At 48.0% G+C, this 70,689-nt stretch overlaps 1 protein-coding gene across 3 annotated transcripts; it reads left to right on the top strand.

Annotated features, from left to right (window-relative positions):
* Positions 1–40,799: 40,799 nt before the first annotated feature.
* On the top strand, positions 40,800–64,646 carry srp54 (signal recognition particle 54). Of its 3 annotated transcripts, none has more exons than XM_086003361.1 (17): positions 40,800–40,914; positions 41,013–41,187; positions 41,306–41,408; positions 43,511–43,602; positions 44,667–44,751; positions 44,841–44,945; positions 45,921–45,987; positions 47,220–47,277; positions 48,287–48,437; positions 48,529–48,677; positions 53,311–53,411; positions 53,504–53,590; positions 53,669–53,742; positions 54,064–54,172; positions 57,237–57,407; positions 59,988–60,083; positions 64,052–64,646. In XM_086003361.1, the coding sequence occupies exons 3-17, from the start codon at positions 41,331–41,333 to the stop codon at positions 64,141–64,143; spliced, it is 1,515 nt and encodes a 504-aa protein (XP_085859487.1). In that variant the 5' UTR covers positions 40,800–40,914; positions 41,013–41,187; positions 41,306–41,330; the 3' UTR covers positions 64,144–64,646. The 3 variants fall into 3 exon arrangements, with proteins under 3 accessions (XP_085859487.1, XP_085859486.1, XP_085859488.1); XM_086003360.1 differs by having other exon boundaries at positions 41,303–41,408; XM_086003362.1 differs by lacking the exon at positions 41,013–41,187 and having other exon boundaries at positions 40,830–40,914; positions 41,303–41,408.
* The last annotated feature ends 6,043 nt before the right edge of the window (positions 64,647–70,689 follow it).

The raw sequence follows: 70,689 nt of genomic DNA, 5'->3' as shown, positions 1-70,689 counted from the left end.
GGCCTACCCTTTATCCTTATACTGTGTCCCCTGGTTCTGGACTCCCCAACCATCCGGAACATCCTTCCTGCATCTAGTCTGTCCAGTCCTGTCAGAATTTTATAAGTTTCAATGAGATCACCTCTCATTCTTCTAAACTCCAGCGAGTACAAGCCCAATCGACCCAATCTCTCATACGTCATTCCTGCCATCCCAGGTATCAGCCTGGTGAATCTTCGCTGAACTCCTTCCATGGCAAGAACATCCTTCCTCAGATAAGGCGACCAAAACTGCACACAATACTCAAGATGTGGTCTCACCAAGGCCCTGTACAACTGCAGCAAGACATCCTTGTTCCTGTACTCAAACCCTCTCGCTATGAAGGCCAACATAGCATTTGCCTTCTTAACCGCCTGCTGCACCTGCATGCTTACCTTCAGCGACTGGTGCACAAGGACACCCAGGTCTTGTTGCACTTCCCCTTCTCCCAATCTATTGCCATTTAGATAATAATCTGCCTTCCTGTTTTTGCCACCAAAGTGGATAACCTCACATTTATCCACGTTATATTGCATCTGCCATGTTTCTGCCCAATCACCCAACATGTCCAAATCATCCTGGAGTTTCTCGACATCCTCCTCACAGTGCACACGCCCACCCAGCTTTGTGTCGTCTGCAAATTTGGAGATATTACATCTAGTTCCCTTGTCTAGATCATTAATATATATTGTGAATAGCTGGGGTCCAAGGACCGATCCCTGCGGTACCCCACTAGTCACTGCCTGCCACTCGGAAAAAGACCCGTTTATTCCAACTCTTTGCTTTCTGTCTGCCAACCAGTTCTCTATCCAAGTCAATACCTTGCCCCCAATCCCAAGTGCCTTAACTTTACACGCTAATCTCTTATGCGGGACCTTATCGAAGGCCTTCTGAAAGTCCAGATACACCACATCCACTGGTTCTCTCTTATTTATTTTACCAGTTACATCCTCAAAAAATCCCAGTAGATTAGTCAAGCACGATTTACCTTTTGTGAATCCATGTTGACTTTGTCCGATCCTGTCACTGTTTTCCAAGTGTTCTGCTATTACATCTTTTATAATGGACTCTAGCATTTTCCCCACTACCGATGTCAGGCTTACCGGTCTGTAATTCCCCGTTTTCTCTCTACCACCTTTTTTGAATAGTGGGATAACATTAGCTACCCTCCAATCCATGGGTACTGTTCCAGATTCCATCGAATGTTGGAAGATGATCAGCAATGCATCTACTATTTCTAGGGCCACTTCCTTAAGTACCCTAGGATGTAGATTATCAGGCCCTGGGGATTTATCGACCTTCAATCCCATCAATTTCCCTAACACCATTCCCCTACAAATACTGATTTCTTTCAGTTCCTCCCTTTCATCAGACCCTATGTTCCCCGGCATCTCTGGGGGGTTATTTGTGTCCTCCTTTGTGAAGACAGAACCAAAATATGTATTTAGTTGGTCTGCCATTTCTTTGTTCCCCATTATAAATTCCCCTGATTCTGACTGCAAGGGACCTACGCTTGACTTCACCAATCTTTTTCTCTTCACATATCTATAAAAGCTTTTACAGTCAGTTTTTATGTTCCCTGCAAGCTTACTCTCATATTCTATTTTCCCCTTCTTAATTAATCCCTTTGTCCTCCTTTGTTGAATCCTAAATTGCTCCCAATCCTCAGGATTATTGCTTTTTCTGGCCAATTTATATGTCCTCTCCTTGGATCTTATGCTATCCCTAATTTCCCTTGTTATCCACGGTTGAGTCACCTTTTTTGTTTTATTTTTATGCCAAACTGGGATGAACAAATTCTGTAGTTCATCCATGCGGTCTTTGAATGTTTGCCATTGCCTATCCATCGTCAACCCTTTGAGTGACATTCCCCAATCAATCCTACCCAACTCGCGCCTCAGACCATCGTAGTTTCCTTTATTTAAATTTAGGACCCCAGTCTCTGAGTCAACTACTTCATTCTCCATCTTAATGAAGAATTTGATCATATTATGATCGCTCCGACCCAAGGGGCCTCATACAACAAGATTGCTAATTAATCCTTTCTTGTTACATAATACCGAGTCTAAGATGGCCTGATCTCTGGTTGGTTCCTCGACATCTAATGAATAATTGTAAGTAACCATTTAATCTTTCACAATACAGTTTTTATTCCCTTATCACGCAACAATTTGGTGCTCTATTGGTTGAAAACTGTAGCGATATTCTACTTAAATAATCCACTTTGTGGGTTGAGGGTTTATTTAACTCTAGGTTTAGGTATCGCGTGCATGTCTGATTGTAATTGCTCCTTCACCTTCCACTGAGGTTCTAGTTGAAAGTTTCATGTTTTCTTTCAAATTCCAGGATCCCGTTGAGCCTGCCAGACAAATTGTACATTGTTTGGGAACAGAAAGCTTGAAAGAAAATGTGTGTCAATGTTAAAACCCCAGTTATAAATAGAAAATATATGCGACTTCAGATGAAGTCAGTTAGTCCAAGATGGTTAGTGTTGAATTGTTTCGAATGTCTTTAAACAGATTGTAAAAGGGAGAAGGTAGCTATGGGAAGAAAATTTGTTCTGTACTGGAGTGTGTGTGAGTAATTAAATTATATATTTTTTACTATTAGATGTTAACTTTTTTTTAAACATGTTTACTGTCTTGTAGTTTGGTGTGAAAATACTGGTGATAGGCGTTTTTTTCTTTGTTTACAAACTGGTAACTGCATAAAGGAATTCCCTCCCTTAACCTCTCTACCTCTCTCTCCTCCTTTAAGATGCTCCTTAAAACCTATCTCTTTGACCAAGCTTTTGATGCTCAACATATCCAACCAGCACAGAACAGCAATCAGAAAAGCCAATAAAATATTGAACCACATAACCAAAACAGTAAACCATGTCAGAAGATGTCATAAAGTACTCTCTTTGTTACAAGACTGCAACTTGAGTACTGCATCCAGTTCCTCATCTGTATTTTTTCCTGAGAGGTTTTTAAAAAATTCATTCTCTGGATATGGGCATCGCTAGCGAGGCCAGCATTTATTGCCCATCCCTAGTTACCCTTGAAGGTGATGGTGAGCCGCCTTCTTGAACCACTGCAGTCCATGTGGTGAAGGTATTTTCACAGTGCTGTTAGGTATGGAGTTCCAGGATTTTGACCCAGCGACTAAGAAAGAATGGCGATATATATCCAAGTCAAGATGACATGTGACTTGGCGGGGAACTTGGAGGTGATGGTGTTCCCATGCACCTGCTGCCCTTATCCTTCCAGGTGGTGGAATTCATGGGTTTAGGAGGTGCTGTCGAAGAAGCCTTGGTGAGTTGCTGCAGTGTATCTTGTAGATAGTACACACTGCAGCCACGGTGCGCCAGTGGTGGAGAGAGTGGATGTTTAAGGTGGTGGATGGGCTGTCGATGAAGTGGATTGCTTTGTTCTGGATTGTGTCAAGTTTTTTGAGCGTTATTACAGCTACACCCATCCAGGCAAGTGGAGAGTATTCCATCATACTACATCTAAACGTTGAGGAGCCAGTAAAACTGTTTTGCATAAGGAGAGGTTTGTATTAATAGTTCTATTGCATTTAATATCAAGAGAACAAATCCATTGCAGGGGTTAAGAGAATGTAAGATGTACAACATTGAATTTCTAGTTTTACAAATTTCAGGATGCAGTTATACTGTCATTTTTCATTTTCCACTTTCCACTGAAGCATATGCCAAAAAAAAATCTCCTAGCAGCAGCATTGCGGTATAGCACATTAGTCCTTCAACATTACAGACCCAGAATGAAGGCACTGAGCAGAGGCTAGGCACTTGGCAGATGATACACATTGGGATTGTATTTTTGAATTCCTGACAGTTGGATCAAGAGTGATATTGTCATGGTTCAAGAAAATTGTCTATCGAGGTGGAAGGAAAAGAAAAATCTGTGGGGAGACACAGAAACAGGCCTAGCAGATGATTCAGTAAATTAACTCAGTTCAATGAAAGAAACTGAACTTTGATGAAAAGCAATTTCTACTGGAAATGTTAATTAACTTATCTATGTTAATGAGAATTTTGCCAAAAATCAAAATGGATTTAGCTTAGGGGGACCATACGTCCCTGTTTTCCGGGGACAGTCCCTGGATGAGGTACTGTGTCCCTGGGCAAACAATGTCCCCAGTTCACGAACTCATTCCTGAATATCCTAGCTGCCATTTATTTGAGTAAGCTCCATTCATCCTAATTGCAGCTCATGTAAATCCCACCCGTAATTGACAGATTCTCTGCCCATTGGCAGCGATGGACCAATGAAAGGACAGATCACCGTTTGTGTCTGCTGAATTGCTTTGACCGGATTGGCTTCAGTTTGGACCAATGAAAGGGCGGATCACAGTTTGTGACAACAGTTTTGCTTTGACCGAATTGGCTTCGGTTTGGACCAATGAAAGGACAGAGTGGGGGGTGAGTGCTGGCCAATAGAGCAACTGTGTTTGTGCGGGAGGTGTGATGGCGGTGTTGTCTGTGTGAACCTGAGCCCGGGGACAGGTAACACTGAGGGTGCATTAAAGTGTGGAGTGGAAGGGTTTTAGTGCCCGCCTCTGTATCTTGGCAGACAGGGCTCGGTACCTCAGTCTCATTCAGTCCTATGAGAACAGTGCCAGTCTGAGGCTAAACATGGCTCTGTGTGTATATATATGTGTATATAGAAGGGGCTGTCTTTATGCCTGAGGATAGCGGAACTGCTGCACGCCATTTCCATTATAATACTGCCATAGGCAAGCAGCATGGTAACCCCCACCCTCAACCGTCTCTGTGCCAGGGTGACCCCCCTCTTCTCCAGTTTGTTTGTGACAGGAGGACCCTTTTCCCTCACTATGCCAGAGTGATCTCCCTTCCTACGAATATGTTTGTGCCATGGTGACCTGTTTCCCTCACTGTGACCAGGGTGACCCCACTTCCCACACTATGCCAGGGTGATCCCCTTCCCTCACTGTGCCCAGGGTGACCCCCTTCCCACACTGTGCCAGGGAGACCACCTTCCCTCACTGTGCCAGGGTGACCCCACTTCCCACACTGTGACCAGGGTGATCCCCTTTCCACACTGTGACCAGGGTGACCCCCTTCCCACACTGCCCAGGGTGATACCCTTCCCTCACTGTGCCAGGGTGATCCCCTTCCCTCACTGTGCCCAGGGTGACCCCCTTCCCACACTGTGCCAGGGTGACCACCTTCCCTCACTGAGCCAGGGTGACCCCACTTCCCACACTGTGCCAGGGTGATCCCCTTCCCTCACTGTGCCCAGGGTGATACCCTTCCCTCACTGTGCCAGGGTGATCCCCTTCCCTCACTGTGCCAGGGTGACCCCCTTCCCTCACTGTGCCCAGGGTGATACCCTTCCCACACTGTGCCAGGGTGATAACCTTCCCTCACTGTGCCCAGAGTGATACCCTTCCCTCACTGTGCCCAGGGTGACCACCTTCCCTCACTGTGCCCAGGGTGATACCCTTCCCACACTGTGCCAGGGTGACCACCTTCCCTCACTTTGCCCAGGGTGATACCCTTCCCTCACTGTGCCCAGGGTGACCACCTTCCCTCACTGTGCCCAGGGTGATACCCTTCCCACACTGTGCCCAGGGCGACCACCTTCCCTCACTGTGCCCAGGGTGATACCCTTCCCACACTGTGCCAGGGTGATAACCTTCCCTCACTGTGCCCAGAGTGATACCCTTCCCTCACTGTGCCAGGGTGATAACCTTCCCTCACTGCCCAGAGTGATACCCTTCCCTCACTGTGCCCAGGGTGACCACCTTCCCTCACTGTGCCCAGGGTGATACCCTTCCCACACTGTGCCAGGGTGATAACCTTCCCTCACTGTGCCCAGAGTGATACCCTTCCCTCACTGTGCCCAGGGTGACCACCTTCCCTCACTGTGCCCAGGGTGACCCCCTTCCCACACTGTGCCAGGGTGACCACCTTCCCTCACTGAGCCAGGGTGACCCCACTTCCCACACTGTGCCAGGGTGATCCCCTTCCCTCACTGTGCCCAGGGTGATACCCTTCCCTCACTGTGCCAGGGTGATCCCCTTCCCTCACTGTGCCAGGGTGACCCCCTTCCCTCACTGTGCCAGGGTGACCCCCTTCCCACGCTGTGCCAGGGTGATCCCCTTCCCTCACTGTGCCCAGGGTGATACCCTTCCTCACTGTGCCAGGGTGATAACCTTCCCTCACTGTGCCCAGAGTGATACCCTTCCCTCACTGTGCCCAGGGTGACCACCTTCCCTCACTGTGCCCAGGGTGATACCCTTCCCACACTGTGCCAGGGTGATAACCTTCCCTCACTGTACCCAGAGTGATACCCTTCCCTCACTGTGCCCAGGGTGACCACCTTCCCTCACTGTGCCCAGGGTGATACCCTTCCCACACTGTGCCAGGGTGATAACCTGACCTCACTGTGCCCAGAGTGATACCCTTCCCTCACTGTGCCCAGGGTGACCACCTTCCCTCACTGTGCCAGGGTGATACCCTTCCCTCACTGTGCCCAGGGTGACCACCTTCCCTCACTGTGCCAGGGTGATACCCTTCCCTCACTGTGCCAGGGTGATCCCCTTCCCTCACTGTGCCCAGGGTGATACCCTTCCCTCACTGTGCCAGGGTGATCCCCTTCCCTCACTGTGCCAGGGTGATACCCTTCCCTCACTGTGCCAGGGTGATACCCTTCCCTCACTGTGCCAGGGTGATACCCTTCCCTCACTGTGCCAGGGTGATCCCCTTCCCTCACTGTGCCAGGGTGATACCCTTCCCTTACTGTGCCCAGGGTGATACCCTTCCCTCACTGTGCCCAGGGTGATCCCCTTCCCTCACTGTGCCCAGGGTGATACCCTTCCCTCACTGTGCCAGGGTGATCCCCTTCCCACACTGTGCTCAGGGTGATACCCTTCCCTCACTGTGCCAGGGTGATACCCTTCCCTCACTGTGCCCAGGGTGATACCCTTCCCTCACTGTGCCAGGGTGATACCCTTCCCTCACTGTGCCAGGGTGATACCCTTCCCTCACTGTGCCAGGGTGATCCCCTTCCCTCATTGTGCCAGGGTGATCCCCTTCCCTCACTGTGCCCAGGTGACCCGCTTCCCACACTGTGCCCAGGTGACCCGCTTCCCACACTGTGCCAGGGTGACCCCCTTCCCTCACTGTGCCCAGGGTGACCCCCTTCCCACTAATCTGTTTGTGCCAGGGTGACCTGCTTCCACACTCTTGTCAATCTGGTTTTGGGGGTGGCCGTCTGGTGATTTTGATGCATTACTGTTTGTATGTATTGCTATATACACACAAATTACTATACATACAAACAGTATAAAATCATTTTGATTCTAGTTTTATAATCCACCACTAGGTGGAGAACATAATTTCAGTTAATTCTCATTAATAAAATTATAAAACTCATTGGCCCAGAAATTCGGGTCGGGTGCAAGCCCCGGACCTGTACTTACCTACCGCGATGGCCGTTGAGCTGTGAGCCCCCGTGGGATTCCGATCCTGGGCCTGCTCCAACTGCAGTGCTTGCGTATCCCAGGGGCGCAGTTAGTTCGATGTGTCCCCTGGGATCATGTGGGCCATGGAGAGCCAATGGTAGCAGGGAATGCTTCATTCATAAGTTTGACAGGACCTGTCAAACCTATAAATACTATAAGCCCCAAAACATCACTAAACCATCAAATAAATTTAAAAAAATCACATTTTTAAAATAAACTATAAATTACATGAAATAACTATTTTAAACAATAATTTAAATTTTTGAAAAAATAATTTTATCTTCTAACAGGGCTAAAAATAAACTTACCTTTAAAGTATTTAAAAATAATAAACCTGTGGAAAAAATGTTTTAATTTTAATTAATTCACCACTTACCTTGTAAAAAGCAGGCCTTGCGACTGCTTTTTACATGTCTAACTTCTGGAGACTTACCTTCCCGGGAAAACCTGCAAAAAAAAGTAAGTTCGATGCGCACGCGCTGCCTCTCCTGCGCACGCGTTCCACCTCTTAACCTCTTCTTTCAGGGGACCGGAAGTGCCGGTTTCCCACGCATGCAGGAAACCGGCACTTCCATTGGGCTTACGGGTGAGTACCCCAAGCGTGGAGACCCGAATTTCTGGGCCATTATATCCACATTATTGTTTCTGGTTGATGAAGGCTAATTTCTACGTGTAATCCACTAGCAGAAGCAACAAAGTCATCATGCCAGTTTTCTTGAAATGCAGAGATAGCACAGCAATCATTAATAAACCTGTGAAAAATAAATGACTTGGGCAGTGATGTGAAGAAAGCGATTTTCTGAATAGCCCGTATAGACTGTGGGTACGAAAAACTGATGTTCCTGAAGAGTATTATTGTATTCTTTATAAACGGTGTCTGAATGTGTTTCAATAATGTGACATCACATCTGTGGTAATTATATGCACATTTGTTTTGCTTTTGTAGTGTATATATGCAACTGTTAAAATATAGGCTCCTAAAGAAAGTTGCCTCACTGCATTGCGCGACCTACATTTTCCGTCCTGGCTACTTTGCTGTTCGCCCACCCTGTGTGTCCCTGGATTTGGTTTAGAAAATATGGTCACCCTTAGCATGCAGGAATATCATGATAACTTTTAGTCATCCATCCTAATATTTCCTCCTTTGGCTCAGTGTCAGTTTTTGTCTGATTGCACTCCTATGGAGCACCTTGGGATGTTTCCCTATGTTAAAGGCACTATGTAAATGGAGGTTGTCATTGCACATACCAATAGTAAAACAGATGGGCCAATGCTTTTTCAAGCAAATCATATTTAGTTTGGTGGTGACTTCTCACCAGAAATCCAGTGTTAGAGCTGGGTTTGTGCCTTGACGATGAAAGATCATTTACTTATTGCAAAACTTAGATATGACCTTTAATAATCAACGAACCATCCACCTGATATAACCTTGCACAAGTTTTTAACTCCTCTCTGAATGGATTTACATTGCATTGGGAAGCAGATTTAAAATGCATTTTTCACGGAAAAATGTATGAGAGTTGATGCTGCATCTCATGCAGGAGCAACCCACAAGAAAATAAAGAACAAAGCTCTTTACAAACCCCTGTTTCTTTCCCATCTTGTAAAAGTTGTATGAGACTTTCTTGGCTGGTAGAAACCACAATCGGCTGAGGCATTACAGTAGTTGTGTTATACATTAAGATGCGGACAAGACGACTTTAATTACTAATATTATCACCAGTTTAATAAAGGTTTGCATTTGAAGGGTTATCAGAATTATGAAGTATGAAATGGAAAGGAGGTCTCTGGCTATACAATCAATCATGGAACCAAATAGTGCCCTGAAAAATTCACTTACTTTCCACAAACAGCTCAAAAGCCAACTGTCTCCTCAATGGGGCTTTCCCATACGAGCATAGTGCAGATTAGTAGCCCTGTGGACCAGAGTTGTCTGCAACAGAGCTGTCTGTTAGATGTTGAAACTGGAACTGCTGGTTATCCCATTTGCTCAACTAAATAGGATTAGTATAGTTGAGGATAAAGGGGAACTGAGGTTTTAAACTTGTTGCAGTACCTGTGAAGCAGTCAACTTTTCTCTGCTTCAGAAAAGAGTAGGAAGTCTGTGGGAAGGAGGTATAAGAGCAAATAAAATACAAAATAATGCATAATTTGGATGGGAAGGTTTTATGAGAAAATACTTTAATGTGACACTTAAGAGTCACTTGCTTTTTTTCCTCTCTACTCCTTTTCTCTCCCCTCTCAAAGGCACTGACTCTTTGGGATACAATTCTATGGGCACTGATCACACCACCCAAGTGATCATTGTTTATGTACAAGTTCTGGTAGTACATTTGGTTTATTTTGATTGGAGTCTGATACAAATATATTCCAATAAATCATTTTCTGAGTCTTACTAGTCTACTTAAAACCAACTTGTATGAATTGCCGAACTACTCACTTGATAAGCTTGCTGAGCCACTGGGAGAACCCTTCTGTTTATTTGCAGGTTATGGTTTTACAAAATGAGTGGTATCTTCTGGCGAGACCAATCCTTTTCTCACCCAACTTCAATGCATATATACTTCCAGAAGCAGTTGGTAGATTGCAATCAGGGGTAGATATGTGCTTGTTGTCCCCTCCCTAAAGCAAGGGATCAGAGGCCACTTGTAGCACTGCCCTGCATAAGATCAGCTAACTCAGCACAGACTGAGAATCAAACTTAAGAACTTTACTGATCTGTATGGTTCAAGTACTCACTGGATAAAGCTGCAGAGCCACTGGGAGGCCCTGTGTTTGTGATTAAGTACCGAGATAAGTTTGAGCCACAGGTGTGTTCTCCTCCCACCTGTGGTGGCGCTGTCACAGCAGATAAATGGTTGGGTGTTCTCTTGGTTAAGTTTAGCTCTCTTTGTTCGGAACTCTCCAGAACTTTCTTTTTCCCTTCGAATAAAGCACTTCATGTTTGAATCTCTGAGTTCTGAGTTCTAATTGTGTCTAGGTAAAAAGGTACCGACACAATAAAGTGGTGACGAGGAGCGGATGAATCTGCGTACGTTACGGGTGCAGTGAGTAAACAGAAATTTAAATTTGAAATGTGAGATGGCTACTATATTAGGAAACATCGATGATTTTGATGAAAATGTGGAGCAATGGAGCGCTTATACGGAACGTTTTGACTATTTTATCTTGGCGAATGCGGTGGCAAATGAAAAGGTCGTGCCTACCTTTTTGAGTGTAATGGGGCTGAAGACATTCAATTTACTTCGCAGCCTTGTGCAGCCAGATAAGCCAGGAATTAAAACATATAAGCAACTAGTGGAAATTCTTGGAGCACATTTTTCACCAAAACCTCTGGTTATTGCTGAGAGATTTAGATTTCACAAATGGAATGAAGAGGAGGGGGAATCAGTGACGATGTTTATTGCTGCTTTAAAAAGGTTGTCGGAACACTGCCAGTTCAAGGAGGTGCTGAATGACACCATTAGAGACAGACTCGTGTGTGGTCTGCAAAGTGCAGCCACACAGAAGCGCCTTCTTACTGAGGACAACCTTACTCTTGAAAAGGCCATTGAAGTTAGTGTCTCCATGGAGATGGCGCCCCAGAGCCTCGTCAGATAGACATCTTCTACTTTAGACACGTGGAGGGAGCACCTGTCACTGCAGTTCAGGTGCGAAGGTACACCCGCAACGATCCAGTCCTGTCTGAGGTAATGGACGATGTCATTCGAGGGAGAGCTATAGGAGATTCTCCTAGTTTGAAACCTTACGTTTCCAAAAGAAATGAGCTCTCTGTCCAGGCAGGTTGTCTTCTTTGGGGACGCCGTGTCATCATTCCGCCACCTCTGAGGGAACCTATACTGCAACAACTTCATACAGGCCACAGTGGGATGGTTCGGATGAAGGAAATGGCAAGAAGCTACTTCTGGTGGCCAGGTCTTGATGGGAATATTGAGGAGAAAGCCAAAACATGTTCCCCATGTCAAAGGGTCCGGAATGTTCCACAGCTGGCAACCTTACATCCCTGGGATTGGCCTGCAGAAGTATGGCAGCGAATACATGTGGACTTCGCCGGTCCTTTCGAAGAGAAGATGTTTATGGTGGTTGTGGACGCTCGTAGCAAGTGGCCGGAGGTCGCTGTGATGAGGTCTACCATGGCAGAGAAAACAATTGAGAAACTTGGTGAGATGTTCAGCCGTTATGGCTCACCGGAACAACTCGTAAGTGACAACGGTCCACAATTTGTATACAGGAGTTTTCAACCTTCCTGCATGTGAATGGTGTCCAACACATCAGGTCTGCGCCCTATCATCCCTCTACTAACGGCCAGGCAGAAAGGTTCGTGCAAACTTTGAAGCACGCCTTGAAGGCATCGCAAGGTCAGGGCTCAATCCACCAACGTCTGAACAGCTTCCTGTTGTCCTACAGGAACGAGCCGCATGCCACAACCAAAACTTCTCCCGCTTCGCTCATGATGAAGAGGCAGTTGCGGACAAGTTTTGACTTACTCAAACCTCCAAGGGCAGAGCAAGTTGTCCATCGTCAACAAGCTCAAGTTGAAAAGAGAGAGAAAAGAGCCAAGGAGAGACGGTTTCATCCGGGAGAGCACGTCCTAGCTCGAAACTACAACACTGGACCGAAATGGGTTCCTGCTACAGTGATTGCGCAGAAGGGCCCTGTGTCTTACACGGTTGAGACTGCTGAGGATGTCGTCTGGAGAAGACACACAGATCAACTGTTGCTAGGAGCAGAGACAGCCACAGAGGCTCCAACGGCTGGTTGGCCTGAACTGTTTCCGGATGATACCGCAAACCAGCATCCTTTGCCACAGTGCTCTTCCCCAACACAGGAAGTCAAAGAGACTGTTCCAACTGTGCAAATTCCTGACTTTCGACTGACACAGGCACCTTCTCCATCAGGCCTGTGTCAATGCCTACTGCTGTGGAAGCCAGCGATGACCGCCGGTATCCTGTCAGAGAGCGGCGGCCTCCAAGACGCTTGGATCTGTAGGCTTTAGCGACTTACCCACAAGACTGGGGCAGAATAAACCCCAGGGTAAAGTCAGGGGTTGAGGCAGTCTACTTCCACCCTAGGTTAGTTGAGTGCATTGAAAGTAACTTACCTGTTGAGGAATAATGTGGACCTTCCATTTAAGAGGGGAGGAATATGTTATGTATTGTGTGTTCTCCTCCCACCTGTGGTGGCGCTGTCACAGCAGATAAATGGTTGGGTGTTCTCTTGGTTAAGTTTAGCTCTCTTTGTTTGGAACTCTCCAGAACTTCCTTTTTCCCTTCGAATAAAGCACTTCATGTTTGAATCTCTGAGTTCTGAGTTCTAATTGTGTCTAGGTAAAAAGGTACCGACACAATAGAGTTCAGCTGGTTTGTGTACAAAACTGAACATTGCATTTGTTTGAATACACTTAAGCTAACTTACAACTGTGTAGCGTCACCTTGTTACCCACTAATAGCCTCACACACACACTCCGCAGACTATCACAAAGACGTGCAGAAATAGAAATGTCCATCCATGCTGCGGAAGGTAGACATTTAAAACAAAAATGTCCCCTTCCGCGAAAGAGGAGGCTGCAAAGGTCTCCCCAGAGGGGGAGTCATGCCTTGTTACCACCTGATGCCACCTCGGAGCTGCTCGCAGGATAGCAGGCTGTCTGATCTCTCGACGAAAGGTGTGATTCCAGCCAGACTGAAACATGGAAGTGTAGTGATCAATAACATGTCATTCTATAGTGGACACTAGGTGGAGCCGGAGAGCTGTATATCACTGTATGTATAAGACTACACTACCCAGCTGTATGATATTAAGACTACATTACCCATGAGGCACTAGGCTACCCACAATGCAGCAGTCAAGATGGAAGCATCTACAAGATGCTGTACAAGTCCACATGTGCTCAATAAAAGTAACTAGCAAAAGCTAGCAGTGTTCATAATAAGAATGTCTATTTATTAATGAACATAACATGGTACCAGGGTGGTGAAGATCTGCTGAAAATTGTGAAAAGCGACATGGAGAATTTGAAGCCATCAGAGCGTTTGAATCTCACAGAAAAAATCGACTATAATTGGCAGACTTTTAAACAGCAATTCGAACTCTACATTGCAGCCATCGGATTCGGTACGAAGCCAGACGCAAGGAAGATAGCGTTGCTGCTTACGGTTGCAGGCCCACAGGCGATAGAGGTATTTAATACATTTGTATTTAATCCAGAGGAGAACAGAGGAAAATTAGAAGATGTGCTAAAAAAATTTGATGCACATTGCTCTCCCAAAAAGAATGAGACGTATGAAAGATACATCTTCCGTTCTCGGACACAGCAACAAAATGAGACTTTTGATAGCTTCATAACTGATCTGAAACTGAAAGCACAGACATGTAATTTCTCTGAGCTCAAAGCATCCATGATTCGTGACCAGATTGTGTTTGGTATTCATGATAAAAAAGTCAGGGAACGTCTGTTGAGAGAAACCGAACTAAATTTGGAAAATGCGGTGAAAATATGCTAAGCCAGCGAGCTAGCTCGAAATCACGCGAAGACTTTCAGTGAAATCAATAATGATGCGAATGTAATGAGTGATAATGCTGCTGTCGATGCTGTGTCCTACAAGGGGAAGAAACGTGGGCAGAACAGAAATGAAAAGCAATCGGAGGATGAAATTTTTAATTGTAAACGCTGTGGTTACAAACACCAGTTAAGACAATGCCCAGCGTTTGGAAAAATGTGCATGAAGTGTAATGGAAAGAATCACTTTGCCAAACAATGCTTTTTGAAAGTAAAAACAACAAAAGGGCAACAAGTTAATGTGATTGAGGACACTGATTTAAGTGAGACATTTTTTGTAGGAATGGTGTCATGTGACGATATCAAAAAAGATACAGAAAATGTGCAGCCCTCAGAAATGGACAATGCTGAACATAAAGTCAATGCAGTAAAAGTGGACAAATGGATGATCCCACTGCAGATAAATGGAGCATTAGTTACCTTGAAACTGGACACTGGGGCAAAAGCAAACTTAATCAGTATGAGTGACATAAAAAATATGAAAGAAAAGCCCAAAATACAGAAAAAGTCAGTACTACTGAAGAGCTATAATGGACAGAAAATAGATAGCTTAGGTGTATGCAGACTTAAAGTGACAGTCAAAGACAAAGTGCATCATCTCATGTTTTCTGTTGTGGATGAAAGACTTGATTCGATACTAGGTGACAAAGCTTGTGAAGACTTAGAACTGGTCAAGAGAGTCTACCATATAAACTGTGCCATAAGCAGACCAGATGACTCAGGTGATGAAGCAGAGAGCCCATCAAGGATGAAAAGGCCAAAGGGTATCCATGTCTTCAAAAAGCCTAGTTTCTCCAAGAAGAAAGAAAAAGACTTTAAGGTCAAAGAGAAGCCAAAGGAAGAAAAGCACAAAGAGGAAAAACACAAGGAGAAAAAGTCCAAAGATATAACCGCAGCAGATGTTGTTAAGCAGTGGAAAGAGAAAAAGAAAAAGAAGAAGCCTGCACCAGAGCAGGAAGCAGTTCCGGTGGATACGCCTTCTTCCCTCAGGCCAATCTTTGGTGTTCCATTAGCCGAGGCTGCTGAGAGGACTATGCTGTATGATGGGATCCAGCTGCCAGCAGTTTTTCGAGAGTGCATTGACTACATTGAGAGTTATGGCATGAAGAGTGAAGGAAACACTGAAACCCTCTCCAAGCAAAGATCGCAAGGAGACCTCGATCTATACAAGAGCAGATTGATGACAATGCCGCAACTGCATCTTGTCATTCACCGCCAGAACAATCTCATGAAGACACATCAGACTTACCCGTGTTGAGAAGATCCACACGTGAAGTAAAAAAGCCTGATGGACTTAATCTTTGAGTACAATGTAAAGCTTTGAAAATGTGTTGACTGTTTTGAAAATGTTTATGTTTATAGAGCACTAACAAAAGTGTTACTGATATCATCTTTATTGTTTTCTTGAAAGTTGATTGATATTGATTTTGTTAAACCTCAAAGAAAGGGGGATGCAGTGATCAATAACATGTCATTCTATAGTGGACACTAGGTGGAGCCGGAGAGCTGTATATAGCTGTATGTATAAGACTACACTACCCAGCTGTATGATATTAAGACTACATTACCCATGAGGCACTAGGCTACCCACAAGGCAGCAGTCAAGATGGAAGCCTCGACAAGATGCTGTACAAGTCCACATGTGCTCAATAAAAGTAACTCGCAAAAGCTAGCTGTGTTCATAATAAGAATGTCTAGTTATTAATGAACATAACAGGAAGGATAAATTAACGTGAAAAATTAAATCATATGCATACAGAGTCTCTAAATCTGGTGCATATACGATAACAGAGCCATTCTTTCAACAGATCCAGGCTGCAGAGCTTTGCTTTTCTTGGTCACAGAACGAGTCGGAAGCATTATTTAAGGCTGCCAATGTTACTCTTGAGAAAACAATCATGTCCTTTCGTCAGTAGACTTGTTGTTCTTGAGCAGTAAAACTGTGGTTTGCAGCCAGTCAGTCAGCCCCATGCCAGCAGGTCCCTGACTGAGTCAGGACCCGGAGGATAATGACGTCTGTAATGGTGTCAAGGAGACTCAAGCCATATCTCTGTAACCCCTTTACCCTAGTGTCCCGGGTATTGAGGCGGAAGCCAAGCGCAAACAGTGGAAGGAGCCCACGTCAACCCAAGTACCCCACCCACCCGTCCCTTCAACCACCATCTGCTCAACCTGTGCCAAGACTGTGGGTCCCGCATTGGACTCATCAGTCACCTGAGAACTCATTTTTAGTGTGGAAGCAAGTCATCCTCGCTTCCGAGGGATTGCCTAAGAAGGAAGAAGGTCTACCCCCAATGTCCAGTGTACTGAGGGGCCTTTCACTGCCCCCAGTGTCCAGTGTATTGAGGGGCCTTTCACTGCCCCCAGTGTCCAGTGTATGGAGGGGCCATTCACTGCCCCCAGTGTCCAGTGTATTGAGTGGCCTTTCACTGCCCCCAGTGTCCAGTGTATTGAGTGGCCTTTCACTGCCCCCAGTGTCCAGTCTATTGAGGGGCTTTATACTGCGCCCATTGTTAAGTACATTGAGGGGTCTTTTACTGCCCCCGGTGTTGTGTATTGAGTGGCCTTTCACTGCCCCCAGTGTCCAGGGTATTGAGGGGTCTTTCACTGCCCCCCGTGTCCAGTGTATTGAAGGGCCTTTCACTACCCCCAGTGTCCAGTGTATAGAGGGGCCTTTCACTGCCCGCAGTGTCCGTTGTATTGAGGGGCCTTTCACTGTCCCCAGTGTCCAGTGTATTGAGGGGCCTTTCATTGCCCCGAGTGTCCAGTGTATTGAGGGGCGTTTCACTGCCCCAGTGTCCAGTGTATTGTGGGGCCTTTCATGACCCCCAATGTCTAGGGTATTGAGGGGCTTTTCACTGTCCCCAGTGTCCAGTGTATTGAGGGACCTTTCACTGCCCCCAGTGTCCAGAGTATTGAGGGACCTTTCACTGCCCCCAGTGTCCAGTGTATTGAGGGGCCTTTCACTGTCCGCAGTGTCCAGGGTATTGAGGGGCCTTTCACTGCCCCCAGTGTCCAGTGTATTGAGGGGACTTTTACTACCCCCAGTGTCCAGTGTATTGAGGGGCCTTTCATTGCCCCGAGTGTCCAGTGTATTGAGGGGCCTTTCACTGCCCCAGTGTCCAGTGTATTGTGGGGCCTTTCATGGCCCCCAGTGTCTAGGGTATTGAGGGGCTTTTCACTGTCCCCAGTGTCCAGTGTATTGAGGGGTCTCTCACTGCCTCCAGTGTCCAGTGTATTGAGGGACCTTTCACTGCCCCCAGTGTCCAGAGTATTGAGGGACCTTTCACTGCCCCCAGTGTCCAGTATATTGAGGGGCCTTTCACTGTTCGCAGTGTCCAGGGTATTGAGGGGCCTTTCACTGCCCCCAGTGTCCAGTGTATTGAGGGGCCTTTCACTGCCCCCAGTGTCCAGTGTATGGAGGGGCCATTCACGGCCCCCAGTGTCCAGTGTATTGAGGGGCCTTTCACTGCCCCCAGTGTCCAGTGTATGGAGGGGCCTTTCACTGCCCCCAGTGTCCAGTGAATTGACGGGCCATTTATTGCCCCCAGTGTCCAGTGTATTGAGGGGTCTTTCACTGCTCCCAGTGTTGTGTATTGATGGGCCTTTCACTGCCCCCAGTGTCCAGTGTATTGAGGGGCCTTTCACTTCCCTGAGTGTCCAGTGTATTGAGGGACCTTTCACTGCCCCCAGTGTCCAGTGTATTGAGGGGACTTTCACTGACCGCAGTGTCCAGGGTATTGAGGGGCCTTTCACTGCCCCCAATGTCCAGTGCATTGAGGAGCCTTTCACTGCCCCCAGTGTTCAGTGTATTGAGGGGCCTTTCACTGCCCCCAGTGTCCAGTGTATGGAGGGGCCTTTCACTGCCCCCAGTGTCCAGTGAATTGACGGGCCATTTATTGCCCCCATTCTCCAGTGTATTGAGGGGTCTTTCACTGCTCCCAGCGTTGTGTATTGATGGGCCTTTCACTGCTCCCAGTGTCCAGTGTATTGAGGGGCCTTTCACTTCCCCGAGTGTCCAGTGTATTGAGGGACCTTTCACTGCCCCCAGTGTCCAGTGTATTGAGGGGCCTTTCACTGCCCCAGTGTCCAGTGTATTGAGGGGCCTTTCACTTCCCCGAGTGTCCAGTGTATTGAGGGACCTTTCACTGCCCCCAGTGTCCAGTGTATTGAGGGGACTTTCACTGACCGCAGTGTCCAGTGTATTGAGGGGCCTTTCACTACCACCAGTGTCCAGTGTATTGAGGGGCCTTTCACTGCCCGCAGTGTCCAGTGTATTGAGGGGCCTTCACTGCCCCCAGTGTCCAGTGTATTGAGGGGCCTTTCACTGCCCCCAGTGTCCAGTGTATGGAGGGGCCATTCACTGCCCCCAGTGTCCAGTGTATTGAGGGGCCTTCCACTGCCCCCAGTGTCCAGTGTATTGAGGGGCCTTTAACTGCCCCCAGTGTCCAGTGAATTGAGGGGCCTTTCACTGCCCCCAGTGTCCAGTGTATTGAGTGGCATTTCACTGCCCCCAGTGTCCAGTGTATTGAGGGGCCTTTCACTGCCCCCAGTGTCCAGTGTATTGAGGGGCCTTTCACTGCCCCCAGTGTCCAGTGTATTGAGGGACCTTTCACTACCCCCAGTTTTCAGAGTATTGAGGGGCCTTTCACTGCCCCCAATGTCCAGTGCATTGAGGAGACTTTCGCTACTCCTGTGTTCAGTGTATTGAGGGGCCTTTCACTGCCCCCAGTGTCCAGAGTATTGAGGGGCCTTTCACTGCCCCCAGTGTCCAGTGTATTGTGTGGCCTTTTACTACCCCCAGTGTCCAGTGTATTGAGGGGCCTTTCATTGCCCCGAGTGTCCAGTGTATTGAGGGGCCTTTCACTGCCCCAGTGTTCAGTGTATTGTGGGGCCTTTCATGACCCCCAGTGTCCAGGGTATTGATGGGCTTTTCACTGTCCCCAGTGTCCAGTGTATTGAGGGGTCTCTCACTGCCTCCAGTGTCTAGTGTATTGAGGGACCTTTCACTGCCCGCAGTGTCCCGTGTATTGAGGGATCTTTCACTGCCCGCAGTGTCCAGTGTATTGAGGGGACTTTCACTGTCTGCAGTGTCCAGGGTATTGAGGGGCCTTTCACTGCCCCCAGTGTTCAGTGTATTGAGGGGCCTTTCACTGCCCCCAGTGTCGTGTATGGAGGGGCCATTCACTGCCCCCAGTGTCCAGTGTATTGAGGGGCCTTTCACTGCCCCCAGTGTCCAGCATATTGAGGGGCCTTTAACTGCCCCTAGTGTCCAGCGAATTGAGGGGTCTTTCACTGCCCCCAGTGTCCAGTGTATTGAGGGGCCTTTCACTGCCCCCAGTGTCCAGTGTATTGAGGGGCCTTTCACTGCCCCCAGTGTCCAGTGTATTGAGGGGCCTTTCACTGCCCCCAGTGTCCAGTGTATTGAGGGGCCTTTCACTGCTCCCAGTGTTGTGTATTGAGGGGCCTTTCACTGCCCCCAGTGTCCAGTGTATTGAGGGGCCTTTCACTAACCCCAGTGTCCAGTGTATTGAGGGGCCTTTCACTGTCCCCAGTGTCCAGTATATTGAGGGGCCTTTCACTGTCCGCAGTGTCTAGTGTATTGAGGGACCTTTCACTGCCCGCAGTGTCTTGTGTATTGAGGGGCCTTTCACTGCCCCCAGTGTCCAGTGTATTGAGGGGCCTTTCACTGCCCCCAGTGTATTGAGAGGCCTTTCACTGCCTCCAGTGTCCAGTGTATGGAGGGGCCTTTCACTGCCCCCAGTGTATTGAGGGGCCTTTCACTGCCCCCAGTGTGCAGTGTATTGAGGGGCCTTTCACTGTCCGCAGTGTCCAGTGAATTGAGGGGCCTTTCACTGCCCGCAGTGTCCAGTGTAATGAGGGGCCTTTCACTGCCCCCAGTGACCAGTGTATTGAGTGGCATTTCACTGCCCCCAGTGTTCAGTGTATTGAGGGGTCATTCACTGCCCCCAGTGTCCAGTGTATTGAGGGGCCTTTCACTGCCCCCCAGTGTCCAGTGTATTGAGGGGGCTTTCACTGCCCCCAGTGTCCAGTGTATTGAGGGGCCTTTCACTGCCCCCAGTGCCCAGGGTATTGAGGGGCCTTTCACTGCCCCCATTGTTCAGTACATTGAGGGGTCTTTCACTGCCCCCAGTGTTGTGTATTGAGTGGCCTTTCACTACCCCCAGTGTCCAGTGTATTTTTTAAAAATTCATTGATGGGATGTGGGCGTCACTGGCTAGGCCTGCATTTAGTGCCCATCCCTAATTGCCCTTGAGAAGATGGTGGTGAGCCGCCTTCTTGAACCGCTGCAGTCTATATGGTGTAGGTACACCCACAATGCTGTTTGGAAGGGAGTTCCAGGATTTTGGCCCAGCGACAGTGAAGGAACTGCGATACAGGTTCAAGTCAGGATGGTGTGTGGCTTGTAGGTGGTGATGTTCCCATGCATCTGCTGCCCTTGTCCTTCTAAGTGGTAGAGGTCGCAGGTTTGGAAGGTGCTGTTGAAGGAGCTTTGGCGAGTTGCTGCATTGCATCTTGTAGATGGTACACACTGCAGCCACAGTGCGCTGGTGGTGGAGGGAGTGAATGTTGAAGGTGGTGGATGGAGTGCCAATCAAGCGGGCTGCTTTATCCTGAATGGTGTCGAGCTTCTTGAGTGTTGTTGGAGCTGCACTCATCCAGGCAAGTGGAGAGTATTCCATCACACTCCTGACTTGTGCCTTGTAGATGGTGGAAAGGCTTTGGGGAGTCAGGAGGTGAGACACTCGCCGCAGAATTCCCAGCCTCTGGCCTACTCTTGTAGCCACAGTATTTATATGGCTGGTCCAGTTCAGTTTCTGATCAATGGTAACCCCCCAGGATGTTGATAGTGGGGGATTCAGCGATGGTAATGCCATTGAATGTCAAGGGGAGATGGTTAGAGTCGCTTGTTGGAGATGGTCATTGCCTGGCACTTGTGTGCTGCGAATGTTACTTGCCACTTGTCAGCCCAAGTCTGAATGTTGTCCAGGTCTTGCTGCATATGGACACGGACTGCGTCAGTATCTGACGAGTCTCGAATGGTGCTGAACAGTGTGCAATCATCAGCGAACATCCCCACTTTTACTGCCCCCAATCTCCAGTGTATTGAGGGGCCTTTCACTGCCCCCAGTGTCCAGTGTATTGAGGGGCCTTTCACTGCCCCCAGTGTATTGAGGTGCCTTTCACAGCCCCCAGTGTCCAGTGTATTGAGGGGCCTTTCACTGCCCCCAGTGTATTGAGGTGCCTTTCACAGCCCCCAGTGTCCAGTGTATTGAGGGGCCTTTCACTGCCCCCAGTGTCCAGTGTATTGAGCGGCCTTTCACTGCCCCAGTGTCCAGTGTATTGAGGGGCCTTTCACTGCCCCCAGTGTTCAGTGTATTGAGCGGCCTTTCACTGCCGCAGTGTCCAGTGTATTGAGGGGCCTTTCACTGCCCCCAGTTTCCAGTGTATTGAGGGGTCTTTCACTGCCCCCAGTGTCCAGTGTATTGAGCGGCCTTTCACTGACCCCAGTGTATTGAGGGATCTTTCACTGCCCCCAGTGTCCAGTGTATTGAGGGGCCTTTCACTGCCCCCAGTGTATTGAGGGGCCTTTTACTGCCTGCAGTGTCCAGTGTATTGAGGGGCCTTTCACTGCCCCCAGTGTCCAGTGTATTGAGGGGCCTTTCACTGCCCCCAGTGTATTGAGGGGCCTTTCACTGCCCGCAGTGTCCAGTGTATTGAGGGGCCTTTCACTGCCCCCAGTGTCCAGTGTAGAGGGGCCTTTCACTGCCCACAGTGTCCAGTGTATTGAGGGACCTTTCACTGCCCCCAGTGTCCAGAGTATTGAGGGACCTTTCACTGCCCCCAGTGTCCAGTGTATTGAGGGGCCTTTCACTGTCCGCAGTGTCCAGGGTATTGAGGGGCCTTTCACTGCCCCCAGTGTCCAGTGTATTGAGGGGACTTTTACTACCCCCAGTGTCCAGTGTATTGAGGGGCCTTTCATTGCCCCGAGTGTCCAGTGTATTGAGGGGCCTTTCACTGCCCCAGTGTCCAGTGTATTGTGGGGCCTTTCATGGCCCCCAGTGTCTAGGGTATTGAGGGGCTTTTCACTGTCCCCAGTGTCCAGTGTATTGAGGGGTCTCTCACTGCCTCCAGTGTCCAGTGTATTGAGGGACCTTTCACTGCCCCCAGTGTCCAGAGTATTGAGGGACCTTTCACTGCCCCCAGTGTCCAGTATATTGAGGGGCCTTTCACTGTTCGCAGTGTCCAGGGTATTGAGGGGCCTTTCACTGCCCCCAGTGTCCAGTGTATTGAGGGGCCTTTCACTGCCCCCAGTGTCCAGTGTATGGAGGGGCCATTCACGGCCCCCAGTGTCCAGTGTATTGAGGGGCCTTTCACTGCCCCCAGTGTCCAGTGTATGGAGGGGCCTTTCACTGCCCCCAGTGTCCAGTGAATTGACGGGCCATTTATTGCCCCCAGTGTCCAGTGTATTGAGGGGTCTTTCACTGCTCCCAGTGTTGTGTATTGATGGGCCTTTCACTGCCCCCAGTGTCCAGTGTATTGAGGGGCCTTTCACTTCCCTGAGTGTCCAGTGAATTGAGGGACCTTTCACTGCCCCCAGTGTCCAGTGTATTGAGGGGACTTTCACTGACCGCAGTGTCCAGGGTATTGGGGGGCCTTTCACTGCCCCCAATGTCCAGTGCATTGAGGAGCCTTTCACTGCCCCCAGTGTTCAGTGTATTGAGGGGCCTTTCACTGCCCCCAGTGTCCAGAGTATTGAGGGGCCTTTCACTGCCCCCAGTCTCCAGTGTATTGAGTGGCCTTTTACTACCCCCAGTGTCCAGTGTATTGAGGGGCCTTTCATTGCCCCGAGTGTCCAGTGTATTGAGGGGCCTTTCACTGCCCCAGTGTTCAGTGTATTGTGGGGCCTTTCATTACCCCCAGTGTCCAGGGTATTGATGGGCTTTTCACTGTCCCCAGTGTCCAGTGTATGGAGGGGCCTTTCACTGCCCGCAGTGTCCAGTGAATTGACGGGCCATTTATTGCCCCCATTCTCCAGTGTATTGAGGGGTCTTTCACTGCTCCCAGCGTTGTGTATTGATGGGCCTTTCACTGCTCCCAGTGTCCAGTGTATTGAGGGGCCTTTCACTTCCCCGAGTGTCCAGTGTATTGAGGGACCTTTCACTGCCCCCAGTGTCCAGTGTATTGAGGGGCCTTTCACTGCCCCAGTGTCCAGTGTATTGAGGGGCCTTTCACTTCCCCGAGTGTCCAGTGTATTGAGGGACCTTTCACTGCCCCCAGTGTCCAGTGTATTGAGGGGACTTTCACTGACCGCAGTGTCCAGTGTATTGAGGGGCCTTTCACTACCACCAGTGTCCAGTGTATTGAGGGGCCTTTCACTGCCCGCAGTGTCCAGTGTATTGAGGGGCCTTCACTGCCCCCAGTGTCCAGTGTATTGAGGGGCCTTTCACTGCCCCCAGTGTCCAGTGTATGGAGGGGCCATTCACTGCCCCCAGTGTCCAGTGTATTGAGGGGCCTTCCACTGCCCCCAGTGTCCAGTGTATTGAGGGGCCTTTAACTGCCCCCAGTGTCCAGTGAATTGAGGGGCCTTTCACTGCCCCCAGTGTCCAGTGTATTGAGTGGCATTTCACTGCCCCCAGTGTCCAGTGTATTGAGGGGCCTTTCACTGCCCCCAGTGTCCAGTGTATTGAGGGGCCTTTCACTGCCCCCAGTGTCCAGTGTATTGAGGGACCTTTCACTACCCCCAGTTTTCAGAGTATTGAGGGGCCTTTCACTGCCCCCAATGTCCAGTGCATTGAGGAGCCTTTCGCTGCTCCTGTGTTCAGTGTATTGAGGGGCCTTTCACTGCCCCCAGTGTCCAGAGTATTGAGGGGCCTTTCACTGCCCCCAGTGTCCAGTGTATTGTGTGGCCTTTTACTACCCCCAGTGTCCAGTGTATTGAGGGGCCTTTCATTGCCCCGAGTGTCCAGTGTATTGAGGGGCCTTTCACTGCCCCAGTGTTCAGTGTATTGTGGGGCCTTTCATGACCCCCAGTGTCCAGGGTATTGATGGGCTTTTCACTGTCCCCAGTGTCCAGTGTATTGAGGGGTCTCTCACTGCCTCCAGTGTCTAGTGTATTGAGGGACCTTTCACTGCCTCCAGTGTCCCGTGTATTGAGGGATCTTTCACTGCCCGCAGTGTCCAGTGTATTGAGGGAACTTTCACTGTCTGCAGTGTCCAGGGTATTGAGGGGCCTTTCACTGCCCCCAGTGTTCAGTGTATTGAGGGGCCTTTCACTGCCCCCAGTGTCCAGTGTATGGAGGGGCCATTCACTGCCCCCAGTGTCCAGGGTATTGAGGGGCCTTTCACTGCCCCCAGTGTCCAGCATATTGAGGGGCCTTTAACTGCCCCTAGTGTCCAGCGAATTGAGGGGTCTTTCACTGCCCCCAGTGTCCAGTGTATTGAGGGGCCTTTCACTGCCCCCAGTGTCCAGTGTATTGAGTGGCATTTCACTGCCCTCAGTGTCCAGTGTATTGAGGGGCCTTTCACTGCCCCCAGTGTCCAGTGTATTGAGGGGCCTTTCACTGCCCCCAGTGTCCAGTGTATTGAGGGGCCTTTCACTGCTCCCAGTGTTGTGTATTGAGAGGCCTTTCACTGCCCCCAGTGTCCAGTGTATTGAGGGGCCTTTCACTAACCCCAGTGTCCAGTGTATTGAGGGGCCTTTCACTGTCCCCAGTGTCCAGTATATTGAGGGGCCTTTCACTGTCCGCAGTGTCTAGTGTATTGAGGGACCTTTCACTGCCCGCAGTGTCTTGTGTATTGAGGGGCCTTTCACTGCCCCCAGTGTCCAGTGTATTGAGGGGCCTTTCACTGCCCCCAGTGTATTGAGAGGCCTTTCACTGCCTCCAGTGTCCAGTGTATGGAGGGGCCTTTCACTGCCCCCAGTGTATTGAGGGGCCTTTCACTGCCCCCAGTGTGCAGTGTATTGAGGGGCCTTTCACTGTCCGCAGTGTCCAGTGAATTGAGGGGCCTTTCACTGCCCGCAGTGTCCAGTGTATTGAGGGGCCTTTCACTGCCCCCAGTGACCAGTGTATTGAGTGGCATTTCACTGCCCCCAGTGTTCAGTGTATTGAGGGGTCATTCACTGCCCCCAGTGTCCAGTGTATTGAGGGGCCTTTCACTGCCCCCCAGTGTCCAGTGTATTGAGGGGGCTTTCACTGCCCCCAGTGTCCAGTGTATTGAGGGGCCTTTCACTGCCCCCAGTGCCCAGGGTATTGAGGGGCCTTTCACTGCCCCCATTGTTCAGTACATTGAGGGGTCTTTCACTGCCCCCAGTGTTGTGTATTGAGTGGCCTTTCACTACCCCCAGTGTCCAGTGTATTTTTTAAAAATTCATTGATGGGATGTGGGCGTCACTGGCTAGGCCTGCATTTAGTGCCCATCCCTAATTGCCCTTGAGAAGATGGTGGTGAGCCGCCTTCTTGAACCGCTGCAGTCTATATGGTGTAGGTACACCCACAATGCTGTTAGGAAGGGAGTTCCAGGATTTTGGCCCAGCGACAGTGAAGGAACTGCGATACAGGTTCAAGTCAGGATGGTGTGTGGCTTGTAGGTGGTGATGTTCCCATGCATCTGCTGCCCTTGTCCTTCTAAGTGGTAGAGGTCGCAGGTTTGGAAGGTGCTGTTGAAGGAGCTTTGGCGAGTTGCTGCATTGCATCTTGTAGATGGTACACACTGCAGCCACAGTGCGCTGGTGGTGGAGGGAGTGAATGTTGAAGGTGGTGGATGGAGTGCCAATCAAGCGGGCTGCTTTATCCTGAATGGTGTCGAGCTTCTTGAGTGTTGTTGGAGCTGCACTCATCCAGGCAAGTGGAGAGTATTCCATCACACTCCTGACTTGTGCCTTGTAGATGGTGGAAAGGCTTTGGGGAGTCAGGAGGTGAGACACTCGCCGCAGAATTCCCAGCCTCTGGCCTACTCTTGTAGCCACAGTATTTATATGGCTGGTCCAGTTCAGTTTCTGATCAATGGTAACCCCCCAGGATGTTGATAGTGGGGGATTCAGCGATGGTAATGCCATTGAATGTCAAGGGGAGATGGTTAGAGTCGCTTGTTGGAGATGGTCATTGCCTGGCACTTGTGTGCTGCGAATGTTACTTGCCACTTGTCAGCCCAAGTCTGAATGTTGTCCAGGTCTTGCTGCATATGGACACGGACTGCGTCAGTATCTGACGAGTCTCGAATGGTGCTGAACAGTGTGCAATCATCAGCGAACATCCCCACTTTTACTGCCCCCAATCTCCAGTGTATTGAGGGGCCTTTCACTGCCCCCAGTGTCCAGTGTATTGAGGGGCCTTTCACTGCCCCCAGTGTATTGAGGTGCCTTTCACAGCCCCCAGTGTCCAGTGTATTGAGGGGCCTTTCACTGCCCCCAGTGTATTGAGGTGCCTTTCACAGCCCCCAGTGTCCAGTGTATTGAGGGGCCTTTCACTGCCCCCAGTGTGCAGTGTATTGAGGGGCCTTTCACTGTCCGCAGTGTCCAGTGTATTGAGCGGCCTTTCACTGCCCCAGTGTCCAGTGTATTGAGGGGTCTTTCACTGCCCCCAGTGTCCAGTGTATTGAGCGGCCTTTCACTGACCCCAGTGTATTGAGGGATCTTTCACTGCCCCCAGTGTCCAGTGTATTGAGGGGCCTTTCACTGCCCCCAGTGTATTGAGGGGCCTTTTACTGCCTGCAGTGTCCAGTGTATTGAGGGGCCTTTCACTGCCCCCAGTGTCCAGTGTATTGAGGGGCCTTTCACTGCCCCCAGTGTATTGAGGGGCCTTTCACTGCCCGCAGTGTCCAGTGTATTGAGGGGCCTTTCACTGCCCCCAGTGTCCAGTGTAGAGGGGCCTTTCACTGCCCACAGTGTCCAGTGTATTGAGGGACCTTTCACTGCCCCCAGTGTCCAGAGTATTGAGGGACCTTTCACTGCCCCCAGTGTCCAGTGTATTGAGGGGCCTTTCACTGTCCGCAGTGTCCAGGGTATTGAGGGGCCTTTCACTGCCCCCAGTGTCCAGTGTATTGAGGGGACTTTTACTACCCCCAGTGTCCAGTGTATTGAGGGGCCTTTCATTGCCCCGAGTGTCCAGTGTATTGAGGGGCCTTTCACTGCCCCAGTGTCCAGTGTATTGTGGGGCCTTTCATGGCCCCCAGTGTCTAGGGTATTGAGGGGCTTTTCACTGTCCCCAGTGTCCAGTGTATTGAGGGGTCTCTCACTGCCTCCAGTGTCCAGTGTATTGAGGGACCTTTCACTGCCCCCAGTGTCCAGAGTATTGAGGGACCTTTCACTGCCCCCAGTGTCCAGTATATTGAGGGGCCTTTCACTGTTCGCAGTGTCCAGGGTATTGAGGGGCCTTTCACTGCCCCCAGTGTCCAGTGTATTGAGGGGCCTTTCACTGCCCCCAGTGTCCAGTGTATGGAGGGGCCATTCACGGCCCCCAGTGTCCAGTGTATTGAGGGGCCTTTCACTGCCCCCAGTGTCCAGTGTATGGAGGGGCCTTTCACTGCCCCCAGTGTCCAGTGAATTGACGGGCCATTTATTGCCCCCAGTGTCCAGTGTATTGAGGGGTCTTTCACTGCTCCCAGTGTTGTGTATTGATGGGCCTTTCACTGCCCCCAGTGTCCAGTGTATTGAGGGGCCTTTCACTTCCCTGAGTGTCCAGTGAATTGAGGGACCTTTCACTGCCCCCAGTGTCCAGTGTATTGAGGGGACTTTCACTGACCGCAGTGTCCAGGGTATTGGGGGGCCTTTCACTGCCCCCAATGTCCAGTGCATTGAGGAGCCTTTCACTGCCCCCAGTGTTCAGTGTATTGAGGGGCCTTTCACTGCCCCCAGTGTCCAGAGTATTGAGGGGCCTTTCACTGCCCCCAGTCTCCAGTGTATTGAGTGGCCTTTTACTACCCCCAGTGTCCAGTGTATTGAGGGGCCTTTCATTGCCCCGAGTGTCCAGTGTATTGAGGGGCCTTTCACTGCCCCAGTGTTCAGTGTATTGTGGGGCCTTTCATTACCCCCAGTGTCCAGGGTATTGATGGGCTTTTCACTGTCCCCAGTGTCCAGTGTATGGAGGGGCCTTTCACTGCCCGCAGTGTCCAGTGAATTGACGGGCCATTTATTGCCCCCATTCTCCAGTGTATTGAGGGGTCTTTCACTGCTCCCAGCGTTGTGTATTGATGGGCCTTTCACTGCTCCCAGTGTCCAGTGTATTGAGGGGCCTTTCACTTCCCCGAGTGTCCAGTGTATTGAGGGACCTTTCACTGCCCCCAGTGTCCAGTGTATTGAGGGGCCTTTCACTGCCCCAGTGTCCAGTGTATTGAGGGGCCTTTCACTTCCCCGAGTGTCCAGTGTATTGAGGGACCTTTCACTGCCCCCAGTGTCCAGTGTATTGAGGGGACTTTCACTGACCGCAGTGTCCAGTGTATTGAGGGGCCTTTCACTACCACCAGTGTCCAGTGTATTGAGGGGCCTTTCACTGCCCGCAGTGTCCAGTGTATTGAGGGGCCTTTCACTGCCCCCAGTGTTCAGTGTATTGTGTGGCCTTTTACTACCCCCAGTGTCCAGTGTATTGAGGGACCTTTCACTACCCCCAGTTTTCAGAGTATTGAGGGGCCTTTCACTGCCCCCAATGTCCAGTGCATTGAGGAGCCTTTCGCTGCTCCTGTGTTCAGTGTATTGAGGGGCCTTTCACTGCCCCCAGTGTCCAGAGTATTGAGGGGCCTTTCACTGCCCCCAGTGTCCAGTGTATTGTGTGGCCTTTTACTACCCCCAGTGTCCAGTGTATTGAGGGGCCTTTCATTGCCCCGACTGTCCAGTGTATTGAGGGGCCTTTCACTGCCCCAGTGTTCAGTGTATTGTGGGGCCTTTCATGACCCCCAGTGTCCAGGGTATTGATGGGCTTTTCACTGTCCCCAGTGTCCAGTGTATTGAGGGGTCTCTCACTGCCTCCAGTGTTTAGTGTATTGAGGGACCTTTCACTGCCTCCAGTGTCCCGTGTATTGAGGGATCTTTCACTGCCCGCAGTGTCCAGTGTATTGAGGGAACTTTCACTGTCTGCAGTGTCCAGGGTATTGAGGGGCCTTTCACTGCCCCCAGTGTTCAGTGTATTGAGGGGCCTTTCACTGCCCCCAGTGTATGGAGGGGCCATTCACTGCCCCCAGTGTCCAGTGTATTGAGGGGCCTTCCACTGCCCCCAGTGTCCAGTGTATTGAGGGGCCTTTAACTGCCCCCAGTGTCCAGTGAATTGAGGGGCCTTTCACTGCCCCCAGTGTCCAGTGTATTGAGTGGCATTTCACTGCCCCCAGTGTCCAGTGTATTGAGGGGCCTTTCACTGCCCCCAGTGTCCAGTGTATTGAGGGGCCTTTCACTGCCCCCAGTGTCCAGTGTATTGAGGGACCTTTCACTACCCCCAGTTTTCAGAGTATTGAGGGGCCTTTCACTGCCCCCAATGTCCAGTGCATTGAGGAGCCTTTCGCTGCTCCTGTGTTCAGTGTATTGAGGGGCCTTTCACTGCCCCCAGTGTCCAGAGTATTGAGGGGCCTTTCACTGCCCCCAGTGTCCAGTGTATTGTGTGGCCTTTTACTACCCCCAGTGTCCAGTGTATTGAGGGGCCTTTCATTGCCCCAAGTGTCCAGTGTATTGAGGGGCCTTTCACTGCCCCAGTGTTCAGTGTATTGTGGGGCCTTTCATGACCCCCAGTGTCCAGGGTATTGATGGGCTTTTCACTGTCCCCAGTGTCCAGTGTATTGAGGGGTCTCTCACTGCCTCCAGTGTCTAGTGTATTGAGGGACCTTTCACTGCCTCCAGTGTCCCGTGTATTGAGGGATCTTTCACTGCCCGCAGTGTCCAGTGTATTGAGGGAACTTTCACTGTCTGCAGTGTCCAGGGTATTGAGGGGCCTTTCACTGCCCCCAGTGTTCAGTGTATTGAGGGGCCTTTCACTGCCCCCAGTGTCCAGTGTATGGAGGGGCCATTCACTGCCCCCAGTGTCCAGGGTATTGAGGGGCCTTTCACTGCCCCCAGTGTCCAGCATATTGAGGGGCCTTTAACTGCCCCTAGTGTCCAGCGAATTGAGGGGTCTTTCACTGCCCCCAGTGTCCAGTGTATTGAGGGGCCTTTCACTGCCCCCAGTGTCCAGTGTATTGAGTGGCATTTCACTGCCCTCAGTGTCCAGTGTATTGAGGGGCCTTTCACTGCCCCCAGTGTCCAGTGTATTGAGGGGCCTTTCACTGCCCCCAGTGTCCAGTGTATTGAGGGGCCTTTCACTGCTCCCAGTGTTGTGTATTGAGAGGCCTTTCACTGCCCCCAGTGTCCAGTGTATTGAGGGGCCTTTCACTAACCCCAGTGTCCAGTGTATTGAGGGGCCTTTCACTGTCCCCAGTGTCCAGTATATTGAGGGGCCTTTCACTGTCCGCAGTGTCTAGTGTATTGAGGGACCTTTCACTGCCCGCAGTGTCTTGTGTATTGAGGGGCCTTTCACTGCCCCCAGTGTCCAGTGTATTGAGGGGCCTTTCACTGCCCCCAGTGTATTGAGAGGCCTTTCACTGCCTCCAGTGTCCAGTGTATGGAGGGGCCTTTCACTGCCCCCAGTGTATTGAGGGGCCTTTCACTGCCCCCAGTGTGCAGTGTATTGAGGGGCCTTTCACTGTCCGCAGTGTCCAGTGAATTGAGGGGCCTTTCACTGCCCGCAGTGTCCAGTGTATTGAGGGGCCTTTCACTGCCCCCAGTGACCAGTGTATTGAGTGGCATTTCACTGCCCCCAGTGTTCAGTGTATTGAGGGGTCTTTCACTGCCCCCAGTGTCCAGTGTATTGAGGGGCCTTTCACTGCCCCCCAGTGTCCAGTGTATTGAGGGGGCTTTCACTGCCCCCAGTGTCCAGTGTATTGAGGGGCCTTTCACTGCCCCCAGTGCCCAGGGTATTGAGGGGCCTTTCACTGCCCCCATTGTTCAGTACATTGAGGGGTCTTTCACTGCCCCCAGTGTTGTGTATTGAGTGGCCTTTCACTACCCCCAGTGTCCAGTGTATTTTTTAAAAATTCATTGATGGGATGTGGGCGTCACTGGCTAGGCCTGCATTTAGTGCCCATCCCTAATTGCCCTTGAGAAGATGGTGGTGAGCCGCCTTCTTGAACCGCTGCAGTCTATATGGTGTAGGTACACCCACAATGCTGTTAGGAAGGGAGTTCCAGGATTTTGGCCCAGCGACAGTGAAGGAACTGCGATACAGGTTCAAGTCAGGATGGTGTGTGGCTTGTAGGTGGTGATGTTCCCATGCATCTGCTGCCCTTGTCCTTCTAAGTGGTAGAGGTCGCAGGTTTGGAAGGTGCTGTTGAAGGAGCTTTGGCGAGTTGCTGCATTGCATCTTGTAGATGGTACACACTGCAGCCACAGTGCGCTGGTGGTGGAGGGAGTGAATGTTGAAGGTGGTGGATGGAGTGCCAATCAAGCGGGCTGCTTTATCCTGAATGGTGTCGAGCTTCTTGAGTGTTGTTGGAGCTGCACTCATCCAGGCAAGTGGAGAGTATTCCATCACACTCCTGATTTGTGCCTTGTAGATGGTGGAAAGGCTTTGGGGAGTCAGGAGGTGAGACACTCGCCGCAGAATTCCCAGCCTCTGGCCTACTCTTGTAGCCACAGTATTTATATGGCTGGTCCAGTTCAGTTTCTGATCAATGGTAACCCCCCAGGATGTTGATAGTGGGGGATTCAGCGATGGTAATGCCATTGAATGTCAAGGGGAGATGGTTAGAGTCGCTTGTTGGAGATGGTCATTGCCTGGCACTTGTGTGCTGCGAATGTTACTTGCCACTTGTCAGCCCAAGTCTGAATGTTGTCCAGGTCTTGCTGCATATGGACACGGACTGCGTCAGTATCTGACGAGTCTCGAATGGTGCTGAACAGTGTGCAATCATCAGCGAACATCCCCACTTTTACTGCCCCCAATCTCCAGTGTATTGAGGGGCCTTTCACTGCCCCCAGTGTCCAGTGTATTGAGGGGCCTTTCACTGCCCCCAGTGTATTGAGGTGCCTTTCACAGCCCCCAGTGTCCAGTGTATTGAGGGGCCTTTCACTGCCCCCAGTGTATTGAGGTGCCTTTCACAGCCCCCAGTGTCCAGTGTATTGAGGGGCCTTTCACTGCCCCCAGTGTCCAGTGTATTGAGCGGCCTTTCACTGCCCCAGTGTCCAGTGTATTGAGGGGCCTTTCACTGCCCCCAGTGTTCAGTGTATTGAGCGGCCTTTCACTGCCGCAGTGTCCAGTGTATTGAGGGGCCTTTCACTGCCCCCAGTTTCCAGTGTATTGAGGGGTCTTTCACTGCCCCCAGTGTCCAGTGTATTGAGCGGCCTTTCACTGACCCCAGTGTATTGAGGGATCTTTCACTGCCCCCAGTGTCCAGTGTATTGAGGGGCCTTTCACTGCCCCCAGTGTATTGAGGGGCCTTTTACTGCCTGCAGTGTCCAGTGTATTGAGGGGCCTTTCACTGCCCCCAGTGTCCAGTGTATTGAGGGGCCTTTCACTGCCCCCAGTGTATTGAGGGGCCTTTCACTGCCCGCAGTGTCCAGTGTATTGAGGGGCCTTTCACTGCCCCCAGTGTCCAGTGTAGAGGGGCCTTTCACTGCCCACAGTGTCCAGTGTATTGAGGGACCTTTCACTGCCCCCAGTGTCCAGAGTATTGAGGGACCTTTCACTGCCCCCAGTGTCCAGTGTATTGAGGGGCCTTTCACTGTCCGCAGTGTCCAGGGTATTGAGGGGCCTTTCACTGCCCCCAGTGTCCAGTGTATTGAGGGGACTTTTACTACCCCCAGTGTCCAGTGTATTGAGGGGCCTTTCATTGCCCCGAGTGTCCAGTGTATTGAGGGGCCTTTCACTGCCCCAGTGTCCAGTGTATTGTGGGGCCTTTCATGGCCCCCAGTGTCTAGGGTATTGAGGGGCTTTTCACTGTCCCCAGTGTCCAGTGTATTGAGGGGTCTCTCACTGCCTCCAGTGTCCAGTGTATTGAGGGACCTTTCACTGCCCCCAGTGTCCAGAGTATTGAGGGACCTTTCACTGCCCCCAGTGTCCAGTATATTGAGGGGCCTTTCACTGTTCGCAGTGTCCAGGGTATTGAGGGGCCTTTCACTGCCCCCAGTGTCCAGTGTATTGAGGGGCCTTTCACTGCCCCCAGTGTCCAGTGTATGGAGGGGCCATTCACGGCCCCCAGTGTCCAGTGTATTGAGGGGCCTTTCACTGCCCCCAGTGTCCAGTGTATGGAGGGGCCTTTCACTGCCCCCAGTGTCCAGTGAATTGACGGGCCATTTATTGCCCCCAGTGTCCAGTGTATTGAGGGGTCTTTCACTGCTCCCAGTGTTGTGTATTGATGGGCCTTTCACTGCCCCCAGTGTCCAGTGTATTGAGGGGCCTTTCACTTCCCTGAGTGTCCAGTGAATTGAGGGACCTTTCACTGCCCCCAGTGTCCAGTGTATTGAGGGGACTTTCACTGACCGCAGTGTCCAGGGTATTGGGGGGCCTTTCACTGCCCCCAATGTCCAGTGCATTGAGGAGCCTTTCACTGCCCCCAGTGTTCAGTGTATTGAGGGGCCTTTCACTGCCCCCAGTGTCCAGAGTATTGAGGGGCCTTTCACTGCCCCCAGTCTCCAGTGTATTGAGTGGCCTTTTACTACCCCCAGTGTCCAGTGTATTGAGGGGCCTTTCATTGCCCCGAGTGTCCAGTGTATTGAGGGGCCTTTCACTGCCCCAGTGTTCAGTGTATTGTGGGGCCTTTCATTACCCCCAGTGTCCAGGGTATTGATGGGCTTTTCACTGTCCCCAGTGTCCAGTGTATGGAGGGGCCTTTCACTGCCCGCAGTGTCCAGTGAATTGACGGGCCATTTATTGCCCCCATTCTCCAGTGTATTGAGGGGTCTTTCACTGCTCCCAGCGTTGTGTATTGATGGGCCTTTCACTGCTCCCAGTGTCCAGTGTATTGAGGGGCCTTTCACTTCCCCGAGTGTCCAGTGTATTGAGGGACCTTTCACTGCCCCCAGTGTCCAGTGTATTGAGGGGCCTTTCACTGCCCCAGTGTCCAGTGTATTGAGGGGCCTTTCACTTCCCCGAGTGTCCAGTGTATTGAGGGACCTTTCACTGCCCCCAGTGTCCAGTGTATTGAGGGGACTTTCACTGACCGCAGTGTCCAGTGTATTGAGGGGCCTTTCACTACCACCAGTGTCCAGTGTATTGAGGGGCCTTTCACTGCCCGCAGTGTCCAGTGTATTGAGGGGCCTTCACTGCCCCCAGTGTCCAGTGTATTGAGGGGCCTTTCACTGCCCCCAGTGTCCAGTGTATGGAGGGGCCATTCACTGCCCCCAGTGTCCAGTGTATTGAGGGGCCTTCCACTGCCCCCAGTGTCCAGTGTATTGAGGGGCCTTTAACTGCCCCCAGTGTCCAGTGAATTGAGGGGCCTTTCACTGCCCCCAGTGTCCAGTGTATTGAGTGGCATTTCACTGCCCCCAGTGTCCAGTGTATTGAGGGGCCTTTCACTGCCCCCAGTGTCCAGTGTATTGAGGGGCCTTTCACTGCCCCCAGTGTCCAGTGTATTGAGGGACCTTTCACTACCCCCAGTTTTCAGAGTATTGAGGGGCCTTTCACTGCCCCCAATGTCCAGTGCATTGAGGAGCCTTTCGCTGCTCCTGTGTTCAGTGTATTGAGGGGCCTTTCACTGCCCCCAGTGTCCAGAGTATTGAGGGGCCTTTCACTGCCCCCAGTGTCCAGTGTATTGTGTGGCCTTTTACTACCCCCAGTGTCCAGTGTATTGAGGGGCCTTTCATTGCCCCGACTGTCCAGTGTATTGAGGGGCCTTTCACTGCCCCAGTGTTCAGTGTATTGTGGGGCCTTTCATGACCCCCAGTGTCCAGGGTATTGATGGGCTTTTCACTGTCCCCAGTGTCCAGTGTATTGAGGGGTCTCTTACTGCCTCCAGTGTCTAGTGTATTGAGGGACCTTTCACTGCCTCCAGTGTCCCGTGTATTGAGGGATCTTTCACTGCCCGCAGTGTCCAGTGTATTGAGGGAACTTTCACTGTCTGCAGTGTCCAGGGTATTGAGGGGCCTTTCACTGCCCCCAGTGTTCAGTGTATTGAGGGGCCTTTCACTGCCCCCAGTGTATGGAGGGGCCATTCACTGCCCCCAGTGTCCAGTGTATTGAGGGGCCTTCCACTGCCCCCAGTGTCCAGTGTATTGAGGGGCCTTTAACTGCCCCCAGTGTCCAGTGAATTGAGGGGCCTTTCACTGCCCCCAGTGTCCAGTGTATTGAGTGGCATTTCATTGCCCCCAGTGTCCAGTGTATTGAGGGGCCTTTCACTGCCCCCAGTGTCCAGTGTATTGAGGGGCCTTTCACTGCCCCCAGTGTCCAGTGTATTGAGGGACCTTTCACTACCCCCAGTTTTCAGAGTATTGAGGGGCCTTTCACTGCCCCCAATGTCCAGTGCATTGAGGAGCCTTTCGCTGCTCCTGTGTTCAGTGTATTGAGGGGCCTTTCACTGCCCCCAGTGTCCAGAGTATTGAGGGGCCTTTCACTGCCCCCAGTGTCCAGTGTATTGTGTGGCCTTTTACTACCCCCAGTGTCCAGTGTATTGAGGGGCCTTTCATTGCCCCAAGTGTCCAGTGTATTGAGGGGCCTTTCACTGCCCCAGTGTTCAGTGTATTGTGGGGCCTTTCATGACCCCCAGTGTCCAGGGTATTGATGGGCTTTTCACTGTCCCCAGTGTCCAGTGTATTGAGGGGTCTCTCACTGCCTCCAGTGTCTAGTGTATTGAGGGACCTTTCACTGCCTCCAGTGTCCCGTGTATTGAGGGATCTTTCACTGCCCGCAGTGTCCAGTGTATTGAGGGAACTTTCACTGTCTGCAGTGTCCAGGGTATTGAGGGGCCTTTCACTGCCCCCAGTGTTCAGTGTATTGAGGGGCCTTTCACTGCCCCCAGTGTCCAGTGTATGGAGGGGCCATTCACTGCCCCCAGTGTCCAGGGTATTGAGGGGCCTTTCACTGCCCCCAGTGTCCAGCATATTGAGGGGCCTTTAACTGCCCCTAGTGTCCAGCGAATTGAGGGGTCTTTCACTGCCCCCAGTGTCCAGTGTATTGAGGGGCCTTTCACTGCCCCCAGTGTCCAGTGTATTGAGTGGCATTTCACTGCCCTCAGTGTCCAGTGTATTGAGGGGCCTTTCACTGCCCCCAGTGTCCAGTGTATTGAGGGGCCTTTCACTGCCCCCAGTGTCCAGTGTATTGAGGGGCCTTTCACTGCTCCCAGTGTTGTGTATTGAGAGGCCTTTCACTGCCCCCAGTGTCCAGTGTATTGAGGGGCCTTTCACTAACCCCAGTGTCCAGTGTATTGAGGGGCCTTTCACTGTCCCCAGTGTCCAGTATATTGAGGGGCCTTTCACTGTCCGCAGTGTCTAGTGTATTGAGGGACCTTTCACTGCCCGCAGTGTCTTGTGTATTGAGGGGTCTTTCACTGCCCCCAGTGTCCAGTGTATTGAGGGGCCTTTCACTGCCCCCAGTGTATTGAGAGGCCTTTCACTGCCTCCAGTGTCCAGTGTATGGAGGGGCCTTTCACTGCCCCCAGTGTATTGAGGGGCCTTTCACTGCCCCCAGTGTGCAGTGTATTGAGGGGCCTTTCACTGTCCGCAGTGTCCAGTGAATTGAGGGGCCTTTCACTGCCCGCAGTGTCCAGTGTATTGAGGGGCCTTTCACTGCCCCCAGTGACCAGTGTATTGAGTGGCATTTCACTGCCCCCAGTGTTCAGTGTATTGAGGGGTCTTTCACTGCCCCCAGTGTCCAGTGTATTGAGGGGCCTTTCACTGCCCCCCAGTGTCCAGTGTATTGAGGGGGCTTTCACTGCCCCCAGTGTCCAGTGTATTGAGGGGCCTTTCACTGCCCCCAGTGCCCAGGGTATTGAGGGGCCTTTCACTGCCCCCATTGTTCAGTACATTGAGGGGTCTTTCACTGCCCCCAGTGTTGTGTATTGAGTGGCCTTTCACTACCCCCAGTGTCCAGTGTATTTTTTAAAAATTCATTGATGGGATGTGGGCGTCACTGGCTAGGCCTGCATTTAGTGCCCATCCCTAATTGCCCTTGAGAAGATGGTGGTGAGCCGCCTTCTTGAACCACTGCAGTCTATATGGTGTAGGTACACCCACAATGCTGTTAGGAAGGGAGTTCCAGGATTTTGGCCCAGCGACAGTGAAGGAACTGCGATACAGGTTCAAGTCAGGATGGTGTGTGGCTTGTAGGTGGTGATGTTCCCATGCATCTGCTGCCCTTGTCCTTCTAAGTGGTAGAGGTCGCAGGTTTGGAAGGTGCTGTTGAAGGAGCTTTGGCGAGTTGCTGCATTGCATCTTGTAGATGGTACACACTGCAGCCACAGTGCGCTGGTGGTGGAGGGAGTGAATGTTGAAGGTGGTGGATGGAGTGCCAATCAAGCGGGCTGCTTTATCCTGAATGGTGTCGAGCTTCTTGAGTGTTGTTGGAGCTGCACTCATCCAGGCAAGTGGAGAGTATTCCATCACACTCCTGACTTGTGCCTTGTAGATGGTGGAAAGGCTTTGGGGAGTCAGGAGGTGAGACACTCGCCGCAGAATTCCCAGCCTCTGGCCTACTCTTGTAGCCACAGTATTTATATGGCTGGTCCAGTTCAGTTTCTGATCAATGGTAACCCCCCAGGATGTTGATAGTGGGGGATTCAGCGATGGTAATGCCATTGAATGTCAAGGGGAGATGGTTAGAGTCGCTTGTTGGAGATGGTCATTGCCTGGCACTTGTGTGCTGCGAATGTTACTTGCCACTTGTCAGCCCAAGTCTGAATGTTGTCCAGGTCTTGCTGCATATGGACACGGACTGCGTCAGTATCTGACGAGTCTCGAATGGTGCTGAACAGTGTGCAATCATCAGCGAACATCCCCACTTTTACTGCCCCCAATCTCCAGTGTATTGAGGGGCCTTTCACTGCCCCCAGTGTCCAGTGTATTGAGGGGCCTTTCACTGCCCCCAGTGTATTGAGGTGCCTTTCACAGCCCCCAGTGTCCAGTGTATTGAGGGGCCTTTCACTGCCCCCAGTGTATTGAGGTGCCTTTCACAGCCCCCAGTGTCCAGTGTATTGAGGGGCCTTTCACTGCCCCCAGTGTCCAGTGTATTGAGCGGCCTTTCACTGCCCCAGTGTCCAGTGTATTGAGGGGCCTTTCACTGCCCCCAGTGTTCAGTGTATTGAGCGGCCTTTCACTGCCGCAGTGTCCAGTGTATTGAGGGGCCTTTCACTGCCCCCAGTTTCCAGTGTATTGAGGGGTCTTTCACTGCCCCCAGTGTCCAGTGTATTGAGCGGCCTTTCACTGACCCCAGTGTATTGAGGGATCTTTCACTGCCCCCAGTGTCCAGTGTATTGAGGGGCCTTTCACTGCCCCCAGTGTATTGAGGGGCCTTTTACTGCCTGCAGTGTCCAGTGTATTGAGGGGCCTTTCACTGCCCCCAGTGTCCAGTGTATTGAGGGGCCTTTCACTGCCCCCAGTGTATTGAGGGGCCTTTCACTGCCCGCAGTGTCCAGTGTATTGAGGGGCCTTTCACTGCCCCCAGTGTCCAGTGTAGAGGGGCCTTTCACTGCCCACAGTGTCCAGTGTATTGAGGGACCTTTCACTGCCCCCAGTGTCCAGAGTATTGAGGGACCTTTCACTGCCCCCAGTGTCCAGTGTATTGAGGGGCCTTTCACTGTCCGCAGTGTCCAGGGTATTGAGGGGCCTTTCACTGCCCCCAGTGTCCAGTGTATTGAGGGGACTTTTACTACCCCCAGTGTCCAGTGTATTGAGGGGCCTTTCATTGCCCCGAGTGTCCAGTGTATTGAGGGGCCTTTCACTGCCCCAGTGTCCAGTGTATTGTGGGGCCTTTCATGGCCCCCAGTGTCTAGGGTATTGAGGGGCTTTTCACTGTCCCCAGTGTCCAGTGTATTGAGGGGTCTCTCACTGCCTCCAGTGTCCAGTGTATTGAGGGACCTTTCACTGCCCCCAGTGTCCAGAGTATTGAGGGACCTTTCACTGCCCCCAGTGTCCAGTATATTGAGGGGCCTTTCACTGTTCGCAGTGTCCAGGGTATTGAGGGGCCTTTCACTGCCCCCAGTGTCCAGTGTATTGAGGGGCCTTTCACTGCCCCCAGTGTCCAGTGTATGGAGGGGCCATTCACGGCCCCCAGTGTCCAGTGTATTGAGGGGCCTTTCACTGCCCCCAGTGTCCAGTGTATGGAGGGGCCTTTCACTGCCCCCAGTGTCCAGTGAATTGACGGGCCATTTATTGCCCCCAGTGTCCAGTGTATTGAGGGGTCTTTCACTGCTCCCAGTGTTGTGTATTGATGGGCCTTTCACTGCCCCCAGTGTCCAGTGTATTGAGGGGCCTTTCACTTCCCTGAGTGTCCAGTGAATTGAGGGACCTTTCACTGCCCCCAGTGTCCAGTGTATTGAGGGGACTTTCACTGACCGCAGTGTCCAGGGTATTGGGGGCCTTTCACTGCCCCCAATGTCCAGTGCATTGAGGAGCCTTTCACTGCCCCCAGTGTTCAGTGTATTGAGGGGCCTTTCACTGCCCCCAGTGTCCAGAGTATTGAGGGGCCTTTCACTGCCCCCAGTCTCCAGTGTATTGAGTGGCCTTTTACTACCCCCAGTGTCCAGTGTATTGAGGGGCCTTTCATTGCCCCGAGTGTCCAGTGTATTGAGGGGCCTTTCACTGCCCCAGTGTTCAGTGTATTGTGGGGCCTTTCATTACCCCCAGTGTCCAGGGTATTGATGGGCTTTTCACTGTCCCCAGTGTCCAGTGTATGGAGGGGCCTTTCACTGCCCGCAGTGTCCAGTGAATTGACGGGCCATTTATTGCCCCCATTCTCCAGTGTATTGAGGGGTCTTTCACTGCTCCCAGCGTTGTGTATTGATGGGCCTTTCACTGCTCCCAGTGTCCAGTGTATTGAGGGGCCTTTCACTTCCCCGAGTGTCCAGTGTATTGAGGGACCTTTCACTGCCCCCAGTGTCCAGTGTATTGAGGGGCCTTTCACTGCCCCAGTGTCCAGTGTATTGAGGGGCCTTTCACTGCCCGCAGTGTCCAGTGTAGAGGGGCCTTTCACTGCCCACAGTGTCCAGTGTATTGAGTGGCCTTTCACTGCCCGCAGTGTCCAGTGTATTGAGGGGCCTTTCACTGCCCCCAGTGTCCAGTGTATTGAGGGGCCTTTCACTGCCCGCAGTGTCCAGTGTATTGAGGGGCCTTTCACTGCCCCCAGTGTCCAGTGTATTGAGGGGCCTTTCACTGCCCCCAGTGTCCAGTGTATTGAGGGGCCTTTCACTGCCCCCAGTGTCCAGTGTAGAGGGGCCTTTCACTGCCCGCAGTGTCCAGTGTATTGAGGGGCCTTTCACTGCCCGCAGTGTCCAGTGCATTGAGGGGCCTTTCACTGCCCCCAGTGTCCAGTGTATTGAGGGGCCTTTCACTGCCCCCAGTGTCCAGTGTATTGAGGGGCCTTTCACTGCCCCCAGTGTCCAGGACAGGTGTAATTCTCACTGACCCTGGTCACACACACGGCTGATGTCGAGGCGACGAGCGGCAGGGTGTTGGGATTGAAATGACACTGCTGCTTCTCACTCTCGCTCCGTTTGTTCGCAGCTCCAGCAGAACCCTCGTGCCGAGGGGGCGTCACCGAGCAGGGGGCGGGGCTCCGCGACCCCGGAAGTGAAAGTGGTGAGGAGGAAAGGTCAGCTCTAATGGTGACGTTCCTTAGTCAGTGTCGGGAGCAGTGAAGCGAGTCCTGTTTGTGTCTCTGGTAAGGAGGATCGGCTCCGGCTCGCCTACCCTACTCTTTTCTGCTTGTGTGTGTTTTTGATGGAGGCGGAAGCCCCTGTATTTCTGTCTTTGTTTCAGAGCCAGCTTGTGTGAGGACTGCGGGGGCCTAGAGCATTTCCTGTCGTTGTGACCGGGGCTCCGCTTGGTGGCAGCTGGCGTCTTGTTGGATGGAGTAAAGCCGGGGGGGATTCGGCCTAATTCACCCCTTCCCCCGATCTTTGAACCGCCGCCACCCTCAGCCCATTTCTCTTTGGTAAGGCGGCTGTGGGCGAGCCGAGCATCGGATTTATTTAAAAAAAATATAAACCATATGTTGCGCCCAAAGCGACTATTTTCCACGTCGTCTCACATCTTGTTTGTTCCGACAGAAGGTTTGAACCCCGAAAAGCAGCGAAAATGGTGTTGGCAGATTTGGGGAGAAAAATTACCTCCGCGCTGCGATCCTTGAGCAACGCGACTATCATCAATGAGGAGGTACGTTAACTCGTGATGAGGAATGTGGGTGAGATGATGTTTGTGTTGTGCTGGACACCCGCTACGTTGATACTAAAGCTAAATGGGTCGGATTAACTCAACTAAACCTGGTCTTCTGCTTTTCGCCCATTCGCCTGTAGTTTTCTCGTATTTTAAGCCATCGATATAAAAACCTGGGTTTCAAAAGTTCCACAATATTGCCAATCCGAAGTAAATATTCATTGCATACATGAAATATTTTGATGTGGTATCTTTTATTTTCAACTTCATAATTAAAATTAACTTGGTATTTGCATATTGAATTTTTCAATAGTGATGCCTTAATGCTGAAAAAAGTTGGGAGCAGTGGAGATGGTTGTACATTTTGACCAGCTTTGGCTACTGTTGTGTAGGGTAGATTTGACAGATTTTGATTTTTAGTTGCTGCAGCTGACATGACATTATCTGTAGACAGGATGGAGTTCAGATGTCTTATTTTCTTTCCTTCATCTTCTTCCAAAGCTGGCATTTAACAGTTTTTTATATTAGACTTTTCAATGTAATATGTTTAATCACTTAATGGAGTATCCTCAAGCTATTCATTTAACCTGGATATGTAGGTACTGTAGTTAGAAGCAGAAGTCTCATTAAGTGAAATTGTGGCATGAACATAAATTAATGTGGCAGAGGAGATTAGAAAGAACTATATTTCCTAGCTTCCTACTCTAATTTGTCTCCTGTTTTTTCTCATACATTTATAATTGTTTAAATAAAAACCTGCATATTTAAGTTGCACAATATTGGTCGTTGAAAATAAGCATTCTGGGCATTCCTGAAATATTTTCATCGATATATTAATGAATTTCATAATTTAACTTCTTGATCACATTTATACTGAATTTTGTATTGCACTGATTCCACAATGTCTGAAGAAAAAGTAGAAAACTGGATATATTACATTTGACTAAGTTTGGCATCTTGCTAATTTTCATAGTGTATTTGTTTTGTCTCTATTTGTTGGTCTCCTATTCTCTCTTGTCCTTTCAGTAAGTTCTTCCCTCTGGCTCCTCCTATATTTTTTGCACTTCCTCTCTGTGCCTCCTTTTCCTGTCACCTACCAAGGAGACTGATTAAAAACCGATTTTTGCTTCTGTTGAATTTTTAACTTTTATTTTTCATTGTTGGAAATGGTATGTGTAGGAAAGTCATCAGCTTAATGCAGACAGATTAGCTGGCAAGGACTGCTCAAGCTGCAAGTTTCTGCAACCAACACAACAGGTTGCCTGAGGTGTTAACTTTGAATCAGCCAGAGTCATTCCATGCAATCACAATCATAGTTGCCATTGCCAAAGGTTGACTTTCTGTTCAGTATTAGTGAATGGCTGTTTGATATGATATAATTGATGTAGTCATCAACAGCCTTTATTTCATTATAGCTGCAGAGGTGGTCCTATAGCACTTCCCACAACTCAAAAAAATTAAGCCCCAGCCTGGGGTTTGATTGACAGCTGCATTTTGAGATATTTGACAAGGTCATTGATTAATGACAGGCAGCACGATACCCAGAGGTCTCCAGTTATTTATACTATTGGCCCACATGTGTAGCAGCAATCAGTCTACAGTCAATCTTGAGCCTGCCATAAAGAGCTGCATGTTTTGAAGTTTTACGTTGTCCAGCTAAAAGGGTTGGTCAGATTGAAGCTGAAGTAAATTTCTATTTTAAAGTCTGTGTTTAGAATGCAAGTTCATGGCATCGTATGAGTGAGGTCACTGACAAAATTTTCATGCCCTGATAACCCAGTTTGGCTGCTCCTGTTTAGGGTGCAAGTGCACTATTGAAGTCTGCGATCAGGAGCTGCCTGGCTGCACATTGAGAAACAGGCTGGGAGTGTGGGGATTACTGCTTGGTAACCACCTGACTGATAATGTAATAACGGTCCAATGAGCTACAATTGCTTAACACTCTGCTGAAGTGCACCTCCCCAACAGGTCAACAAATTGCATTGATGCTAAACCACTCTAAGCTCCTGATTTCAGAGAATAGTGGAGGGATAAGAAAATTGTAACTTCAAGTGCTGCATGTTTTTAAGCTATTAATTCAAAATGATTAATTTTATTCTTAGGTTTTGAATGCTATGCTAAAAGAAGTATGCACTGCTTTACTCGAAGCAGATGTCAATATAAAACTTGTGAAACAGCTTCGAGAAAATGTCAAGTAAGTAACGAAACTTAATTTTACATGGTATTTTTCTTCCTTTATAGCCAAGTAGATTACTTTAGCTGAATTGGTGGGCTGGAAAAATGCAGACTTGTTTATGAATTTGTCATTGTTGTGCAGTTCAATAGCAGTGATGGGAGCTGTTCTTGGTGTCAAAATGTTTCTATATTGTTCATCCACTATTGTACAACACCAATTCCTCTCTTAGGAATGCTGAGTATTCCTAGAATGATCAGTATAGTTGGGAGCAGTATTTGAGAGAAGGAAACTTACAGCCTCAGCCTTGTAGATATGGGAATTTGCAGTTTTGTGACCAGTAGTCGTAAATGAGCAATATTAATTCACTAGAAAAATTACTGAATCCCTAAAACTTATTAAATATTGGTTATTATGTCACAAAGCAGTCTCTTGGTAATATCTGATATTAGTTGTGCCCATTCCTGTCACTACATACATATAAGGACTAAGCTGAAATGTTAAAAATGCAAAACTGAGAAAGTTTGGTATTGTCTTGGTTTTGTATGTAAACAAATAACTGATCCTTCTGCAATCTTGAGAAAAATCTTATTTGTGATATTACACACTGTATCATTAACTATCTAATGGGCCACGGTACAAAGAAAGAAGAAAAAAGAAAGCCTTGCATTTATATAGCGCCTATCACAACCTCAGGATGTCCCGAAGCACTTTATAGCCAATGAAGTACTTTTGGAGTGTAGCGACTGTTGTAATTCAGAAAACACAGTGTTGAGGTTAACACGTGTCTGTTTTCTCTGGTATGTTGAGGACCGTTGGCTGCTGTGTTTTTTTTCTGGTCTTTTTAAAAAAAAAAAAAAAAAAAATCAGCTATTTGTCCTTAAATACTATTTGAGAGGCTCTCTTGGCAGTGACCCACCTTTAGCTGTAGTTTATTGTAACTTAACTGAGATTTGCTTAAAATTTCAATTTGGCAACTTGTGCTTACATACTGTTCAATTAATTATCTGTGTAAAATTATGAACAGTTGTCTGTTAATTGCTTTGAAAGTTTATTTTATGTTGCTCTGCCAAACTTTATTTCAGAGCAGCTATAGATCTGGAAGAGATGGCCTCTGGCCTCAACAAAAGACGAATGATCCAACATGCTGTATTTAAAGAGCTTGTCAAGGTATTTGAGCCACCAGGAGCACTGCAATTTTATATTTTATATTTTTCTTGTTTTAATTCAGTTTATTGTCATTTACATCTATTATTTAGCTTGTTGATCCAGGAGTTAAAGCATGGACCCCCACGAAAGGAAAGCAAAATGTCATCATGTTTGTTGGCCTTCAAGGTAGTGGTAAAACTACAACATGTACAAAGGTATTTGATTTTATTCACTGCTGGAGTATTTCTTTGAAATCTTGCATTTCCTGTGTTTAGGTTTAAATCTAATTCCCATTGTTGGCCTGTCAATTGGGAGGCAGCAGGTAGAAAGAATGCTTCCCTAGTAAAAGGAAAATTGGGCCTAGTCCACTTGTACACTGCTCGTGTACCAAGTAGATCAAAGCAAGCCAGTACAAAAGCAAAATACTGCAGATCCGAAATAAAAACAGAAAATGCTGGAAATACTTAGCAGGTTAGGCAGTGTCTGTGGAGAGAGAAACCGTTAGCGTTTCAGGTCGATGACCTTTCGTCCGAACAATGCAAGCCAGTGTTGGCTAAAGTTTTGGAATAGAGATCTTGAGGTGCTTGGAGATTGGGGATGATTAAAATTAAAGGATGCTTAAATAAATGTCTTTGTGACTAGATTTAGAGCCAGGGATTGAAGAAAAGTAGGTGATTCTTTTACTAAATGTACTGGATAGTTGTATGATAAATAATTAAATGACAGAAGAAAAGATCCTCAATACTCATGATAGTTCATTCTAAGTAAAAGGCCACCAGTTAAGTTTATGGTAAGTAAATAAGTTAAAATCCATCCTTTTTTTACTCTGGGATTTTGTAATTTTTACCAATGATTCCCAAAACATTCATTCTGTCTATTTTTGTGTTAAATCATTTCCAAAACTGCAGCCCTGCAATTTGTGGAATTCCAAACTGAAGTGTATTCATTTTAAAGGAAACACCCTTGCTTAAAAGCTACAGAAAAAAAGTTATAAAGATTTAAACTGAGCAACCTGCATTTTCATGCTTATTCCAATAAAACTTTAAATGGAAAATTAACTTTTAGAATTGGAACATTAAATGTCTTTTTTTTAATATATAAGGGCTGCCTTTGTTAGTAATGAGCTACAGGTGTCTTTTATTTTTCACTTAAATTTATGTCATAAGACCATTTCATAATTCTTCTTATAGCTAGCGTACTACTTTCAAAGGAAAGGCTGGAAGACTTGCTTAATATGTGCAGACACATTTCGAGCAGGTGGGTAAACTATTGTGCATTACAAGTTGCTTGATCTAATGTGAATAAGGCATAAAATTTTGATTTGTGTTTGATTAACAAGATAATATGGACATTGTGTTCTGATCTTAACGAGCATCTTCAACAAATAGGGTTTTCTTAATTTAATAAATGCCTGATGTGATTTATAAGCCAGACAAAACCAGCATTATGACACATGCTGTGACTGTCAAGGTTGCTGATTTTTAAATAATTTTATCCTGATATCAATGACTGGAACTGGCAAGATGTTCTTTTAGTAATTGGGTTGATTTTTGCAACATTTGTAGTCATGTTGAAGAAGCCCATTCTACAGCTTATACATTATTGGATTTCAAATGGGTTTTGATGCCACTCCCAACAGATTTGTATAGAAGGTTATAAAGCTAGAGATTATTGTAAGAACTTTCTCCATACCAACCTGCATATAGTTGAGAACATTAAATTGGTGGGCTCCCTTGGCTACACACATTGCACTTGGAAACAATCTGCCTTCAGCCTCTCTGTTTTAGAGAACTTCCTGTGATGAAATGTTTGCTGTTTAATTCCTGTGTAATGGGAAAATTGATATTCTTTTACTTATCACTAAAATGTTTTATGCACATCGAGTGAATTGGCATAATGCTGATTTTGTGCTTGCACCTGACTTCAATATCAAAATATTTTTACACCTGGTTTACAGTACCTTGTCGTAATTTATGAAGGGTAGATAAATTGGTTAATTCATCATGTGCAGTCATTATGATGGGACTTGGTACCATTTTACTATACAGCTATATTGGTGTCATTTGGTATCTTTTATAATTGCAGCAAAATTGATGTCCATAGCCAATTTGCCTCATTGTAGAGAATTAATTTTAAAAAGTAGAATTGGTTTTAAAACGCTAGCCATCTAAATGTCTTAACATAATGCACTGGATTGTACTAATCTTTTGGATTCTAGTTTGGGGAAAAAATGCTTTTGGTGCTTTTAAAGATTGGATATTTGCAGTAACTTGAAGTTTTTTGGTTACATTTAGAAATAAGACAAAATGTTTAAAGCTATCTGTCTGTTAGAGCACCCAATGTTCTTAACTGAACATATCCAAAATCTGACTCCTCTGCTTTGCAACATGTTGCTTAACACATCATAATGAAACAAGGAAAATAGTACATAGAGTTTCAAGTATGCTGGAGCTTTGATCAACATATGTTTTTATATTTCTGGCCTGCAGGTGCATTTGACCAACTGAAGCAGAATGCAACCAAAGCAAGAATTCCTTTCTATGGAAGGTAAGATTTCTAACTGAAGATAATTAAAACAATGTTAATTGAATAGTAAGTAAACTTAATCCATTTATGACTGCTATTAGTTATAATCTCTAGCATTTGTAAATAGACTTGATGTCTTGTTCAGAGTTGTTTGTGTGTTTTTGGAGTTGTTGGTAAGTCATGGCAAATTACATCTGCAGAGAGCTGAATGAAGTTTTGGGATAAAAAGGGGAATAAACTTTTAAGGAAAATCAAACAGTACAAGAATCTGTTCTGTTTTTATTGAACTGTTCTTTTAGATGGCTCGCTGTTTCAGCTTCCTAGTCACGTCAGTAGAATCCTCAAAAGAGAAATGTGCCATAGATGGGCAAATGGTATGTTTCTCTGATTAGTACTTGTTGAGTAGGTCACAGAACTAGGAAAACCATCCCCCCACAACTTGAGCTTGGAGGTGTACTTGTAAATCACCCCTGTGCTTGGGGTGGTAGTTGTATTGATGAAAAATAACACCTAGGTCATGTTAGTTTCAGTGGTTTACATTGTTCGATCACTTGCATCAGATAATGACAAATTTGTGGGCTCATTCTAAACGCTTAATTTCAATTATTTTAAAATGCAGTAGTTCTGAGTTTCTTTGAACTTAAGGAAATAAAATTTGAAACCTTTTAGTAATACTGAATTCAAAATTGGAACTACAGCATCTAAACATGTTTCTGGTTCTTGTAAACCAAGAATTTAATTGTGCAGATTTTCCACATGGTGAGTACTTAGTCTGTGAACCTACTGAGGGAAGCTGGTGACTGGAGTGGCAATACTTTGCCAATGTTTTTTTTGGGGGGGGCGGGGTGTGGGGTTAGCTTGTGAATTTGGGGATTGTATTTGCACCTCCTATTGGGAGAGACCTCTGGTCAATTTTTGACTAGTTTGTATGTTCGTAGGAGAAAGGAGAATGAATGGAGACGTACGTGGGAAGGGAGAGAGGAATAATAGAGCGCAGATCATAAATAAATTGTTTTCTTGTACTAATTAGTTATACAGAAATGGACCCAGTGATTATAGCTGCAGAAGGTGTGGAGAAGTTTAAAAAAGAAAGCTTTGAGATAATAATTGTTGATACCAGTGGTCGACACAAACAGGAAGACTCCTTATTTGAAGAAATGTTACAAGTTTCAAACGCCATAGTAAGTTTTTAAAGTGATCACCAATACTTTTTGACTGTTAGTAAGCTGTTATTGTGGAAATGTACATGTAACTTTTTGAAAATCATTTTAGCAACCAGACAACATTGTTTACGTAATGGATGCATCCATTGGTCAAGCCTGTGAAGCACAAGCAAAAGCTTTCAAAGATAAAGTGGATGTTGCATCAGTTATTGTAACTAAGCTCGATGGTCATGCAAAAGGAGGAGGCGCTCTCAGTGCGTAAGTGATCTAGTTTCCTTTCCTATGAATAGGTACTATTTTGATCATTTTTGTGCATGGCAGTTTCATAAACAGTTGTCATGAAGAGCACAGCAAGCCTCTTCAAACTTGCTACGATGGAACCCAAGTTAGTGGATATATTAACGGGTGTGGCTGAAATGTTGGAAATTTATTGTGATTTGACTTTTGCAGAAACATTTAATGAATTTTTTTGCTCCAAGGTAAGTACACTTGATGCCACTTCTAATTAGGGCACTTTTTTTTAAAGGAGTGGGCTTAATAAAGAAAAACACTCTTTTAGAGTGAATGGATTTAGTGCACTTTCTTGTAAAATGATTTTGTCAGGCTACCTCTGTCGTGCTTTTTAAAAAAAAAAAAAAAATGCAGCTTATTTTGAATTTTTATCCCAATCTACTACTTGCACTTAACTGTGATTAGCTGATTTTTGCCCTATGGCATAGTCCTCCAGGCTGTCACACTCTGGTCTGCTCAGTACAAGCCTTTGCACTGCTTAATGACTTCCAAAAGTAAAATGTATTTTCCATACTTTAATAATGTTTAATCAGTAGTTGTTTTGTCTTCTATGGTTTATCTCCTGAAACAGGAAACAAAGTTCAAAAGTAGCTGCTGATGTTCAAGTTACTTAACTGCTATTTTTGACAATTGACCTGGCCATAACAAAATTATATCCATGTGACCAACAAACAAATTATAATTTATTTTATGTTCGTTTCTTTCAAGGGAACAATAAAACTTAATATGTTAGCATTTAAACATAAATAATGTTAGCATTTAAACATAAATAATGAATGCTGGAGTTGTGGATTAAAACTGGAGCTGCGTTGCTGATAGCCACATTCTACTGTGTAAATCTGGTACAGCTGTGTTTCTCCATCTGAGATGCAACTTTATGGTTAAAAGAAAAAAATAAAATGTAATGGTTTTTATATATCCATAATTAGAGACCAGATGAAGTGATTGTTACATCAGTGATGCTATAATACAGACACCTTTAACTCTGGGAGGGAAATACAAGAGAAAATCTGTAGACCGATCAAGATGATGAGTAGGAATAATTCAATTATTGATTTTATTCACCCATTCATTGGTCAAGACAGCAAAGGAGTAAATAACCAAAATGGAATGGAATTCTTAAAATATATGCCCAGCCTGTTTCTCAGGCACTGGGTTTGTATGTCTACAGGGGAGAGGTGTTGCTGGACCTAGTTACGAGTAAGAAAATAAGAGTAGATGAGTTAAATGTAGATGAGAAATTTCAGAGTAGTAACAGTAATATGATGAGGTTTATGATCCATATAGAAAGGGAAAGAGTTACAGGAAACTCGATTTACCAGCACCTAAATAACCGGAAATCTCTGTTAACCGGTAAAATGCAGGAGTAGGTTCAGGTAAGTTTTACTTAATATTCGTGGCAGTTCCTGGATCTGTGGCTGTGTAACTGGGGCTCCTACACTTGTTGCTAAGCAACAGGGACGCTTGGTCTGTGGCCGGAGTTCCTGCACATGTTGCTAAGCAACAGGGAAGCCTGGATTTGTTGCTGTGTACGGCGCTCTCCGACCTTTTAACTATACCTCTCTGTAATCCGGACTTTTTGATAAACCGGCACCACGCCGGTCTCGTTGGTGCCGGATAATAGAGTTTCCTGTAGTACAAAAACAAGGGCACCAGATTGCAACAGGGCAGATTTTGTAAAGATAAGGAAATGAGTTTAGCCGAGGTGAGGTTGAAGGAGAAATTGGCACACCAAAAAAAAAGACTGTAGATCAACAATGGGATTTCTTTAAAAAGGTGCAGTGTAAATATATACCTTTTTATATAAAAAAAAATGAAGCTACTCAAACTTCCAAAGTAGTGTGGATAAAGAAGTTGGAAACAAACTAAAATTGAAGAGGGCATATGAGGGTGATGGGTATGATTTTAAAAATAAAAGGATAAGGAAAACAAGGAGTGAGTATAAGGAGAGAATCTCAACAAAAATAATTAAAGAGAACAGTAAAAGCATTATAGCTGTTAATGTTGCTGCCATCATCATTCACACCTCATCTAGAGCTATGTTTTGTTTTTTAACTTGTCCCATTACCTCCTTTTGCCTTGCACTATCATCCCTTTAGTCAATCAATCTCTCTTGCCTTCCATCCTATCACAGACGACCTTCCCTTTGTTCTTTCCTCCCCTGCCCCTGCTTAAAAATCTCTCTTCCTTAACCATTTCCAGTTCTGACGACGGGTTCGACCCGAAACTATGACTATTTCTCTCTCCTTGATGCTGCCAGACCTGCTGAATGTTTCCAGCATTTTCTGTTATTTCAGATTTCCAGCATCTGCAGTATTTTGCTGTTGTAAGTTGATAAGATGGTGGAATGGACAAAAAAGTGGCAGGTGGAATTCAATGTTGCTAAATATGAAGTGGTACATTAAAAAAAAAGTAATTATATTTTGGAGGAAAGCTGGGTGATGTGACAGCAGATTTGGGGGTTCAGGTTCACAAGACAATAAGGCACCACCTCGGGTGGATAAAGCCATTATTTAAAAAAGCTAGTGGAATACTGGGTTTTATGGCAAGTATAGAATATATAAAAGTCGAGTTGTCAGTAAATCTATATAAAACCTTCAGTTGGAATACTGTGTGGTTTTGACCTATGGAAGGATGCTGAGGCAACAGAGAGGGTACAGTGCAGATTCACTTGGATGCTGTCTGGTATGAGGAAAGGTGGGGGGGGGTGGAATTGGGTGGTCTTTCGTTCAAATAGAGTAGGTTACAGGTTGGTTTGATGCGTTTTAAACTTATGGACAGAGTAGATATAAACGGCATTTCCAGTGATTGAGAGGTCTAGAAGCAGGGGACATAAATGTAAGATTAAATATTTAGGACAGAGAGTAGGAGAAACTTTTTTAAAATATAGTTATTAGGTTGTTTAATGCATAACGGGCCTAATGATTGAAGCAGAGACCATGTCAACATTTAAGAATAGATTGAAGGTAAACTGATGAGAACAGGGCTGGCATGTGGGATTAGGATTAATGCTTGTGCGGAGGATAAACACCAACATGGACTGGTTGGGCTGAATGACCTGTTTCTGTGTTGAATTTCATTCTATTGGTAGGTGGGTTTCACATTCCTTTCAAAAAACTATGTAAACACTCCTTTGGGTATTTTCATGTTGAAATGGCAGTGGGTAGTTGTAATGCTTTCTGTGATGCTTCCCTATGTAATGCCACCTGATAGTGCTCTAAGAATTTCCCAGCTTTCTTTTTGAGACTTTAGTAATGCTTGTTTGTAACAGCACCTTCTGATTCTGTGGTGCATGCTGATCTTGTGATCAAGCTTCTGCACTAAGCCATCTGCTGTGTGGACTTGCAAGTATATTTCTTAAATGTTAGTTTTTAAATTTTAAACATTAAATACGATGTTTATGAAGAACTTTTTAGTTGGTGACTGCGGTCTGAATTTTTCCCTTCTCCTGCCATGAATATTAACCCTGCTCTTCAACTGCCAAATGGTGACGATTTGTACTTTAAGGTTGCGTTGTTTATAAAATATGCTAGGTTTTGATTCCCCTGGTGCAATGCCATGGGATATCAACAAGTGTCGACTTCAAGTAAAGCATGATTGGAGGGCAGGGGATAATTAGACCAAGATGTGTAAATGTAAATCAACCCTCATTTTAACCTTTTAAAAAAAAAAAAAAATTAAAAAAAAATTATATAATATTTAGATTTTTGTCTCTGCATCTTAATTTAAAATCTTGCATAGGCACGCACTTCTGGTTTACAAAACATTGACTTTCTGTTCCACTTTGTCATACTTTTGTGTCAACATTTTTGCATTATGAAATCCTGTGTTTGTATTTATAATGGATAACTGCATATGCAAATTTGTCACCTCGTTGCTGCACAATCTGGACACCAGGTGGCTTTTTCCCCCCACTAATCATTCAAAATGCAGCTGTCATTTGTTTTTCTCGGTAACTGAAAGCTAATGTCCAAAATAAGGGTTTAACAAAAATCATAAATTCAAAAATGAAACATTTCCCAATAACATGTTTTAAATATCAGTTGAGTTGCCTTGTATCTTTTAACTCCTTCAGTATAGTTTTTTTTCTACTTGAAGGCCTCCACCTCTCTCAAAACCCTGGGCTTGAACTTGATATTTTTGCCCAGAGCTGTGATGCTGTGGGCTGAATTTGAGTTGTGTAGTCTGAACATGTGCAACTTGCCTAATTACACTAGTACTGTTCAGTCAGCTGAACTGCTGGAATATATTTCTTCAGCTTCTAACAGTTTTTGCTCCATTTTTCAAAATTATCTGAAGAAAAGCTAGATGACAAACTTCAAAAGCTTTATTGGGAGTTTTTTTTGAGAAGCTGTGTATGGAAAAAAGTGTACTGATTACAGTTGTAGCTTTTGTTCTGTAAACTGCAGCAAACATTTAGCAAAGTGTATTTTCTCATTCTAATTTTAGTTGATTTTCAGAAGAAAAAGCATGTATTTTGAAGCAAACAGAAATTGTCTAATTATCTCACCTAATGTTTTGTTGACAAAATGTAAACTCTCTAATTGACACCTGAGGCAGTTTACAGCAGCATGTGCTAAAATTTCATATATTGTTACAGCGTGGCTGCCACCAAAAGTCCGATAATTTTTATTGGTACTGGAGAACACATAGATGATTTTGAACCATTCAAAACACAGCCCTTCATTAGCAAACTTCTTGGTACGTTTTCCAATAATTTATGCTGTTTGTGTGTATGTATATATTTGTAAATAATGTAGCGTACGCTAAAACTTAATTTTCCTGTATTTCAGGTATGGGTGATATTGAAGGTTTAATAGACAAGGTAAATGAGCTGAAATTGGATGACAATGAAGAGTTAATAGACAAGCTTAAACATGGTAAGCATTAACTTAAAATGGGGGGAAGAGGAGGATGAGAAACAAAAACATCTTAATAGCTTGCTATTTGTTTTGTAGGCCAATTCACACTGCGAGATATGTATGAACAGTTTCAAAACATTATGAAGATGGGGCCTTTCAGTCAGATAATGGTGCGTTTTTAACTATTTTCTACACTGCAACTAGGTAAAGTGAAATCTGGTGTGGCTCGTATAACGATAAGCATTCAAGATGGGCTAAATGATACTTGATGCACAAACACATTTACAAGAAATCTGGAATGCATTTTGTACTGATAATGGCATTGTCTTGTGTAACTGAATGCCTGTCTTTTTATATTACTTTTGTCATCTGGGTGTGTTGCAAATGGTAATGTCCCTAATGTTTTTTTGTTGTTGAAACAGTCGAGTATGTGTTTTTCCATAATCAATTTGTTCCCCATGTTTAAAACCAACTATGCTTTTTTCTTTAAGGGTATGATCCCTGGCTTTGGAACTGATTTCATGAGCAAAGGCAATGAACAAGAATCAATGGCAAGGCTAAAGAAACTGATGACCATAATGGACAGTATGAACGACCAAGGTATTTTGGCATCACTTTGTGAGCTATACTTCAAATGTTGTTTGTACCGCACATGTGTGTTAAAACTTATGATATGGTAGTTGCTGTACATGTTTACAAAAACTGGAGGTCTGTTGGTTTCTAATTGATTTTATTTTTAACTCTTTTTCCTCTGCCTTTACTCACCCTTGAGCTCTCGAACCTCCCTTTTCTTCGCTGAAGTTCTCACATGTTGTCATCTCCTTGCTCCACATTCATCTGTGTTTGAATCAGTCAAGTCCAACTTCCACTCTTTCGGCACCAAACTGCACAAATGACATCCACTGTGACTGGTGCATTATCCCTCCTCATTTTCCTCAACCTGTCCATTATGGTTGACTATGCCATCCTTCTCCAATGTCTCCTTTGTTATCTAGTTTCATGGAACTGCCCTTGCATGGTTCCGTTACACTGTCTGCATTTGGATAGATAGTATCTCCGGCAAAGGCCTTCTCCCACACTGTTGCTTCCAATCTATCCCTGGCCGGTTCCTCTTCCTTATCCACATACTGTCCCTTGATGACATCAGGCATTTGGTCAGCTTTCACCCTTAAGTTGATGATGCCCACCTACCTCCAGTTCTGCACCACTTGCTCGACCCTGCAGTTGCCTCCATGTTGATAATGTTACCATTCTGTTCAACGCTGAGCTTCAAACTCCCTATTGATCACTGAGACTCTTCCACTTTTGCAATATTTATTCCTCTGCCTCTATCTCAGCCGCAACATCATGAAGCCCTTGTGCTTGCCTTTGTTACCTCCAGACTTACGTTTAATGCTCCGAGTGAGCCAGCATGGATTTGTAAAAGATAAGTTGTGTCTAAGGAACCTAGTGAAATTTTTGAGGAGGTAACTAACATGGTAGATAAGGCAGTGTCTATAGATGTTATTTATATGGACTTCCAGAAGGCATTCAACAAGGTTCCACGTAAGAGACTTAACAAAAATGAGAGTGCATGGAATTGGAAGCAACCTATTGGCTTGGACAGGGAATTGGTTAAGAGATAGGAGACAGAGAGTGGGGATAATTGGCAGGATGTGACTAGTGGTATCCCCCAGGGATCTGTACTAGGGCCTCAGCTTTTCACTTACATTTATAAATGATTTGAATGAAGGAATAGAGAGCTGCATCTAAGTTTGCTGATGACACCAAGTTAGGTGGCACAGTAACTAATGCAGATGGGAGCAGAAAGTTGCAAAGGGATATTAAAAGATTAAGTAAATGAGCAAAACTGTAGCAGATGGAGTTCAGTGTGGGAAAGTGTGAGGTCATCCACTTTAGACCTAAGAAAGATGGCTGCATATAGCGACACCACTATTCTCCGCCAGAATGGAGATGATTTGGTAGTTCCCCTGTCAATCACGCCTGGAGACTGCACTGCTGTAAGTGACTGACTTGGATTAATTTTATGCACATTATTTGTATGTAACTATCCGCCACTCCGTGCCTCTTGCTGGAAAATTCACCCTGCTTTTATCGGGAGAAGTTGCCATAATTTTGGTTATGTGTTCTGTTTCCTCTAATTCAGAGACTTTTTTTTCCAGTAGACTCACTAGACTACTGTAGTGCGCTATTTAAATAGACGTTCTTTGCTGAGCAAATAAACTTTGTCGTAAGTCCCGCCTTGCCAGCAACTCATTGGCTGACGCAGTGGTGTCAGTAGACGCTCTGAAGAAAAAGATAGATCAAAGTATTTTCTAAATGGGGAGAAGGTAGGAACTGTGGATGAGCAGAGAGATTTAGGGGCCCAAGTACAGAAATCACTAAAAGCTGGTGGACAGGTACAAAATCTAAATTTTAAATGCTAATGGAATGTTGGCCTTTATCTCGAGAGGGCTGGAATACAAAAAGGTGGAAGGTATTTTCCAGCTGTACAGAGCTCTGGTTAGACCCCACCCCGCTGCATTCAGTTCTGGGCACCGCACCTCGGGAAGGAGATTGGCTTTGGAGGGGGTGCAGCGCTGATTAACCAGAATGATACTGGGGCTAAAAGGGTTAAATTATTAGGACAGGTTGCATAGACTAGGCTTGTATTCTCTTGAATCTAGATTAGGAGGTGATCTAATTGATGTGTTTAAGGTGATTAAAGGATTTGATGGGGAGAAACTATTTCCTCTGGTGCGATGTGGGGTTGGGTTGGGGGAGGTAATAATTCAGAACCAGGGGGCATAACCTTAAAATTAGAGCTAGGCTGTTCAGGGGTGTTTACAGGGTACTGGAAATCTCTCGCTCTCCCTCTCGCTCTCCTCTCTTTTCCCCCCCCCACCCCCCCCCCCCCCCCCCCCCCCAAACAAAAAAAACCCAAAGCTGTTGAGGATAGGTCAATTGGAAATTTTAAAAACTGAGATTGATAGATTTTTGTTAGGCAAGGATATTAAGGGTTACGGAACCAATGCGACGAGGTGGAGTTAATATACAGATTAGCCATGATCTAATTGAATAGGGAACAGACTCGAGGGGCTGAATGGGCTACTCCTGTCCCTATCCACAGTCTTTTGGGGAGAGAGTGCCAGGTTTCTACTACCCTTTGTGGGAAGAAGTGCTCCCTGATTACACTCCTGAATGGCCTGGCTCTAATTTTAAGATTATGCCCTCTTGTTCTGGATTCCCCCAACCAGAGGAAATAGATTTTATTTATCCAATCTAATCAGTTTATCATTTTAAACACCTCTATTAAATCACCCCTCAATCTTCTATACTGAAGGAAAAATGAGCCAAATCTATAACTTGTCCTCATCATTTAACCCTTTAACCCCTGGCATCATTCCGGTGAATCTGCACTGCACCCCCACTGATGCCAGTACATCCTGAGGTGCGGTACCCAGAACTCAGAGCAGGATGCCGATGGGGTCTGACCAATGCCCTATACAAATGAAGTACAACTTCCTCCCTTTTGTATTCCAGTCCCTTTTGAGATAAAGGCCAACATTAGTCTTTTTGATTTCTTTTTGTAGCTGTCCATTAGCGCATTCACATGAGATGAGAATCAAATAAACCTGTGTATTTAGGTAGATTAATCATTATATTGAATTTTTTTTTTTCCTAGAACTGGACAATAAAGATGGTGCTAAGCTCTTCAGTAAACAGCCAGGAAGGATCCAAAGAGTGGCTCGAGGAGCCGGTGTTACAACCAGAGACGTACAAGAACTTCTGACACAGTATACAAAGTTTGCTCAAATGGTGAAAAAGATGGGAGGAATCAAAGGTCTTTTCAAAGGTACAAAATGCCAGAATGATGTGATCAGTTTTTCCTGTATTGTAGTATCAACAAAATAACCAAGATTTGCCAAACATGCACTAGCATTCTTAAGCCTATGTTGCATCCACTACTAAAGGCACAAAGTGCAATCAAAGGCATTGTGTACTAAATACTGCAAAAGATTGTAGCATAGTGATGGGCCTTCAATAACCACAAAACTAGAAGTTATAGACTTTAACAAGTTGGCTTTTAATCACCTAAGGTCAGAGCTAACATCTCAACACGCCGACTGGTTCACAGGAATGAGTCATACAGATCCTGGGTTCTTTATGTAAGAGAAGTCCGGGGCAGAGCCAAGACCTGGAACCTCCCAGGTTAGTCGGGAAAGAGGAAGTGAAACTATACACAGTGGGGGAGGGTAATATATATGAGTGCAAAACGAATACAGGATCAAGACAAACAGATTTCATTACACATAGGAACATAAGAAGTAGCAGCAGGAGTAGGCCATACGGCCCCTCGTCTGTTTGACTTGGTCCTGTATTTGTTTTGCACTCGTGTATATTACCCTCCCCCACTGTGTATAGTTTCACTTCCTCTTTCCTGACTAACCTGGGAGGTTCCAGGTCTTGGCTCTTGGCTCCGCCCCTGACTTCTCTTACATAAAGATCCCAGGATCTGTATGACTCATTCCTGTGAACCAGTCGGCGTGTTGAGATGTTAGCTCTGATCTTAGTGATTAAAAGCCAACTTGTTTAAGTCTATAACTTCTAGTTTTGTGGTTATTGAAGGCCCATCAATTTTAATCACTAAGATCAGAGCTAACATCTCAACACGCCGACTGGTTCACAGGAACATAAGTAGCAGCAGGAGTAGGCCATAAGGCCCCTCGGGCCTGCTCCGCCATTCAATAGCATCATGGCTGATCTGAATCTAGACTCACGTCCACTTTCCTGCCCTCTCCCCGTAACCCCTAATTCCCTTATCTGCTAGGAAACTGTCTATCTCCATTTTAAATTTATTTAATGTCGCAGCTCTCTGGGGTAGCAAATTCCATAGATTTACTACCCTCTGAGTGAAGAAGTTTCTCCTCATCTCAGTTTTGAAAGGGCAGCCCCTTATTCTTAGATTATGCCCCCTAGTTCTAGTCTCACCCATCAGTGGAAACATCCTCACCGCATCTACCCGATCAAGCCCCCTCACAATCTTATATGTTTCGATAAGATCGCCTCTCATTCTTCTGAACTCCAATGAGTAGAGTCCCAACCTACTCAACCTTTCCTCGTACGTCAACCCCATCATCTCCGGAATCAACCGAGTGAACCTTCTCTGAACCGCCTCGAGAGCAAGTATATCTTTTCTTAAATATGGAAACCAAAATTGCATGCAGTATTCCAGGTGTGGCCTCACCAATACCCTGTATAACTGCAGCAAGACTTCCCTGTTTTTATACTCCATCCCCCTCTCAATAAAAGCCAAGATTCCATTGGCCTTCCTGATCACCTGCTGCACCTGCATACTAACTTTTTGTGTTTCATGCACCAGGACCCCCAGATCCCTTTGTACTGTAGCACTTTGCAGTTTCTCTCCATTTAGATAATAACTTGCTCTTTGATTTTTTTCTGCCAAAGTGCATAACCTCACACTTTCCAACATTATATTGCATCTGCCAAATCTCTGCCCACTCACTTAGCCTGTCTATGTCCTTTTGCAGGTTTTTAAATGTCCTCCTCACTGCTTTCCCTCCCATCTTTGTATCGTCGGCAAACTTGGATATGTTGCACTCGGTCCCTTCCTCCAAATTGTTAATATAGATTGTAAAGAGTTGGGGTCCCAGCACTGACCCCTGCGGAACACCACTAGTTACTGATTGCCAGCCCGAGAACGAACCATTTATCCCAACTCTTTGTTTTCTGTTAGATAGCCAATCTTCCACCCATGCCAGTATATTACCCCCAATCCTGTGATTTCTTATCTTGATCAGTAATCTTTTTGTGTGGAACCTTGTCAAATGCCTTTTGGAAGTCCAAATACACTACATCCACTGGTTCCCCTTTATCCACCCTGTATGTTACATCCTCAAAGAATTCGAGCAAATTTGTCAAACATGACTTCCCCTTCATAAAACCATGCTAACTCTGTCATATTAAATTATGTTTATCCAAATGCTCTGTTACGGTTTCCTTAATAATGGATGCCAACATTTTGCCAACCACAGATGTTAGGCTAACTGGTCTATAGTTTCCAGCTTTTTGTCTACTTCCCTTCTTAAATAAGGGTGTTACATTAGCAGTTTTCCAATCTGCCGGGACCTTTCCTGAGTCCAGGGAGTTCTGGAAAATAATCACCAATGCATCCACAATCCCTACCGCCACTTCTCTCAAGACCCTAGGATGTAGGCCATCAGGTCCGGGGGATTTATCCACCTTACGTCCCATTATTTTACTGAGTACCATCTCTAGTGATTTTAATCGTGTTCAAGGCCATTCTTAAAAGTACTGTTGGTATTTGTAATTTACTCTTTAGTTCTGACTATGAATTTGACTTCAAGTAAACTCTCTTATATTATATTGAAATGCCTTTTTGGTTACTGTGCAGGTGGTGATATGTCCAAAAATGTCAACCCATCCCAGATGGCCAAACTCAACCAGCAGATGGCTAAAATGATGGATCCAAGAGTTCTTCATCATATGGGCAAGTATCTCAGTCATGTATTAAAAATCTTGTGTTTGTGCACACTTCCTGTCTACACAACTTGACTTTGTTTAGAAATACCTGTCTCCACAAATATATATCGATTTGCTTATGTAAACTCATCAGTGATTGTGCAATCTGGCTACTGAGTGTTCTCAAACTTTTTTCTCTTCAAATGTCCAAAATAATGGTTTACATAATTAAATTCAGAATTATATATTTCATAAATGATTAAGTTTATCCATTGCACTATCTTGTGTCTTTTATTTACTGCCTTTTAATCAAGATTTATTTGAAAAGGCCTCAGCCTCTCAAAAGTCTAGGCTTGGAGATAGTTTTCACCAAGAACTGGGACTCAACTAACTTCACAGGATATCTCATCAGCTGTACTGTTGGACATGTTTTGTTTAGCTTATAGCACTTTCTGCTCCGATATCTTGAAATAATTTTGAAACTACAAATTTCAAAAGTTTTATTGAGGTAAAGTGTGTTTTTTTAAACCAGCTGTGCATGAAAAGTGTTCTATTACACAACTGGAGCTTTTTGTTTTGTATTCTATAAGTTTAGCAAATGTATTCAGCTGAAGAGAGAGAATGGGGTCAGAGAGGGGATGAGATTTTTTTTTTCCAATTAATGTTCCATCAGTTTTCAGAAAAGGTTGAATGATGAAGCCGACTGTTTATCTCGCCTGTGTTTTGTTGACTGTCAGGAAAGGTCAATACTGATTGCTTATGCCTGTGGGATTATAATTTCTAATACCAAGAGACAGAAGGGGACACGTGTAGTTTCTTTCCTCATTCTAATTGATTTCTTTTGAATGTTTAAAGCAAATGAGGCTTCTGAGGAAAACCGGGTGGGGAGTGACACTGGGTGGGGGGGGAGAGATTCTTGTTTCTTGTCACCTGCTCTTGGAAGAAATTTGGGGGTGGGGGGGCGGGGGCAGTGGAATGGATGGAGGATGTAAGGGTGAGGAAAGTATTAGCAGAAAAAGGGGGAAGGATACACGATTGAGTTAGCTCAGAGGAAGAAGTAGGGATAGTGAGGAGGAGGATGAGGGGATGGTCGGAAAGGGAATGAAGGATACGACGGGGGTGGAAGAGAGCACATGATGTGATTTGGGGTGGGGAGGGGAATTGGAAGGGAAGGGAGGCGCTCACATGCCCCACAATGCCCCCCCCCCCCACCCAGATGCAGCCTGCAATCCTATGTCACTCCTTTCCCAGCCACATCATGTTGTACCACCCACCAACTCCCATCCAAAAGGAAGGAAGAAAATGACAGAAGCAGCTGAGGCCAGAGAGAGAGAGACAGAAGTAAAAAGAAGAGGGAAAAAACAGCAACATGAAGACTGGAGAGACTGGTTAGAGTAACCATATTGTCCAACTTATATATAACACCATGGCTCAGTTGGTAGCACTCTCCTCTGAGTCAGAAGGTTCTGGGTTCAAGTCCCACTCCAGTGTACTACGGGAGTGCTGTACTGTCAGAGGTACTCTCTTTTGGATGAGACATTAAACCGAGGCCCCGTCTGCTCTTTCAGGTGGCCGTAAAAGATCCCATGGCACGGTTTTGAAGAGGTGCAGGAAAGTTATCCCCAGTGTCCTGACTGATATTTATTCCTCCAACAACACCACCGAAACAGATTATCTGGTCATTATCACATTGCTGTTTGTGGGAGCTTGCTGTGCGCAAATTGGCTGCCACGTTTCCCACATACAACAGTGACTACACTTCAAAAAGTACTTCATTGGCTGTAAAGCGCTTTGGGACATCCTGACGTCATGAAAGATGCTATACAAGTGCAGGTCTTTTATGGGACATCAAATAACATCTTATTAAACAATCTTGTGTATGCACACTCTTCTGTGTATCAACTTCACTTCCTGCTGTCACACATTTTTGTCTTTTTTTATGTTGAGATCTAATGTTGAAATTCCTTAAACATCTATAATTGAATTTCCCAAAAATGCTGTTTCTCCCTCCTTTTCTGCTTCTCTTTCTTCCTTTGCCTGTCACTGAATCAATTTTTCTTTAGTCATTCACCTATTTTCATTGTAGATTCAATTTATATTTTTTTAAACTCCAACCCATTTTTAAGGCTTACAGATTTTTTTATATTTAGAAACTTGGAAGCTGCATTCAGGTAGACTGTGTAAGTTGGCAAACTCATTAATAGCGGACTAAACTTTTTGTGCTGGGTATGCATATCAGGAAATTATGCATCCGCAGCCTGTGATTTTTTTCGCCCCCATTATTTTAAATAGAAAATTTACATGTAAATGCTTTAAGGCAGGACATAAACAACAACCTGCATCTATAGAGTGCCTTTAATGTAGTAAAACATTCCAAGGTGCTTCACAGGAGCATTATCAAACAAAATATGATAAAGCCACATGAGATATTGGGACAGGTAAGTTTTAAGTAGCATTTTGAAGGAGGATAGAGAGGCGGAGAAGTTTAGGAAGGGTATTCCAGAGCGATTAAAAACGGGTATGTGCAAGAAGCCAGAATTGGAGGAGTGCAGGGATCTCGGAGGGGTGTAGAGCTGGAGGAGGTTGCAAAGATGGTGAGGGGCGAGGCCATAGAGGGAATTGAAAACCAGGAAAGAATTTTTAAATCGAGGCATTGCCAGACCAGGGGGTCCGTGTAGCTCAGTGTGCACAGGGGTGATAGGTGAACTGGGCTTGGTGCAAGCTAGGATACAGACAGCAGAGTTTTAGATGAGCTCAAGTTAAGAGGGTCTAAGGTGGGAGGCTGGCCAGCCAAGAGAGCAGTGGAATAGTCGATTCTAGAGGTAACAAAAGCATGCATGAGGGTTTCAGCAGCAGATGAGTTAAGGTGGGGCGGAGACGGGCAATGTTAGAGGTGGTAGTAGGTGGTCTTAGTGATGGAGGGGATATGGGTTTGGGAGCTCAGCTCGGGGTCAAATAGGATGCCAAGGTAGCGAACAGTCTGGTTCAGCCTCAGATAGCGGCCAGGGAGAGTGATGGGAGTCAGTGGCAGGGACCGAAGATACTGGCTTTGGTCTTCCCATTATTGGAGGAAATTTCTGTTCATCCAATGCTGGATGTCAGACAAGCAGTGTGACAAATCAGAGGCATGAATTGGCTGACAGTGGGGTGGTAGAAGTATGAGGGGGGAAAAGAAAAAGGGCTGTGGACAGATATGGGGTTGATGCTAGTGGGTCGGAACATGTGAATGCAGCGAGTGGCGAGCACCTGGAATTCGCTGCCGATGGAAGCGGAGACACTCAATGTTTTCAAGAGGAGACTGGATAGGCACTTGTAGGGCTACGGGGATAGAACGGGGGAGTGGGACTGTCTGGATTGCTCTAGAGCCGGCATGGACTCGATGGGCTGACTGGCCTCCTTCTGTGCCCTATGACTCTGAATGGCTGAGGCTTGATGGTTTGAAAGGAGCCTATGCCAGTTTGGATCCCATTCTCCTTGGACACCTCTCTGACAAGACCCCCCCACTTACTTTATACTTGCAGATCCCAGCAACCCCAATATTCACAAACACTACCCCCTCCATGATTCAAAGCCCCCTCCTGAGTCCTTCTGGACCCATTCCCCAGACAAGCTTTTGCCCCTCCCCCCAACCAACCACCCCATCAAGATCCCAAGATCTCTTGCTTACAAGCTGTTAAATTATGTTTCAATTGCTCCCTGAGCCAAGAATTTTTCCCATTGCTACTAAACCCTGAAATCTTTCTCCCCGATACTTTTGGATCCCAAGATCTACCTCTGCATCCATAGAAATCTCCCTTTCCAGTTCCTCGAACCCTGTTGAGTCCCCCCTCAGAATATTGCTAGATCCCGAGACCCCTGCCTAGGGCCACCTCTAATGCTGATGAGTTGTTCGGCTTGGTGAGCAGTGCCACAGGAGATCTATTAGTGCAATTTAAAATACAATATGATTTATGTTGTTTGTATGACTGTACTAATTGCTCTTTCCCTCCACTGTAGGTGGTATGGCTGGTCTACAGACTATGATGAGACAGTTTCAGCAAGGTGCTGCTGGAAACATGAAAGGCATGATGGGATTTAACAACCTTTGAAGCAAAAGCCTTAAATAAACTGTTGGCAAGTTTGGAAGATGACTATCAACTTTTTTTCCTTTTTTGTGGGGAGGGGGGGGGGGGGGGGAAGAGAGGGGTAGGGAGGAAGTGGAACAGAGTTTTTAACCTTTCAAAATTATTGAATAACATTGGTACATGATTGCTTTCATTGTGTTCTATTTGGATATGTTGAATAGAAAAAAAATTGGAAAATTGTTTAATGTAACTGCTAAAGTTTCATTGAGTGGAGTGCTCACTTAATATTGGGTGAAATAAAATATATTCCTTTAGCCAATATTTTCCAAGTATGTTTCTCACTTTATGCTGTAAAATACAAATATAAAACATTTAATTAAATTAATCATGTAAAAGTAGAATTACATTAATTTACTTCTGAAAGAAAATTGTTTGCACAGGTAAGCAAACAATGTATAATTTGTAAATGCAGTGCTTTGTTCAAAAACAATGAAGTTTTTCATAAATGAATTTGCTTCTTACAAAAACGATTGTGTGAATTTTTTAGTACCTTTTACACAGTCAACATGCTGAGGCATGAGAACTAGATCAGTGTCCTGTACCATGGAATGCTGAGGTTTTCAGAGCCACAATTCCTCACACACAAAATGCTTGGTTGGGATGGAGGGGAGATGGGAAGAAAGGCACTAAAGAGGCTTGGCATTCTCGTAGGTAAAAGGAAAATTGCAGGGTATTTTTGTTCCCTTGCCCACAAAGCCATTTTGTGCTCCTAATGGTTAGATTAAGAGGTGGTTGTGCCTATGTGGGAAGCGAAAAGTGATTAGAACTCAATTGCAATAAATTGTGACAGAAAAGTAATAGGAAATAATGGAAATGCGTGAGGAAAAGTGGGCTATTCAAATATGGGGGCACATCATGACCAAACAACAACTTTCACTTGTAAAGTGCCTTTTAATGCAGTAAAACGTCTCCAGGTGCTTCACGGGAGCATAATGAGACAAAAATAGACACTAAAAGGAGACATTAGAACAGATGACCAATGGCTTGGAAGAGGTAGGTTTGAGGCAGTGTCTTAAAAGGAGAGAGTGCTGGAGAGGTAGAGGTGTTTGAGAGGGAATTCCAGAGCTTAGGGCCTAGACGGCTGAAGGCACGGCTGTCTTGGTGGAGCAAAGGAAGTGGGGGGATGCACAAGAGGCCAGAGTTGGAGGAACACCGAGTTCTCTGAGGGTTGTAGGACTGAAGGCGGTTAGAGATGAGGGGCGAGGCCATGGAGTGATTTGAAAACCAGGAAAAGTATTTTAAAATTGAGGTGTTGGTGGACCGGGAGCCAATGTAGGTCAGTGAGCACAGGAGTGATGGGTGAATGGGACTTGGTTCAAGTTGGGATACGGGCAGGAGAGTTTTAAATGAGCTCAAGTTTATGGAGGGTGGAAGATTGGAGACCAGCCAAAAAGCATTGGAATAGTCGAGTCTGGAGGTAACAGAATCTTGGATGAGGGTTTCACTTGATCATGTTTCACACATACACTTTCTAGTAGAGCACTGGATGGTGGTAGGACTCTCTTTTTCTCTGTCTTCTCTCCAATTCAAGTGTAGGGTGGCCAATTATTACATTGTTACAGCGGTCTATGGTCAGACCAGCAGACCAGTGATGACCATAAAAACCAGGAATGTCACTGGTTCTATCACGAGTGGAGTATTTGTAGCTTGAGCCAATTCCCCTTTTTACCCAAATATGAGCAGCATTACTTATGTGCTGATTTAAATAATTGATTAAAAAAGTAATTTGATTTGAAGTACATTGGAACATCCTTAAATATGAAAGGTGCGATATTAATGCCTTTCTTGCCACCGAGAATTCTAGCTTTTGCTTGCTGCATGGTTGAGTACAGAATTTAGCTCGCCCCTTGTTTTTTGCTTTAGTTCATCTATGATCGATAACTTAATAAAGGTGGTGTTTTCTTTGCAGTATTCAATGTTAGTAAAGTGAATACTGATTTTGGCTTTCTGATGTCCAAAGTCTGATTTTAAAAATGTTGGGAAAGAATTAATTAAGCTGTATTATAAATAGTTTGGCATCATGAAATGAGAATAGGAAATGTATGGACCATATTTTTGTCCTACCCGCCTGAGTTTTCCCTCTGACCTCATGTAATGGTTAAAACTATCCAATAGAAGATGACCATGACTTCATTGCTTCAATCTTCATGAGACTAAAATGTTTCTAATTTGGGTCTCCACATTAGAGGAGCTGCTCTGATGGAATTGGTTTTGGGTCCATGGATAAACTTGTACCTCGGCATCTGAGGTGTCTGCCATCCCAAGTAACATAAAAGATCCCATGACACTATTTGAAGAAGAGTAGGGGAGTTTGGCCCCGGTGTCCTGGCCAGTATTTATCTCTCAACCAGCATCATTCAAACAGATTATCTGATCATTATTACATTACTGTTCGTGGGACCTTGTTGTCCACAGATTAGCTGCTGTGTTTCCTATATTACAATAGTGACGACACTTCAAAAGTGCTTAAATTGGCTGTAAAGCACTTTGGGATGTCCTGCCAAATCTCAAAGAAGGAAGGAGGGGGGGAAAGAAGGAAGGAGGGGGGGGGGAAAGAAGGAAGGAGGGGGGGGGGGGAAGAAAAGGGAGGGGGGGGGAAGAAAAGGGAGGGGGGGGGAAGAAAAGGGAGGGGGGGGAAGAAAAGGGAGGGGGGGGGAAGAAAAGGGAGGGGGGGGGGGAAGAAAAGGGAGGGGGGGGGGAAGAAAAGGGAGGGGGGGGGGAAGAAAAGGGAGGGGGGGGGGGAAGAAAAGGGAGGGGGGGGGAAGAAAAGGGAGGGGGGGGGGGAAGAAAAGGGAGGGGGGGGGGGAAGAAAAGGGAGGGGGGGGGGGAAGAAAAGGGAGGGGGGGGGGGAAGAAAAGGGAGGGGGGGAAAAGAAAAGGGAGGGGGGGGGGAAAAGAAAAGGGAGGGGGGGGGAAGAAAAGGGAGGGGGGGGGGAAAAGAAAAGGGAGGGGGGGGGGAAAAGAAAAGGGAGGGGGGGGGAAAAGAAAAGGGAGGAGGGGGGGGGGGAAGAAAAGGGAGGGGGGGGGGGGGGAAGAAAAGGGAGGGGGGGGGGGAAGAAAAGGGAGGAGGGGGGGGGAAGAAAAGGGAGGAGGGGGGGGAAGAAAAGGGAGGAGGGGGGGGGAAGAAAAGGGAGGAGGGGGGGGGAAGAAAAGGGAGGGGGGGGAAGAAAAGGGAGGGGGGGGGGAAGAAAAGGGAGGGGGGGGGGAAGAAAAGGGAGGGGGGGGGAAGAAAAGGGAGGGGGGGGAAGAAAAGGGAGGGGGGGGGAAGAAAAGGGAGGGGGGGGGGAAGAAAAGGGAGGGGGGGGGAAGAAAAGGGAGGGGGGGAAGAAAAGGGAGGGGGGGAAGAAAAGGGAGGGGGGGGGGAAGAAAAGGGAGGGGGGGGGGAAGAAAAGGGAGGGGGGGGGGAAGAAAAGGGAGGGGGGGGGAAGAAAAGGGGGGGGGGGAAGAAAAGGGGGGGGGGGGAAGAAAAGGGAGGGGGGGGGAAGAAAAGGGGGGGGGGGGAAGAAAAGGGAGGGGGGGGGGAAGAAAAGGGAGGGGGGGGGGAAGAAAAGGGAGGGGGGGGGGAAGAAAAGGGAGGGGGGGGGAAGAAAAGGGAGGGGGGGGAAGAAAAGGGAGGGGGGGGGAAGAAGGGAGGGGGGGGAAGAAGGGAGGGGGGGGAAGAAGGGAGGGGGGGGGAAGAAGGGAGGGGGGGGAAGAAGGGAGGGGGGGGAAAGAAGGGAGGGGGGGGAAAGAAGGGAGGGGGGGGGGAAAGAAGGGAGGGGGGGGGGAAAGAAGGGAGGGGGGGGGGGGAAAGAAGGGAGGGGGGGGGGGGAAAGAAGGGGGGGGGGGGGGGAAAGAAGGGAGGGGGGGGGGGGAAAGAAGGGAGGGGGGGGGGAAAGAAGGGAGGGGGGGGGGAAAGAAGGGAGGGGGGGGAAAGAAGGGAGGGGGGGGGAAAGAAGGGAGGGGGGGGAAGAAGGGAGGGGGGGGAAGAAGGGAGGGGGGGGAAAGAAGGGAGGGGGGGAAAGAAGGGGGGGGGGGGAAAGAAGGGAGGGGGGGGGGAAAGAAGGGAGGGGGGGGAAAGAAGGGAGGGGGGGGAAAGAAGGGAGGGGGGGGGGAAAGAAGGGAGGGGGGGGAAAGAAGGGAGGGGGGGGGGAAAGAAGGGAGGGGGGGGGGAAAGAAGGGGGGGGGGGGGAAAGAAGGGGGGGGGGGGAAAGAAGGGAGGGGGGGGAAAGAAGGAGGGGGGGGGGAAAGAAGGGAGGGGGGGGGAAAGAAGGGAGGGGGGGGGAAAGAAGGGAGGGAGGGAGGGAGGGAGGGGGGGGAAAGAAGGGAGGGGGGGGAGGGGGGGGAAAGAAGGGAGGGAGGGAGGGGGGGGAAGAAGGGAGGGAGGGAGGGGGGGGAAAGAAGGGAGGGAGGGGGGGAGGGGGGGGAAAGGAGGGGGGGAGGGGGGGGAAAGGAGGGGGGGGGGGCAAAGAAGGGAGGGAGGGAGGGGGGGGGCAAAGAAGGGAGGGAGGGGGGGGGGCAAAGAAGGGAGGGAGGGAGGGGGGGGGCAAGGGAGGGAGGGAGGGGGGGGGCAAAGAAGGGAGGGAGGGAGGGGGGGAAAGAAGGGAGGGAGGGGGGGGGGAAAGAAGGGAGGGAGGGGGGGGGAAAGAAGGGAGGGAGGGGGGGCGGAAAGAAGGGAGGGAGGGGGGGGGAAAGAAGGGGGGGAGGGAGGGGGGGGGAAAGAAGGGAGGGAGGGGGGGGGAAAGAAGGGAGGGAGGGGGGGGGGAAAGAAGGGAGGGAGGGGGGGGAAGGGAGGGAGGGGGGGGGAAAGAAGGGAGGGAGGGGGGAAAGAAGGGAGGGAGGGGGGGGGAAAGAAGGGAGGGAGGGGGGGGAAAGAAGGGAGGGGGGGGGGGAAAGAAGGGAGGGGGGGGGGGAAAGAAGGGAGGGAGGGGGGGGAAAGAAGGGAGGGGGGGGGGGAAAGAAGGGAGGGGGGGGGGGGAAAGAAGGGAGGGAGGGGGGGGGAAAGAAGGGAGGGAGGGGGGGGAAAGAAGGGAGGGAGGGGGGGGAAAGAAGGGAGGGAGGGGGGGGGGGAAAGAAGGGAGGGAGGGGGGGGGGGAAAGAAGGGAGGGAGGGGGGGGGAAAGAAGGGAGGGAGGGGGGGGGAAAGAAGGGAGGGAGGGGGGGGGGAAAGAAGGGAGGGAGGGGGGGGGAAAGAAGGGAGGGAGGGGGGGGGAAAGAAGGGAGGGAGGGGGGGGGAAAGAAGGGAGGGAGGGGGGGGGGAAAGAAGGGAGGGAGGGGGGGGGGAAAGAAGGGAGGGAGGGGGGGGAAAGAAGGGAGGGAGGGGGGGGGAAAGAAGGGAGGGAGGGGGGGGGAAAGAAGGGAGGGAGGGGGGGGGAAAGAAGGGAGGGAGGGGGGGGGGAAAGAAGGGAGGGAGGGGGGGGGGGAAAGAAGGGAGGGAGGGGGGGGGGGAAAGAAGGGAGGGAGGGGGGGGAAAGAAGGGAGGGAGGGGGGGGGAAAGAAGGGAGGGAGGGGGGGGGAAAGAAGGGAGGGAGGGGGGGGGAAAGAAGGGAGGGAGGGGGGGGGAAAGAAGGGAGGGAGGGGGGGGGAAAGAAGGGAGGGAGGGGGGGGGAAAGAAGGGAGGGAGGGGGGGGGAAAGAAGGGAGGGAGGGGGGGGGAAAGAAGGGAGGGAGGGGGGGGGAAAGAAGGGAGGGAGGGGGGGGGAAAGAAGGGAGGGAGGGGGGGGAAAGAAGGGAGGGGGGGGGAAAGAAGGGAGGGAGGGGGGGGAAAGAAGGGAGGGAGGGGGGGGAAAGAAGGGAGGGAGGGGGGGGGAAAGAAGGGAGGGGGGGGAAAGAAGGGAGGGGGGGGGAAAGAAGGGAGGGAGGGGGGGGAAAGAAGGGAGGGAGGGGGGGAAAGAAGGGAGGGAGGGGGGGGGAAAGAAGGAGGGAGGGGGGGGGAAAGAAGGGAGGGAGGGGGGGAAGAAGGGAGGGAGGGGGGGAAGAAGGGAGGGAGGGGGGGAAGAAGGGAGGGGGGGGAAGAAGGGAGGGGGGGGGAAAGAAGGGAGGGAAGGAGGGAGGGGGGGGAAAGAAGGGAGGGAGGGAGGGGGGGGGAAGGGAGGGAGGGAGGGGGGGGGAAGGGAGGGAGGGGGGGGGGAAAGAAGGGAGGGAGGGAGGGGGGGAAAGAAGGGAGGGAGGGAGGGGGGGGAAAGAAGGGAGGGAGGGAGGGGGGGAAAAGAAGGGAGGGAGGGAGGGGGGGGAAAGAAGGGAGGGAGGGAGGGAAGGAGGGAGGGGGGGGAAAGAAGGGAGGGAGGGAGGGGGGGGGAAGGGAGGGAGGGAGGGGGGGAAAGAAGGGAGGGAGGGAGGGGGGGGAAAGAAGGGAGGGAGGGAGGGGGGGGAAAGAAGGGAGGGAGGGAGGGGGGGGGAAAGGAGGGAGGGGGGGAAAGAAGGGAGGGAGGGGGGGAAAGAAGGGAGGGAGGGAGGGGGGGAAAGAAGGGAGGAGGGAGGGGGGGAAAGAAGGGAGGAGGGAGGGGGGGGAAAGAAGGGAGGGAGGGAGGGGGG

This window comes from Somniosus microcephalus, chromosome 12, assembly GCF_052327205.1.
Source record: "Somniosus microcephalus isolate GS21.2 chromosome 12, FLI_Smic_1.0, whole genome shotgun sequence".
Classification (NCBI taxonomy): Eukaryota; Metazoa; Chordata; class Chondrichthyes; order Squaliformes; family Somniosidae; genus Somniosus; species Somniosus microcephalus.
Note: the sequence above shows the minus strand (reverse complement) of the source record. Positions and strands in the feature narration are given on the sequence as shown.

Bases quoted from the DNA above. Each gene is read 5' to 3' on its own strand.
- srp54 (XM_086003361.1), top strand. From the start codon at position 41,331: ATGGTGTTGGCAGATTTGGGGAGAAAAATTACCTCCGCGCTGCGATCC. The intron at 47,278-48,286 runs GTAAGATTTCTA...TGTACTAATTAG, and splicing joins AGAATTCCTTTCTATGGAAG to TTATACAGAAATGGACCCAG. The intron at 53,591-53,668 runs GTAAGCATTAAC...TTTGTTTTGTAG, and splicing joins AATAGACAAGCTTAAACATG to GCCAATTCACACTGCGAGAT.